Below are 72089 nucleotides of genomic sequence, written 5' to 3' on the forward strand. Positions count from 1 at the left end.
CTAACAGGCACTGCAAATCACTAAACGCATCGAAACAACGAGAAGAGTCCATCGACTGACCAGCAACACGAGAACAACCGACCAGAAACCCACCTGAAGACCACACAGCAATGCAGTAAAGACCACCGAGAGAACCAAGAGCCTCAATCAAGAAAAACAAGCAATTGATGAAACAAAACATGCAAAAGGAAACTTACTGTGAAGTTGCTCTACAACTATGTACAGTATATACATACACAGGCCTGCAGTGTGGTTTGGGACACTGTGAAGATTCAGCGTCTGGCCCTCTTTCTTCTGGGCTTCTCAGGCAGTGGCTCTCCACTGATGTCCACATGGACTCGAGGAGCGATGCTGTAAGGTCTGGATCCACATCTGCTCTCCGTGATGAGGATTCGTCCATCGGCCTGCTCCTTCTCCTCCACTACAGGACACCTGAGCGCCTCCCACAGCCGCTGCTTGATCTCCAGGCCCAGCTGCAGGCTGTAAGGACGGTCCTTCATCATGGGCTCCACCACAGAACGGTAGATCTCCTGGTAGGCCTGAACACTGTAGCCGTGAATGGTGAGTGGCTCCTCCTGCTGTCCCGCATCCACTGAAGACACTGGGGATGCTGGACGTAGAGGTGGAAGGACAGCCGCATTCCTCAGGTGACGCTGCTCCAAACCTGGGTCAGAGATGCTGTAAGTGTGATCTAACCTGACCACAGCTGCAGGATCCTGAACAGATGGGACACCCTCCACCCAGAAGTGTTTCAGGTGGGCCGGAAGAGTCCTGGTTCTTCTGAGGTGTCGTCGCTCCATGAAGATCAACTTTCAAAATCAGACAAATCTGATGAAACTTGTGAGACTGGAGAGTTCAAAGAGTTTGAGTGATCAGATTCAGAGAGTTGTGTTGATTTCCAGTGTAAACTCAAGTCGCCGTGGTGACAGAATATTGAACTGGTTTAAATGTAAACAACAGTTGATCAGCAGAAAGTCAATCAGAGCAGTAGTAGAGCTCTTCTCCATTGATTCTCTGTTACACACTTGGTCTTTTTACAGTATATATACATGAGTATAGTGTAAACAGAACAAAATTTGAGTTAAATTTTATTCAAATCAATTAGGCAGCAGATTCCCTAATAATATTAATATTAATATTAATATTAATGTTAATGTTAATGTTAATATTAATATTAATATTAATATTAATATTAATATTGATATTGATATTGATATTATTATTATTATTATTATTATTATTATTATTATTATTATTATTATTATTAATAATAATATTAATATTAATATTAATATTATTATTATTAATAATAATAATAATAATAAAAAATAATAATAATAATAATGGCGACTCAGTGGCGCAGTGAGTAGCACGTTCGCCTCACAGCAAGAAGGTTGCTGGTTCGATCCTTTGCTCAGTTGGCATTTTTCTGTGGAGTTTGCATGTACTCCCTGCATTTGTGTGGGTTTCCTCCGGGTACTCCGGTTTCGTCCAAAGACATGTGGTACAGGTGAATTGTCCGTAGTGTGTGTGTGTGTGTGTGTCTGTGTGGATGTTTCCCAGAGATGGGTTGTGGCTAGAAGGGCATCCGCTGTGTAAAAACTTGCTGGATAAGGTTCATTCCGGTGTGGCGACCCCAGATTAATAAAGGGACTAAGCCGACAAGAGAATGAATAATAATATATTTTACATAATAGTAAATAAAATACATATAAAATATTATCCTCATTTATTTATCAATTTATAAGGAAGATTTCAGTGATATTTTTGATTTATAATGCCATTTTCTATATTAGAAATGTGGTCACTTTCTAATTTATAGTACCCTTAAGACCAGTGGCAATACTTTATTCATTTAAAAATGTATCTTTCATTTTAGTTTAATATGATTTTTTATAATATTTCTTTTTCTCAAGATCATCACCTTAGAATTATAAGGTTCTTTCTGTGTTCTGAATGATTTTGAGATATTGAGCTGCAAAGTTTTTGCATTCTATATAGCAAACAACATGTGTGTAACAGATCTCTTTTATACATTAACATGACAGAGACCCTAAGGGTTCTCTAAATGTCAATTATCAAAGTTCTCTTACATTTGCAAATTGGAGTAAATAATCCACGGTAAATGCAGATAGAACCTTCTCTTTCTGAACAGTCATTTTCCACTTGGAATTATAAGGTTCTACCTGCCAGATCATTCATTGAAGCATTACTTATCAAGAAATGCAATACAAAATATATAGTTTAGTGTTGTAACAATATGTTGATGCTTGAGAAAGTTAAAATTTTGCTTTCTATAACATTTATTTCATGTTTTAGGATGAATATTTTTTCTTTTAAAATTAAGCATACAAGGCTGTACTAAATATTTTTTTCCAGTGCAGCTGTTAGTTTTATCTGATTAATATGTTCATATTTATAAAATTTTATGCTTTAAATAAATTATTGAATTATATTTATTGAATTATATGCTCTATGAAATAAATTAAGTATTTGCCCTTCAAGGCTTAATATTAAACTTATAGACTTTAAAAGAAACAATGAGCAAATGAGTTTAATAAACACGGAAAAGTGTTTCACTGACTATATATACAAAAATAAAAATATTTCACTTTTAATATAACATTTTTAAAATATTAATTTATTTTTCAACAATGTAAAATTGAGCATTTCATCTCAGCGTTTGCGTAGCAGTGGCGCAGTGGGTAGCACGATTGCCTCACAGCAAGAAGCTCGCTGGTTCGAGCCTTGGCTGGGTCAGTTGGTGTTTCTGTGTGGAGTTTGCATGTTCTCCCCGTGTTTGCGTGGGTTTCCTCTGGGTGCTCCAGTTTCCCCCACAAGTCCAAAGACATGCGGTACAGGTGAATTGGATAAGCTAAAATTGGCCATAGTGTATGTGTGTGATTGAGTGTGTATGGGTGTTTCCCAGTGTTAGGTTGCAGCTGTAAGGGCATCCTCTGTGTAAAACATATGCTGGATAAGTTGGCGGTTAATTCTGCTGTGGCGACCCCAGATTAATAAAGGGACTAATTCTTTAATTGACTCTGATTTTGTCTTTCTGGTGTTTCCCGCTGTCAATGGAGCAGTCCAGTGAAATGACAAAGAAAGCTGATCCTGATTGGTCCTCGTGCATGCATTAAAAATGCTGATTGGCTCACAGATAGAATCTCATAAAGCCAAGCTAGAGTTCAACTTTGTAGATAAACCGTTTTTGTTTTTTAAATAAAAAGCCTTAAAATGTAAACAACTTATAAAAACACATCCCATAATGTAAATAAGTTGCCATTTAAAAAGAATATGTGAATAACTCAATTTTGACAAAAATGTCAGATAGAACCTTATAATTCTAAGGTGGCGAAGTAAAATACTTTAAGTTCAAAACAGAGTTCAATATAAATGTTTTTGATTAAGAACTCAACTAAGAAATGTTTTGACCAATGTCAAATGTTAAGGTTACTCACACAGGCCAGTGCATGTGTATTAAACAAGCTCAATAGGTTTTATGGACTTTATTTTTTATTGGCTCAAATGATCAAATTCAGATGTGAAACCAGTACCCTAATTTTGTATTTGTATGAATGAACATTTTATGGGAACTTTTGTTTTGACTAAAGCTATATTTTTTATTTAAAGCAAACAGAGAATTTAAATTAATTGATTTTCTTCAACAAGACAAATGTTTTGTACCAGGTTATATAAAATTGTTCTCATGGAGAAAGAAAATATTATTTAAGACAAATAATTTATTTTTCATTGGGTCACGTGATAACATATAGATGTGAACCATTACCTTAATTATTTTAATTGGATAAATGAAAGGTTTTTTTTAGTGCAGGCTGTTGCTACAATTGAATTTAGATGTGACCACTTACTAGAAAATGTAAAGTGTTTTATTTTACAGTCTATAAATAATAATCATTTATATTTATAGCATAATTGTAAATATTATTTAATCAAAATATTGTTTAAATATTGATTTTAATATTTGTTTTATTTATTGTATTTTTAAAATTTTGTTTGTTGTTATTATGATTTTTCTTATATTATAGTTTTTAGATAAATTTGTGGTGAATAACTTTGAAAATCATGTTGACAGGGTAATAATTATATATGATCATAATTTATTAAATTTTTCATAATAATAATAATTTTAGAATAGTCTATACCACAGGAATAACACAATTATATAAAACAAAATGACATTCAGCATAATAGAAGAAAAAGAAAATGCATGAAGCCTCTTTTTTATTTATTATGAATGATTTTATTAATTTGTTTATTCATTTATTTAGGATAGTTGCTTCCTCAAATCCACCTGTGACTTCCACATCTTCAGGTGATTCTGATGTTACTCTTCTGCTGGAGAACAGGTAAATCTTCTGCTGTCCAGAATCAGATGGTTTGTCTTAGTCGGGCATCTCAGCTGAGACCAGTCCACTATGGGTGACCCTGCCAGTATCTGTGAAATACCAGTGGCGAAGCTCTCAGCATCACTGATGCACACAAGCCCTCACAGCACGTCAAGCTGCAAACCACGTGAGGGACCCTAACCTAACCGACCCTACCCTAACAGGCACTGCAAATCACTAAACGCATTGAAACAACGAGAAGAGTCCATCGACTGACCAGCAACACGAGAACAACCGACCAGAAACCCACCTGAAGACCACACAGCAATGCAGTAAAGACCACCGAGAGAACCAAGAGCCTCAATCAAGAAAAACAAGCAATTGATGAAACAAAACATGCAAAAGGAAACTTACTGTGAAGTTGCTCTACAACTATGTACAGTATATACATACACAGGCCTGCAGTGTGGTTTGGGACACTGTGAAGATTCAGCGTCTGGCCCTCTTTCTTCTGGGCTTCTCAGGCAGTGGCTCTCCACTGATGTCCACATGGAATCGAGGAGCGATGCTGTATGGTCTGGAACCACATCTGCTCTCCGTGATGAGGATTCGTCCATCGGCCTGCTCCTTCTCCTCCACTACAGGACACCTGAGCGCCTCCCACAGCCGCTGCTTGATCTCCAGGCCCAGCTGCAGGCTGTAAGGACGGTCCTTCATCATGGGCTCCACCACAGAACGGTAGATCTCCTGGTAGGCCTGAACACTGTAGCCGTGAATGGTGAGTGGCTCCTCCTGCTGTCCCGCATCCACTGAAGACACTGGGGATGCTGGACGTAGAGGTGGAAGGACAGCCGCATTCCTCAGGTGACGCTGCTCCAAACCTGGGTCAGAGATGCTGTAAGTGTGATCTAACCTGACCACAGCTGCAGGATCCTGAACAGATGGGACACCCTCCACCCAGAAGTGTTTCAGGTGGGCCGGAAGAGTCCTGGTTCTTCTGAGGTGTCGTCGCTCCATGAAGATCAACTTTCAAAATCAGACAAATCAGATGAAACTTGTGAGACTGGAGAGTTCAAAGAGCTTGAGTGATCAGACTCAGAGAGTTGTGTTGATTTCCAGTGTAAACTCAAGTCGCCGTGGTGACAGAATATTGAACTGGTTTAAATGTAAACAATAGTTGATCAGCAGAAAGTCAATTAGAGCAGTAGAAGAGCTCTTCTCCATTGATTCTCTGTTACACACTTGGTCTTTTTACAGTATATATACATGAGTATAGTGTAAACAGAACAAAATTTGAGTTAAATTTTATTCAAATCAATTAGGCAGCAGATTCTCTAATAATATTAATATTGATATTAATAATAACAACAACAACAATAATTATAATAATAATAATATATTTTACATAATAGTAAATAAAATATATATAAAATATTATCCTCATTTATTTATCTATTTATAAGAATAATTTCAGTGATATTTTTTATATATAATGCCATTATCTATATTAGAAATGTGGTCACTTTCTAATTTATATTACCCTAAAGACCAGTGGCAGTGCTTTATTCAATTAAAAATGTATCTTTCATTTCAGTTTAATATGATTTTTTATAATATTTTTTTTCTCAAGATCGTCACCTTAGAATTATAAGGTTCTTTCTGCGTTCATTTATTTTATGTTTACATTTATTTTTATGTTTTATGATGAATATTTTTTCTTTTAAAATTAAGCATACAAGGCTGTACTAAATATTTTTTTCCAGTGCAGCTGTTAGTTTTATCTGATTAATATGTTCATATTTATAAAATTTTATGCTTTAAATAAATTATTGAATTATATTTATTGAATTATATGCTCTATGAAATAAATTAAGTATTTGCCCTTCAAGGCTTAATATTAAACTTATAGACTTTAAAAGAAACAATGAGCAAATGAGTTTAATAAACACGTAAAAGTGTTTCACTGACTATATATACAAAAATAAAAATATTTCACTTTTAATATAACATTTTTAAAATATTAATTTATTTTTCAACAATGTAAAATTGAGCATTTCATCTCAGCGTTTGCGTAGCAGTGGCGCAGTGGGTAGCACGATTGCCTCACAGCAAGAAGCTCGCTGGTTCGAGCCTTGGCTGGGTCAGTTGGTGTTTCTGTGTGGAGTTTGCATGTTCTCCCCATGTTTGCGTGGGTTTCCTCTGGGTGCTCCAGTTTCCCCCACAAGTCCAAAGACATGCTGTACAGTTGAATTGGATAAGCTAAAATTGGCCATAGTGTATGTGTGTAATTGAGTGTGTATGGGTGTTTCCCAGTGTTAGGTTGCAGCTGTAAGGGCATCCGCTGTGTAAAACATATGCTGGATAAGTTGGCGGTTAATTCTGCTGTGGCGACCCCAGATTAATAAAGGGACTAATTCTTTAATTGACTCTGATTTTGTCTTTCTGGTGTTTCCCGCTGTCAATGGAGCAGTCCAGTGAAATGACAAAGAAAGCTGATCCTGATTGGTCCTCGTGCGTGCATTAAAAATGCTGATTGGCTCACAGATAGAACCTTATAGAGCCAAGCTAGAGTTCAACTTTGTAGATAAACCGTTTTAGTTTTTAAAATAAAAAGCCTTAAAATGTAAACAACTTATAAAAACACATCCCATAATGTAAATAAGTTGCCATTTAAAAGGAATATGTGAATAACTCAATTTTGATAAAAAATGTCAGACAGAACCTTATAACTCTAAAGTGACGAAGTAAAATACTTTAAGTTCAAAACAGAGTTCAATATAAATGTTTTTGATTAAGAACTCAACTAAGAAATGTTTTGACCAATGTCAAATGTTAAGGTTACTCACACAGGCCAGTGCATGTGTATTAAACAAGCTCAATATGTTTTATGGACTTTATTTTTTATTGGCTCAAATGATCAAATTCAGATGTGAAACCAGTACCCTAATTTTGTAATTGTATGAATGAACATTTTATGGGAACTTTTGTTTTGACTGATATTTTTTATTTAAAGCAAACAGAGAATTTAAATTAATTGATTTTCTTCAACAAGACAAATGTTTTGTATCAGGTTATATAAAATTGTTCTCATGGAGAAATAAAATATTATTTAAGACAAATAATTTATTTTTCATTGGGTCACGTGATAACATATAGATGTGAACCATTACCTTAATTATTTTAATTGGATAAATGAAAGGGTTTTTTAGTGCAGGCTGTTGCTACAATTGAATTTAGATGTGACCACTTACTAGAAAATGTAAAGTATTTATTTTACAGTCTATAAATAATAATCATTTATATTTATAGCATAATTGTAAATATTATTTAATCAAAATATTGTTTAAATATTGATTTTAATATTTGTTTTATTTATTGTATTTTTAAAATTTTGTTTGTTGTTATTATGATTTTTCTTATATTATAGTTTTTAGATAAATTTGTGGTGAATAACTTTGAAAATCATGTTGACAGGGTAATAATTATATATGATCATAATTGTTTACATTTTTCATAATAATAATTTCATAATGGTCTATACCACAGGAATAACACAATTATATAAAACACAATGAAATTCAGCATAATAGAAGAAAAAGAAAATGCATGAAGCCTCTTTTTTATTTTTTATGAATGATTTTATTAATTTGTTTATTCATTTATTTAGGATAGTTGCTTCCTCAAATCCACCTGTGACTTCCACATCTTCAGGTGATTCTGATGTTACTCTTCTGCTGGAGAACAGGTAAATCTTCTGCTGTCCAGAATCAGATGGTTTGTCTTAGTCGGGCATCTCAGCTGAGACCAGTCCACTATGGGTGACCCTGCCAGTATCTGTGAAATACCAGTGGCGAAGCTCTCAGCATCACTGATGCACACAAGCCCTCACAGCACGTCAAGCTGCAAACCACGTGAGGGACCCTAACCTAACCGACCCTACCCTAACAGGCACTGCAAATCACTAAACGCATCGAAACAACGAGAAGAGTCCATCGACTGACCAGCAACACGAGAACAACCGACCAGAAACCCACCTGAAGACCACACAGCAATGCAGTAAAGACCACCGAGAGAACCAAGAGCCTCAATCAAGAAAAACAAGCAATTGATGAAACAAAACATGCAAAAGGAAACTTACTGTGAAGTTGCTCTACAACTATGTACAGTATATACATACACAGGCCTGCAGTGTGGTTTGGGACACTGTGAAGATTCAGCGTCTGGCCCTCTTTCTTCTGGGCTTCTCAGGCAGTGGCTCTCCACTGATGTCCACATGGACTCGAGGAGCGATGCCGTATGGTCTGGAACCACATCTGCTCTCCGTGATGAGGATTCGTCCATCGGCCTGCTCCTTCTCCTCCACTACAGGACACCTGAGCGCCTCCCACAGCCGCTGCTTGATCTCCAGGCCCAGCTGCAGGCTGTAAGGACGGTCCTTCATCATGGGCTCCACCACAGAACGGTAGATCTCCTGGTAGGCCTGAACACTGTAGCCGTGAATGGTGAGTGGCTCCTCCTGCTGTCCCGCATCCACTGAAGACACTGGGGATGCTGGACGTAAAGGTGGAAGGACAGCCGCATTCCTCAGGTGACGCTGCTCCAAACCTGGGTCAGAGATGCTGTAAGTGTGATCTAACCTGACCACAGCTGCAGGATCCTGAACAGATGGGACACCCTCCACCCAGAAGTGTTTCAGGTGGGCCGGAAGAGTCCTGGTTCTTCTGAGGTGTCGTCGCTCCATGAAGATCAACTTTCAAAATCAGACAAATCAGATGAAACTTGTGAGACTGGAGAGTTCAAAGAGCTTGAGTGATCAGATTCAGAGAGTTGTGTTGATTTCCAGTGTAAACTCAAGTCGCCGTGGTGACAGAATATTGAACTGGTTTAAATGTAAACAATAGTTGATCAGCAGAAAGTCAATTAGAGCAGTAGAAGAGCTCTTCTCCATTGATTCTCTGTTACAAACCTGGTCTTTTTACAGTATATATACATGAGTATAGTGTAAACAGAACAAAATTTGAGTTAAATTTTATTCAAATCAATTAGGCAGCAGATTCTCTAATAATATTAATATTGATATTAATAATAACAACAACAACAATAATTATAATAATAATAATATATTTTACATAATAGTAAATAAAATATATATAAAATATTATCCTCATTTATTTATCTATTTATAAGAATAATTTCAGTGATATTTTTTATATATAATGCCATTATCTATATTAGAAATGTGGTCACTTTCTAATTTATATTACCCTAAAGACCAGTGGCAGTGCTTTATTCAATTAAAAATGTATCTTTCATTTCAGTTTAATATGATTTTTTATAATATTTTTTTTCTCAAGATCGTCACCTTAGAATTATAAGGTTCTTTCTGCGTTCATTTATTTTATGTTTACATTTATTTTTATGTTTTATGATGAATATTTTTTCTTTTAAAATTAAGCATACAAGGCTGTACTAAATATTTTTTTCCAGTGCAGCTGTTAGTTTTATCTGATTAATATGTTCATATTTATAAAATTTTATGCTTTAAATAAATTATTGAATTATATTTATTGAATTATATGCTCTATGAAATAAATTAAGTATTTGCCCTTCAAGGCTTAATATTAAACTTATAGACTTTAAAAGAAACAATGAGCAAATGAGTTTAATAAACACGGAAAAGTGTTTCACTGACTATATATACAAAAATAAAAATATTTCACTTTTAATATAACATTTTTAAAATATTAATTTATTTTTCAACAATGTAAAATTGAGCATTTCATCTCAGCGTTTGCGTAGCAGTGGCGCAGTGGGTAGCACGATTGCCTCACAGCAAGAGGCTCGCTGGTTCGAGCCTTGGCTGGGTCAGTTGGTGTTTCTGTGTGGAGTTTGCATGTTCTCCCCGTGTTTGCGTGGGTTTCCTCTGGGTGCTCCAGTTTCCCCCACAAGTCCAAAGACATGCGGTACAGGTGAATTGGATAAGCTAAAATTGGCCATAGTGTATGTGTGTAATTGAGTGTGTATGGGTGTTTCCCAGTGTTAGGTTGCAGCTGTAAGGGCATCCGCTGTGTAAAACATATGCTGGATAAGTTGGCGGTTAATTCTGCTGTGGCGACCCCAGATTAATAAAGGGACTAATTCTTTAATTGACTCTGATTTTGTCTTTCTGGTGTTTCCCGCTGTCAATGGAGCAGTCCAGTGAAATGACAAAGAAAGCTGATCCTGATTGGTCCTCGTGCGTGCATTAAAAATGCTGATTGGCTCACAGATAGAACCTTATAGAGCCAAGCTAGAGTTCAACTTTGTAGATAAACCGTTTTAGTTTTTAAAATAAAAAGCCTTAAAATGTAAACAACTTATAAAAACACATCCCATAATGTAAATAAGTTGCCATTTAAAAGGAATATGTGAATAACTCAATTTTGATAAAAAATGTCAGACAGAACCTTATAACTCTAAAGTGACGAAGTAAAATACTTTAAGTTCAAAACAGAGTTCAATATAAATGTTTTTGATTAAGAACTCAACTAAGAAATGTTTTGACCAATGTCAAATGTTAAGGTTACTCACACAGGCCAGTGCATGTGTATTAAACAAGCTCAATATGTTTTATGGACTTTATTTTTTATTGGCTCAAGTGATCAAATTCAGATGTGAAACCAGTACCCTAATTTTGTAATTGTATGAATGAACATTTTATGGGAACTTTTGTTTTGACTGATATTTTTTATTTAAAGCAAACAGAGAATTTAAATTAATTGATTTTCTTCAACAAGACAAACGTTTTGTATCAGGTTATATAAAATTGTTCTCATGGAGAAATAAAATATTATTTAAGACAAATAATTTATTTTTCATTGGGTCACGTGATAACATTTAGATGTGAACCATTACCTTAATTATTTTAATTGGATAAATGAAAGGGTTTTTTAGTGCAGGCTGTTGCTACAATTGAATTGAGATGTGACCACTTACTAGAAAATGTAAAGTGTTTTATTTTACAGTCTATAAATAATAATCATTTATATTTATAGCATTATTATAAATATTATTTAATCAAAATATTGTTTAAATATTGATTTTATAATTAGTTTTATTTATTGTATTTCTTAAATTATGATTATTGTTATTATGATTTTTATTATTTTATAGTTTTTAGATAAATTTGTGGTGAATAATTTTGAAAATCATGTTGACAGGGTAATAATTATATATGATCATAATTGTTTACATTTTTTATAATAATAATTTTATAATAGTCTATACCACAGGAATAACACAATTATATAAAACACAATGAAATTCAGCACAATAGAAGAAAAAGAAAATGCATGCAGACTCTTTTTTATTTATTATGAATGATTTTATTAATTTGTTTATTCATTTATTTAGGATAGTTGCTTCCTCAAATCCACCTGTGACTTCCACTTCTTCAGGTGATTCTGATGTTACTCTTCTGCTGGAGAACAGGTAAATCTTCTGCTGTCCAGAATCAGATGGTTTGTCTTAGTCGGGCATCTCAGCTGAGACCAGTCCACTATGGGTGACCCTGCCAGTATCTGTGAAATACCAGTGGCGAAGCTCTCAGCATCACTGATGCACACAAGCCCTCACAGCACGTCAAGCTGCAAACCACGTGAGGGACCCTAACCTAACCGACCCTACCCTAACAGGCACTGCAAATCACTAAACGCATTGAAACAACGAGAAGAGTCCATCGACTGACCAGCAACACGAGAACAACCGACCAGAAACCCACCTGAAGACCACACAGCAATGCAGTAAAGACCACCGAGAGAACCAAGAGCCTCAATCAAGAAAAACAAGCAATTGATGAAACAAAACATGCAAAAGGAAACTTACTGTGAAGTTGCTCTACAACTATGTACAGTATATACATACACAGGCCTGCAGTGTGGTTTGGGACACTGTGAAGACTCAGCGTCTGGCCCTCTTTCTTCTGGGCTTCTCAGGCAGTGGCTCTCCACTGATGTCCACATGGACTCGAGGAGCGATGCTGTATGGTCTGGACCCACATCTGCTCTCCGTGATGAGGATTCGTCCATCGGCCTGCTCCTTCTCCTCCACTACAGGACACCTGAGCGCCTCCCACAGCCGCTGCTTGATCTCCAGGCCCAGCTGCAGGCTGTAAGGACGGTCCTTCATCATGGGCTCCACCACAGAACGGTAGATCTCCTGGTAGGCCTGAACACTGTAGCCGTGAATGGTGAGTGGCTCCTCCTGCTGTCCCGCATCCACTGAAGACACTGGGGATGCTGGACGTAGAGGTGGAAGGACAGCCGCATTCCTCAGGTGACGCTGCTCCAAACCTGGGTCAGAGATGCTGTAAGTGTGATCTAACCTGACCACAGCTGCAGGATCCTGAACAGATGGGACACCCTCCAGCCAGAAGTGTTTCAGGTGGGCCGGAAGAGTCCTGGTTCTTCTGAGGTGTCGTCGCTCCATGAAGATCAACTTTCAAAATCAGACAAATCAGATGAAACTTGTGAGACTGGAGAGTTCAAAGAGCTCGAGTGATCAGACTCAGAGAGTTGTGTTGATTTCCAGTGTAAACTCAAGTCGCCGTAGTGACAGAATATTGAACTGGTTTAAATGTAAACAACAGTTGATCAGCAGAAAGTCAATCTGAGCAGTAGTAGAGCTCTTCTCCATTGATTCTCTGTTACACACCTGGTCTTTTTACAGTATATATACATGAGTATAGTGTAAACAGAACAAAATTTGAGTTAAATTTTATTCAAATCAATTAGGCAGCAGATTCCCTTATAATATTAATATTAATATTAATATTATTAATGATAATAAAAAAAAAAAATAATAATAATAATATATTTTACATGATAATAAATAAAAAATATATAAAATATTATCCGAATTCATTTTTCTATTTATAAGGAAAATTTCTGTGATATTTTTGATTTATAATGCTATTTTCTATATTACAAATGTGGCCACTTTCTAATTTATATTACCCTAAAGACCAGTAGCAAGGTTTGAACATAAATTATAATATAAAGTACAAACAAACAAAGAATATTCAAATTGCCAAGCAATGTGGCTAAACTGGGTGAAGTTAGAACGAGTAGGTATTTTATTTCTAGTTAATTAATATATGACAAAAGATTAAATGGACACTTTGAATCACACCAAACCACTAGATGGCAGTATGTTCTAAATGTTTATTTAAAGCAAAGAGCATAGAATCATTTTAAGCTCTTTGGTTGGAGCAAATGGCTTAGAATGACCAAGACGCGACATTGCAACAGCAGCGCCCAGCAACAGCCCCGGATTACGCCATTTTGGAGTGAAAGCGATTGGCCGTCCAATGGATCTTATTGCTGTCGCGATGGCAAGCAGCTGCTTTGTTTTTTGTTAATTTATTTTAAAAGCGCATTAAAGCTGAGATACAACCTGAAAGACGACAATACAGCACTTACTATGACAATCATCAGCACTTTTAATAGTTTATTTTACAGACTTATAATATGCTGTTGCTCTATTGGAGTGTTCGTTCCAAAAATGGCCGCCGCGCCATCTAGTGGCTGTTTACCAAGTTGCACTACATGATAGCCTCTTGGTGATTCTATGTTCTTTGGTTGAAGCCAGAGGAGGAAAAAACCCGGAAAAAGCGTGTTGATCACCTGACCAGTAGTGGATGCCCAGTGTTTTTGACAAGTTTTCGATTTATATATTTCTTTTTCCTTCATTTTTGTCCTCCTATCCTGCACTTAACGGATCTATTAACTCAGCAGCGAATTCGACCAAACTCGCGACTTAATAATATTAACCGAGACATTTTATATAATAATTGCACATTTCAAGTGAATAATCTTTTTTTTATGTGAACATTTTCAATGTTTTCTGGATAGGCTAACATTAAACCGTCGTGTTTTATAGTGGAGTGTGTTTATTCGAGCTGACAAGACTTTCATATGTTTTCCAAACATAAGCTATAAGCTGTTTTAACAATAAACAAATTGCATTAAAACCAGACTACTCTGAATAAGTTATGGGATATGGCTACACCAGAGCTGATGCTGAGCCTCGGATTAATTGGTAAGTTAAAAAAACTGAGGGGTAAATTTATACATGTGTAGACTATGTGTTAACAAAAGTTACATATACTAAAGTGATGATTAAACCAGAAATACTATTCTCTTATTATTTATTGACCCTTATAGGTTTTTTTAACAACCCATAGAAGAATAGATTTCTTTCTGGCCTCAGTCACCATTCACCTTAATTAATTAAAATATACAGTGGAAGTCAGTGTGCAATCTCTAACTTTGCTCTTCTGTCATTTTTTTTGTGTTGAAGAAAACGCCATAACATTGAATATTTGTTGTGAACATGAACTTCATATAAGTATTAAATAATGAGTATACTGTCAGTAACATAATTCTCTCTTTTCCACAGAGAAGGATGTAAATGCAGACACTCTTTGGGTTTGGTGTTATCCTTCCATCGATGCTGATCTTCGAGAAGTGATGTTGAGAAAATGCTGCTTGACGTTGGACAATCAGGTACTGCACACGTTTGTATTTGGACAGTTCTGTCGGACGTGGTACTACATCACCACTGTCGAGGTCCAGGAGCCCACTGTACTTAAAAAGGTGAGAGACTTTATGTTTTAGATTCCACTTACATCCTGATAAACCTGCTTTGTTGTAATATTTAATAATATATAATTAAAAATGTCTTTAACGCGTTCTTTTTATTCTATTTATTTTAGTTTAACTCTGTTTTTTATTGAAATATGTTAGTCAGAGAGCCACAGCATCAGATACACAGAATCATTAGACATCAACTGCTCCAATGTGGTGGTAGCATACAATTATGCTCACGTTTTCTTTCTCTCTGAATAAAACAATATAATTACATATTCATGCATTAAGGAAAAACAATTACAAATAAAAACAACAACAGTACAGAGAATAAATAAATACAAATACTCAAAGGGTACAGCAGTAGAAAATAAAATAATAATATATATTAAAAAAAAATAATAATAAAATAAATTAAAAAACACTCTCCATTCGTAACTATGCCAGGGGCAGGGAAAATAAGTCAGCTATATACTTGCATACATATACACATACATATATACATGTTTATTTATTTATTATTTTTATTTTTAAAGTGTAAGAGGAAGGGTTGCCAGATAGTGTCAAATTTTTCTGTATTACCGCAAACTGTATATCTAATCTTTTCTATTTGCATAGACTGCATCAGATCATGCATCCAATGTATGTAACTGGGTGGGGAAGGATTTTTCCAGTTTAGAGTTGTGAGCCTTTTAGCAATTATTAAACAAAAGGCAAGTGCATTTGATTGTGTAGATGACAAAAGAACATTTGTAGGGTTAAGTCCAAATAATGCCACTAGGGGGCATGGCTCAATATCTAAAAGAAAGCATTTAGAAATTGATTTAAAAATTGATGCCCCAAAAGTGCTCACCGCTGGACAAAGCCAGAAAGTATGAAGAAGAGTGGCTGGAGCTTGTCGACACCGATCACAAATTGGATCAAAACCAGGGTTAATTTTATATATTTTTGCCTTAGTCCAATATACTCTATGCAATAATCTGAATTGTATAAGGGTATGACGAGCACAAATAGAAGAGGTTTGTACACGAGACAGAGCCTTGGACCATTCCTCGTCTGTGAAAACATGATTGAGATCTGATTCCCAGCTCTGCTTTATTTTAGAAAAGGATGAGGAATCTAACTGTCTAATAAATGAAAAATTTGTTTTATAAATTTTAGAGACTGCACCTTTACAAAGTTTAGTCTCTAAAACCTGATCGATTTCTTGTTTGGGAGGTGCAAATGGGAAAATGGGAAGTATAAATCTGAAGATATCGAAAAAAAAAAAGAGTTTTGGGAAGGTTAAATTTTTCTGATAAATAAGAAAATGTAACAAATGTATCATCACAAAAAAGGTCATTCATGCTTACGATGCCACTTCTAAACCATAATACAAAAGATTGGTCTGAGGTAGAGGGCAGGAAAGAAGGGTTTTTATATATGGGAGACAGACTAGACATTGTTTGAAAGCCAAAATGTTTTCTAAATTGTAACCAGATTCGAAGACTATTAAGTACTATAGGGTTAGAGGAGTAGTTTGATGTATTTAATGGCAATGAAGAGCGTAGTAACGCATGCAAAGATACTTGGGTGCAATAATCGCATTCCATTTCAATCCATGCTGGAACCCAGTGGCAGAGTCCGTAGTGTGCGTGCTCTTTTTATAATGACTAGCGATTTATCCTACTATCTACCTATTTCTAGAGCCCTTTAATGAGTGAAATTACAATAACATCACAAATGACTGAGAGTTATGTAAATGGACAGACATAAAAGAGTGGGAATGAATAAACATGTTTAGAATTGTTTTAACTTCAGCTACTTATTTAACAATCACTGTGAGTGTGCATGGATAAAATTAGTATTAGATAATAATTTAGTTTGAAAACAAATCTAGAGTTGTGTTTGACAAGAATCTCAAAATGAGTCCCTAAAACAACTTCCATTTGGAGAGTGTGGAGCATCTCATTCAAGTTTTAATGTTTTTGTGGACAGTTACAGTAAGTGGGTGGGAGTTAAATATAAAATGTATTTTGTGACTCCTTAGTTTATCTCATGACATACTTTTCACCTTAATTGTAAAATGTTTATTTTAATTATGTATGTGTTAGCCTACAGTACATATTTGTAATGTAAAAGATAACTGAATGTTCAATTTCATTCAAAGGTGACACATTTCTCTATAGTTGTCACAGCGAAGGACTTCAACCCTGAAAAATATGCTGCGTTCAGTAGAGTTCTGTGCAGGTATGTTTAACACACTCACTGTGTTGTATGTAAATGAATGGTTTTAGTGTTAAAGTGCCACTATTAGGAATTATAATATAAATGGATTATATAGAGTCCAAGTTTTAGTTTCGGAAGTCCCCAAGAACAGGTTGACATGCAGGCAAGGTTAAAAAAACAAAAAAACAAACACTTTTCATGTCTTATGCATTATATATATATATTAAGTATATTATAAATAAAGCAAGTATTAGTAATATAAGTTTTATCGCAGTACATTTTTATTTAAATTATATTTTATTACAATAAACAACTTTTGTTATTTAAATGATATAAAGTCTGTTCTTTAAAACAAGATCAGAATGAAAATTTTATTCATAACCATTCCAGAATTATATTCATAATTTCTGACATTACTTTTGCTGGCCCACACTCAAAATTGTTAAATATTTGGTAACTATTTGTATATATAAGAATATTTTGTTTTTGTTCAGGACATACATGAAACATGGAAGTCCTGTGAAGATGATGGAAGGCTACATTGCTGTTCTGACTAAAGGGATATGCCAGAGTGATGAGAACGGCTCTTTCCTTATTAAAGATTACGATGTCAGGAAAGCCCTCCTCGCTGGCTCCTTAAAAGGTAACAGTGAACATTTTAATGCACATTACAAGCACTTCCAGCAGCATTTAGCAAGAACTGAACAGCTAATGTCACCTGATGTAATGCATCATAGACTTATCATAGCCATGTGCTTAATGTTTTTTTTAATATATATAAATCTTTGCAGAGTCTCATTTCAGTTAAAAAAAAACATGTGTAGTTTGCTTCAGTATAGTTAAGACTTTATGAGACGCATACTTTTTATTTTAGATGTTGTGTCACAGTTTGGTATGGAAACCATCATCCTATACACAGCACTAATGCTGAAGAAACGAGTGGTAGTGTATCATCCACGAATTGAGGCACTGCTGGAATTCACAAGGTAAACACTGAAATTTTAATGAAATTTCCTTAATTAACATTCTTAATCTCATTAAGCATGATTTACTAAAATACAGTGAAATTTATATTGTAAATTAGTTGTACAATTTAAAAAGAACTGCTCTCTGTTTTGTTGTTCAAAATATTTTCATAGTCACATTTCTGTTGAGAAATCATTCTGACATCTGTTCCGGTGCTCAGAAAACAATGTTTTAGCAGTGTTTCCATTTATATAATATTATAGACATTTTGAAAGATCCAGCTTTAAAAAAATAATGGATTGAAATTGCATGAAAATAAAATATACAGTTAAAGTCAGAATTATTAGCCCCCCTGAATTATTAGACCGCTTGTTTATTTTTTCCCCAATTTCTGTTTAACAGAGAGAAGATTTTTTCAACACATTTCTAAACATAATAGTTTTAATAACTAATTTCTAATAGCTCATTTGTTTTATCTTTGCCATTATGATAGTACATAATATTTCACTAGATATTTTTTAAGACACTTCTATACAGCTTAAAGTAACATTTTAAGGCTTAACTAGGTTAATTTGGTTAACCAGGCAGGTTAGGGTAATTAGCCAAGTTATTGTATGACGATGGTTTGTTCTGTAGATTATTGAGAAAAAAATATAGCTTAAAGGGGCTAATCATTTTGTCCCTGAAATGGTGTTTAAAAAATTTAAAACTGCTTTTATTGTAGCCGAAATAAAACTAATACGACTTTTTTCAGATGAAAAAATTTTACCAAACCCACTGTGAAAATTTCCTTGCTCTGTTACACATCATTTAAAAAATATTTTAAAAAAGAAGAAAAAAATTTGAAGGGGGCTAATAATTCTGACTTCAACTGTATAGAATATATATATATATATATATATATATATATATATATATATATATATATATATATATACACACATATTACATATACATAAAATATATACATATCATTTATTCATTTTCTTGTCGGCTTTGTCCCTTTATTAATCCGGGGTCGCCACAGCGGAACGAATCGCCTACTTATCCAGCACGTTTTTACGCAGCGGATACCCTTTCAGCCACAACCCATCTCTGGGAAACATCCACACATACACACTCATACATTTCAGACAATTTAGCCTACCCAATTCACCTGTACCGCATGTCTTTGGACTGTGGGGGAAATCGGAGCACCCAGAGGAAACCCACGCGAATGCAGGGAGAACATGCAAACTCCACACAGAAACGCCAACTGAGTCGAGGTTTAAACCAGCAACCCAGCGACCTTCTTGCTGTGAGGCGACAGCACTACTGTACCTACTGCGCCACTGCATCACCCGATATATACATATACTCAAGTATAAAATAATTACTCAATTTGGGTGGATCTATATGTAGGACAGCGTGAAAAAAATACAACAAAACCATTGATCAAATATAAATATGTGCAACAAAACCTCATATGACTTGGCCACAACTGATCATGTAATTGGATAACAAGATAACTTTGTTGTCTTCGCAACTTTGCTGAAAACTTGATCAAAATATTTTTGTGGAAACAAAATACATATTCCACAATATTCTTTGATGGACATAAAAGAATAATTAATTCGAAAAAGAAGGTTTTGTAAAATTATTGCGAAATTTATGAATCTTTGATAAAAATGTGGTAAATTTTAAAACACACAAAAAAGCTTTTCAACATCAAAATAAATATTAGTTTTCTGATAATAGTGATTTCTTTAAAAAATGGTAACACCAGAATATGGTTGTGTTATTGATAATGAGTTTACTAATACAAACAAACAATGAACAAAACATTTTTATTACAATATTTGTTCATGTTGGTGAACGTTGGTTAATGCAAATTCAGTCACTCATTGTTAGCTTACGGTGCATTAACGAATGTTAACAAGCATTAATTTGGATGTTAATAATGCATTGGTAAACGCTGAACAGTGATTAATAAATGCTGTACAAGCATTGTTCATTATTAGTTCATTTTAGTAAATACATTAACTATTGAAACCTTATTGTTAAGTGTAATTTAAAAACCAAACAGTGTTTTTCTTTGTGAAAGCAGAGCTCTTCCTTGTCTAGTGTGGCATAGGAAAGATTGGTCCATCCTTCACCCTTTTGTTCACCTTGAAAATGATGAGCTGGAAAACCTCAAGGTCTGTACAGGTAAGATTAATTTACTCTCCTTCTAATTCTAGATATTGATATGTTTACCACACTTTGCTACATGTAGTACTATTAGTAATCATTTCTGCGTTCTCTGCAGGGTATGTGGCAGGGTTTGTTGATCCTGAAGTCAAAGACAGATCAGACTTGTTCGATGTGTTTGTTAATCTTCCAGACAGTGAGATTACTGTTTCACAAAATGCCAAAGGTGAGAGATTTGTGACTGGCAATGAGCTAAATCCCCATATGCATGTTTAACCCACTGTAACTTCTGTTTATAGAGGCAATGTCTATGGGGAAACTCCATAAAGAGATCGGCAACTTCATTGTCCAGGCTGCAGAGGACGCTGATCGTTCAGATGCGCAGGTTATTAAGGTAAGCTATGAATAACTACACGTGTTGTGTTTTCTGGTTAATACATCACAGTATTATTTTCTTTCCACAACATCTATTACAAATTGACTTGCATAATGCGATATGATCAAAACGTGCACAAAATGTCTGCATATTTGGATGGACGGACAATGTAAAATAGGCAAAGGCTTGATGATTATAATAAAAGTAGTTTTTGATGAATGGCAGTATAATGGAGAACAGTCTGAAAAATGTTGAAGATGGGTAGGGTAGGTTACTTTATTTATACCCGAAGGTAGATTTGGTTTGCAGTCAAGAGTCCTCATCTCATAACAGTGCCACACAAAGGAACTCGCATAGTAACAACAACAAATGAACATTAAGACAAACCGTAATCATAAAGAGTAAATAAATAATCACTTTAAGTGTCCACCCCCCCCCTCCCCAACCCCCAAGTAAATGTTTAAAATGATCTAAAATATACAGGTCACTGAAACATCTCTGCTTAAGTCTATGCCTTATTTAAATGTCAAATGGCTGCTGGTATGAAACTATTTTTGTATCGTTTCGTTCTACAGCTTAATAATAGAAACCTGCGATCAAAAGGAAGGAGCTGAAACTCTGAGTGTAGGGGATGAGCACTGCAGTGTCACTTAAAATTGAATTTGGGATTCTCTTAAGCTGCCTGGTGTACACAGACTCTAGATTGGCTAGTGACACCCCGGTCAGCTTACTGGAACACTTAACTATTTGATTTAGTGAGTTTTTATTCTTGATTTTATTCTGCTTGTGAAATTATTTCATAACTGTAACAAGAGGTAGTTCAATTATATCTTAACCAGTTAAACTCTGCGGACTTGGTACCAGGTCCGTGACGTCATCGACTTTTACTTTAAGATTTAAAGGGCTAGCATTCCACCAGATCCCCGTATTTTGGTTTGATTGTGTAGAATCTATGTTTTATGCAAATATGCATCACTTTGTTTTTATTCTTCTGTGCAAAATTTATTTACACTTATATACACAGTTTTTTGGATACCTGAGCTGGGTACTTTACACTGGTTCATTTTCATATGGTCCATATATGACATATGTACAAGTTATAGCTCAAATGAAAGCTCTGGCCAGTGCTCATACGGCTCTAGCATTCTTTTTACTGAATTATATTCACTTATAAAACAGTTGCCAAATGAATCGCGGTGTTTCCATGGTGCAGAAGTGAAAACAATACATTTATGATCAATAAGCAGCCCCAGGTAGCACAGACAGCTGTCAACTCTTACCTTATGCTGTGCGCTTCAGGGCCATTCTCCTCTGTTTTTGAGGTAATGTGCATAAGCAATCCTTTTATATGTCTGATGTGGTCCAAATACAGTGAATTATGTTTGATGAAACAAAAAAATAGTGAAATATGTAAACAATGATCGGTCTCTGTGGCTTGTATAGCACCTCTCATCAGTTGGAATACAATAACTTTTGCATAGATTATGGTAGAGACATTTTTCTTTTTTCCTATGATTACAGACATGTGCAGGAAACACCCAAATTAATTACAGCACGCTAGACCACACAGAACCTAAAAGGTGCACTTTCAAATTTGAGTTTATAAAAAAAAATACAAAAAGCACCTCTTTTTTTAGGTGTTTATTATAACACAGACGACATATATAGATATTTTAAACACTTTCAATAGTGTTTTATGAAAATTCAAAGGGTTTTCTTTAAAATGATACAAAATTTTTGCTTTTACACCTCTGCATGTGGATTTGGGAAGCTTTTAAATGTGGGTAGGCAAAATCCAGGTGGAAATCCCAAAATAGCAGCTGGTTAATGTTTAACTGGTTAATGTTAAAACAGCTGCCATAACATTATTTTTCAACATAAGGACCTTTTTGGATGATCTGAAGCAATTAGGACCAGGACCATTGTTATTGTTTACATCCCTCAAAATGGTCTATAGTTGTCTGTTTGCGTCCACCTTGTTGTTTTTTGTAAGGCACACTGAACCGCTATACATTTTACAGTCTACCTTGGCTCAATATGTACCTGATATTTGTATAGAAAGAATGCGGATATGAGATATGAAAGACAATTGATAGTTGGCAAATAAATTGGGTGCATATATTTGTAAGTCAGTGCCTCACCAGCCACAAACCTCACTGCTCATCACTGTCATCTTCAGATCATGCAGACAAAAAAAAAAAGTATTAATATTTATTAGGCAAACCATTGTCAAATAACATAAGACATGAAAAACTAATAAAACCCAAAGCCCCTTAGATTAGGAGCATAAATGGCTGAACTCTGCCCTTGTCTAGCATTTTGATGTTCTTTCAAAATCTGCTCATTCATACTCCTTTTAGCCCGTAACGTGCATTTAGTCAATATATGAACCTACTTGTGAGGAATTAACCAAAAACAAAACAAAAATGGAATCCCCACAATGTTGTGATTTTAACCCAACCCCTTTTTTTCCATGTTTCAATCTGTCTCCAGGATATTTCAGTCAAAACTAAAGAGATCCTCAGTAACTTGATGTCTCTCGCCGACCATGCAGACAACTCTAAACTGACTTTGGAGTGTCTGAAGCAGGGGCACTATCCTCCAGCGACTGAGAACTTCCTGTTTCACTTAGCAGCGGCTGAGCAACTGCTGAAGATCTGACCAGTCGCTCGATCCTGACCCACAGGCATGAGTCGCATTCAGGAATTTACCATTCACAGTGAGATCACATATTGAACTGGAACATTCAAAACAATATTTGTCCAATATTGAACATGTGAGCTGGTTATATAGAAATATAAAGACATGCAAAATAACTAAAAATAGTCATGTGATCAAGTTAAGACACCCTATTAAATTATATTTCTTTTCATATCAGGACAATAAAGATTATCTTATCTCTGGCAGAGGTCTTAAAATTTGGAAAATAAAACCTCAGATGAACAACAACATGTAGTATTAACAGAAGTCAGGCATGGCTAATCAAATGCCTGAACTGATCATTAGCTTACATTGGGGCCTTCAGGTGTGTTAACAATACACATCTGAGCTAAAATGATATCATGCAACAAATTAATGATCCCAAACAAACCAGCAAATCGACAACAGTAAGAAAAAAAATCTGTATTTTAAGGCCCAATCCCAATTCTATTTTTGTACCCCTTCCCCTTCCTCTTGGCCCTTGAACGCGAGTGTGAAGGACTTCACTATTGTCACCTTGGGCTAGCACACCTGGGCACACCTAGGCTAGCTAATCATCTCCTACTAAGCTTTCTAGAAACATCCTTGCAGGTATGTTCAGGCAAGGAGCTAAAATCTGCTGGAATTTGAACCAGCTTTATTTTGTTAAATACTGTAAATAATAACATGGTGTGATGAGTCATGTGACACTGTTCATCTGAGGATTTATCTTTCAGATATTAATTCCTGCCAAGGACTATGAAAACCATGAAATTCAACAGGGTGTCCTAATATTTCCATGACTGTTAAACACGGGTCTGTTTAAGAATTAATGCTGAATGTGACATTTATGATCATCAACACAGGTTTGATTTTTGAAACTAATAATAATCTCAAACCTTTTGGTAGCACTTTGATCTGAAGTAAAGGAACAATTTATACACAAGCATTCCTGAGGTATCTAATTAAGTTGTGCATAATCATAGTTTTGCATGCTGTTTTAACTTTTGTAAGATTTAAACATTGCACATTGATGTAAAAGGGCTCACAGCTGCTTACTTCATGCATAACTAAAAGACATTTGTTGAACTGTAAAACAATAATAGTGTTGTTAATGGGGTATATGCACACAGACTGCTAGCCCAAGCGCTTCCGGTTGAACTGTCTCGCCATTACAGAGTTTCCACATTTAGGATCTGAAAGCTTGAAAGACCAGTGGTCTTCACTGCCTGATGAATATATGATATAAAGTGAGTATCAGACCGGGCAAGAAGCACTGCATTAAATTCAATTTTTTCACGCCATGTCTTGAAAATATGGAAATTTATTTTACCTATGAATTTGTGATAGAGTTTCTGCCTGCTGCTACTGACGGTGCTAGTGTTCACATGGTCTTTCATCTCATTTTACGCTTGAACAACTGAATGCTTATGTTTATTTAACGGATTATATTTTAATTAAAATACAACATCAATGCTGTAAAAGGAAGCTTCGGAAAATAGCCACATAAACCTTTCACTGGAAGTTCATCATTAGCTGAAAAACAGTAGCTGTGCATATATCCCTTTGTTAATTTAACATAGAATTGGGTACCAATAAAATCAGAATGTAAAGAAATTGAATCCTGAAAAACCAGAGTGCCAAAATGTTATGATTTTAATTAACAATCTGTTGGTATAATCATGTAAAATTACTTTTTATTAATGAATAGTGTTTGAAAGTATAAATATTCATTCCCTAATTTTCAGATTTCTAACTTTATTCCCACATTTTGCATTTCCACCATAAGTGTCCATAATATTCACATTTAAATTCTTTCATGTTTTTTGTTTAATCTACTTAACGTTAATCCCCTTGTAATCAACTACTAATCTATGTGCCTAAAAAGATCCTAAAAGACATTCTGATCATACATGCAATATGTCTTACAATATATGAGGATGGTCAGACTCTACTTAACTCAGAAATTGTTGTTTCCTCTGATGTTTGAATAAATGTAAACAAATAATATATTTAACATGTCCATGAGTGGAAAAAGGGTCTGGTGAGGTGATGAATGTCTTTTAGTATTAATTGTGAAGATCCATTTCAGTGCAGTGCTTAAACCATTTTTATCCTGAAATGCAGCTAATAAATTAAAACAGATTCAAAAACATACATTTGTCCTTCTTGCTTAAGCCATTAAAGTTTTGCTATAATGGGTTTTTTATTTAGCAGAGAGGTTTCTGACGCGGAGAAAAGAGGAAACCCTGCAATTTATATTACAAGCATATATGGTATTTATTAATTAATTTTTTTACCTTTTGTTGGAGACCAAAATTTAGTTCTTTTAAAATGGCATAATTAAGGTTGCTTGAGCAGTAATGCAGCATTAACCAATACATTTTTTTAAGACTGCATGCTTTCAAAACATGGCGGCTAACATTATTAACAATTGCAAAAATGAACTGGGCATTTCGTATACTCTATTATTTTTATTGAAACTTTGTGTCTGCAAAATGTCAACAATAGTCACCCTCAAATAGGCAAGTTCACAATGTCAGCTTTACAATCCTCTGTGATAAAACAGCTCCTCGTTACCGTCAAGTGACTGAAACTCCTTTTCTAAATTCTCCTTCTTTATCTGCAAAAACAAAAGTTGCTTAGCTTGAGCCATGCCCATCAATTGGTGATGAATGCATTTTTGATTAGCTTAAATCAATTTTTGGTTGCATAAAACAATAATTATTGTAAAAAGCGCTATACAAATAAACTTAAATTGAAACAAAAAAGTTAAAGGTGCTGTATGTAAGTTTCTGACTCTTCTAAAGCATAAAAATAAATGTTTAAGAAACATGCTAAGTGAATATTCTTGTTTATCTGAAAAACTATGCTGAAGTCAGATATTATGCTGAAATGAAATGAAAATGTGCGTTCCGTGCCGTCTTTGTTTTGGTCATTTAACCCGCTCAATGCCAGTTTAGCCAATTATGTTTCAGCACCCCGGGTTGCCTTGGTGGAAAACTGCATATTTCATTCATTCAGTAAGAAAGGCTCTCAAAGTGTGCGTCCGTGACCCAAATGCGACCTCCGGTGGACAGTAGCAGACTCCGAAATAAGACGCAGAGTTGCACATGAGGCGGTTATTAATTAGCAATAATTTAAATATTACGAACGTGAGCAGGTTACATAAGAACCCAGTGTTCTAATAACACGCTACGTGATGAGATTTGCAGTGATAAACAATTTGACTGCTTGCTCCAGACGAAACATGACAGAAATTTAAATACAGCCATTCAGGAGCACAGAATAGTGCACTTACTGCACTCCAACACAATGGTAAGGTTTATAATTTAATTAATACATTTTAAACCTCCTTAACATTATTAAATGTACATGCTGAATCACTGATATGCGAGTCACAGTTCTAAAGTTTATTTTCAAGATCTGAGGTGAACTATCTGCTGCTGCTTTCAGTAGTATGGCAATAAATGTGATGTAAAATGGCATTCAAGCTTACATTAATAGCATTTCAACGGAATAAAGCTAAAGAGGTGTACATGAGGTGATCATTGTCAGTTTTCTGTTATTCAGCAGTAAGTAATAGAAGCCGTTTCTAAAAAAAATTATATTAATTTCAGGTGTTGGTTAGAACAAAAACTCCTTTTAACATGGAAAATATTCCTTCTATTGTGTGCCGTTGCTTTTATAAAGAACACCATTTATATCAGCCTTAAGTCAGCCTTTAGGCTCGAGCACACTTCTGTTGATGTTGTTAATCTGGCAACCTGTGCTTGCATGTGTTTTGAACCGGGTGTGCAATACCTAGTTCAACCACTGGGTATTAAACTTACATACTGAATCTTAAAAAAAATCTGAAACTTGACAATATATTTTCAAATATGACCTGATTTTTTTTATGGATTAGCGCTAACAATTAACATATATCACACATTGAATGTTACCTTGCCCAGCTGCGGAAAAAGACTGAAAGACACAGGGATCATCAGGCCAAAAGTAATGACAGTACACATGCTCCCAATTGGAGCGATTAACCTTGGGTTCCTTTGGACAAACTTGGCCCTGAAACAACAGAGTACATGTTATTTATAACACTAGCTCAGTGTGCTTCACACAGCTCTGCTTGCTATGATTGAATCTTATCTGGTGTTTTTATCTTTTATATAAATTGTTTCAAGAAGTATTCTAGTAATTAGAATATAATATGCATACATTCGTTTTGATGGTTTTTATTCATTTGAGTACTTGAAAATATAAAAGTGATTGATTTAAAAAGAAGGCGGAGGGAGTAATTGGTAGGGCCAGACGGAATCTGCGGACAGTTTTTGCTCTAAGCAGAATTTTGGTAAAAATCTGCAGATTTATGCAGAATGATTTTGGGAGTATCATAACTAAAACCTTAATATATGAAATAAAAAATAATACCTTTTTAACTTCTATTTCAAGAGTTCCCACTTAGATATGCTTGGCATTTATAGCAGGTTTGGCATGCTGTCCCGGGAGAGAACCCTGAGCTCGGAGATATTTGAGCCTAGGGCTCCCGCCCGGTCTAGAAGCATATCAGGGGATCGGAGATCAGGTAGGTCTCGATCGCTCCCCCTTTAGAAGGGGAGAAAAAGGAGGAGATGGGGTGGAAGGGGGATTCTTCCAAAAAGAAGATAAGCAATAAGGAGAAAGTGATCCATTTATATTAAGCTAGGATCAGTCTGATTGGATTAATACTGATTACGGATGAGTGGCCAGCAGTGCACAATCATATCACGTGCTCCTCTCGAAATTAGTTTGTGAAACTTCACTTACTGTTTACAATGCAAATCCAATTAGATCCACTTTATTTGGTAAACAAAGCAAGTCTATATAATATCTCTTAAAAAAAGACAGAAAACATCATGTACAAACTATATTGTTAATAAATCATGAATGTTTTCATGTTAGACAATAATATTACTGAAATTAATTTAAAAACTGAATAAATATGAATTTACACACATTTACACAAGTAAATAAACAGAAACAATGATAGGCTAAAAATCTGTGGAATTGTGCGTGCGCAGATTCCGTGTGGGCCTAGTAATTGGTTTACACACAAAGTAAGGCACTTAGGTAAAACGTTTGGGGTTTGTTTCCTAAAGAATGTAAAATTTAAAAAAATAAATAAAAATATTTAACTCTTTTGTGCTATTGGGGACATTTACATGCACTCCGACAGGATTTTGAGTCTTAATTTGGCAACGACTTGCTCTGTGTTTGAGCAAAGAGAATGATTTTTGGTGACAAATCTTATTTTAAAACATGTTGTGGGAAAATGCTTAACAATACACTCTGGGCAAATCTTCTCCCCTTTGTTATGTTAGTGTCATTTGTCATTTTTTGCTGTTGGTCACCAGTTGCAGTGCAAAAAAGGAGTTAAATGGAAAACAGGGTGTGTATGTGTGAACATTAGCCGCATTTCCACTATCGGGCCAGTGCAAGCCAGGGCTTTAATCGGGCCGGGCCAATAGCCCGGGAGGTTGAGAAATGAGGCCGAAATCATGTCGCGTTTCCACTGTCGGGCTAATAGCTCACAGGGCGTCACGGAAACACCGCCCACAGAACGTCCCCGAATCAAACGTCACACAACCCGCCTACTTCAGTGGGAATTAGGCAGATAAAGCACACCATAGAATCATCACGAAACAAAACCATTAAAATGAAGACAACCGAAACAAACAAATGACACGTTACCGTACAGCAGTACATGAAATGTCTATGCACAGACCTGTGTATTTCCATTCATTACATTTGTTTACTCGCCGACCGACTGTTGGCATTGTGTATCGACTGCTCTCGCCGAACGCAGGGACCCAACACAGAGAGCGCACACATCCATAATATAAAGCCACAGAAATTCTCCTTTATAACTCGATATGGCATGTATTTTATAACATCCTCGTTTTGATAGACGTCGTGTTAAGTGTTTCAGCATAAGAGCGAGTAGTCTAATAAAATATAGCCATATTTGTTGCGCTCAGCAGCTATTCACTAAAGCTCTTCATTTAAAGTTTCATTTATAAATTTAACCACATCATATAAAAACAAACAGTTGTTTGAGGATATAGAACACATTTTGTGTTTGGGCTTTCCCCCGATGCGTTTAAAGCAGCGAGCGCTGCGCAGGACTGAGTGACAGAAAAAAAAGGTGGGCTAGATTCTGCTTTCACTCACCCGAATAATGCTCTGTTTGCGCGATTTGATTAATATCATCGCATCCAAATACTTTATAAATAATATTTCAAACCTTCTCCGGTGTTAATTGTTTTTTATAAAATATCGAAAATCTTTTTTTTCAGACAGGTCTTTGTAAAATGAAAGTTATAGGCATGTGGCTTTAAAACGGTTCGATTTATGTATTGTATATAGGCTACCTACATATAGCTAGCTTTTGTTTATTTTATATTGGTTTATTTATTTATTTAATGTGATTTTATATATATCCGATATTTGTAATTCTTTAAATTATATTTCATTATAGCTTAGGCTATTTTATCAAGATATGACAATATTGTTTAAAGTCTATGAAAGTGGGCACGTATTTTGTTAAGTTTTATGTCTTTCTGTTGTATTTATATTGTGCATTATCTCCAAAATAAATAAAGAAAAAAGCCGCTCGCGGCATAACAGAGCTGTGAAGGAGCGCTCTTGCCCGGTCTCACACACACATACAGGCATTAAACGCGCACAAACAAACATTTTAAACTTGACAAAAACTCTCGAAAACCTTTACTGTCTGCTGTGTTTTAATAAGCTGTAAAGATTATTATGCGTTATTGAAACATAAAGTAGGACGCAGCAAAGAACGTCACTATAAATTAAAACTACTTTATTATTTTATGCAGCAGCCTTACATTTAAAAGGGAAACATAAGGGTGATCATATGCAAAAAGACCCCAGACTATAAGGCTAGATGTTTTCTTTCCCTTATTTCTTTATTTGTTTGGCGCATGTACTTATGTGCGATCAGAAAACTGCCCGCCTCTCCTTTCACTCCGCCCCGAAGCCCCAGCTGGCCCCCCTTGGCCCAAGGTATTCGGCGGGCCGAAAAAGGCCGGCCGCTAGCCCCAAGAAAGCCCCGCTTTGGCCCGATTAGGCCCCGGAAGTGACAGTGGAAACGCCACTGGCCTTGGCTCGCCCTGGCTCGCTCGCTTTAGGCGCGATAGTGGAAACGCGGCTAATGTGCACTTACATTGATATGTCTAAGAAAATCTAAATAAGCTCCTCAGCCCTCAGAACATAGTAAATATAGTAAGTGTATTCATGAACATGTGCTATAATTTCTTGTTTTACTCTGTGGAACTCCATAGAAAAGCCAGAAACTTCTTTGCACAGGCCTATCTAACCCCTTAGCAAACTGATGATTGAGAGTAAAAATGACAAATTTGACCTCTTCCCAACAGGGAAAGCCATTAACAATCAAGAATGCATTATTATATGGTGTCAAGGCTTTTCAATAAAAAAAAAAAAATGGCGTTATAAAAAAAGTCAATGGGGCAAAAATAGACACTAACACCACAAAAGGGTAGTCAATTTGAACAATAGACAGGTGTTACTTCTTGAAACAATTTATAACACTAGCAAAATATTAAGGATCAAATTGTGAAGTTGAAAGCAAATAGTTTTGATTTGTACCTTTCTAAGAGAGCCATCAGAAAAGTAGGAAGAGCTGCAGTGGTGCCAAAGAGAGTCGCTCTTGAGATGGCCGTTTCCTTAACAGCCTGAAACAAAATGGCGCCATTAATCCATGAATGATTAAATGTGAGATATCAAAGAAGAATGCATATGCTGTTGAGTTTTGTTGCACCTTGAAACCAGCTTCCTTTGACACTCCGACAGCATTACCATTAGCATCAAACAAGCTTATTCCATTTTCGGCCTCTTCGCTTCTCACCACCAATATGTTAAACGCAGCTAGACCAGCTAAGAAAAGCACAATTGATTCAAAATTTGTAAAGGTTTTAAATTTCTCGAGTAACAATTTTGAAAAAAGTGTGTGGATGATTATGTACCTGCGAGAGGAACAGGCAAAAATGACCTACAGATGGTCTGAGTCAAAGAACTGATGAGTCTCAAACGCTGGAGTATAATTTGAGGAAGAGCCTGGAAGAGATGCCAAAAATCACAAGAAAACATTTTATTTCTACTGTAAAATAGTACTGGGATGTGTTCATTTGAAAATGCAAAAACATTTAAATGCAACAAATGGCATTCATTTTTCCTACAAATCATTTGTTGTATTATTTTTTTTATTAATATTTTAGCCGTGCCAACATTTAGGACTCTATTTTGACGGTCCATGCGCAATGTGCAAAGCGCAGGGGACAAACACTTTCAGGGCGTGTCAGAATCCACTTTTGCAATTTTAAGGACGGGAAAATCCGCTTTGCGCCGTGGCGCATGATCTAAAAGGGTTGAGCTTATTTTCTTAATGAGTTACAGGTGTGTTTTGAGAATAAACCAATCAGAGTCTCATCTCCCATTCCCTTTAAGTGCATTTGCTATTTACATGACGACTTTGTAAGAGGAAAAAATTAGCATTTCACTAGCAAGAAAACAGTTGAACAGAGCATCTGCAGCGCCAGAATGAGAGATAAGGCAACAATAGAATTAGCTTACGGCCTAATAAGGCCTCTCATAATCCACTTTCAATTTCGCTCTTGTGGATAGGGAAACCTTGTACGCACAAACATCAATTAGCCTATAAATAATTAATTAAATTGTTAAGCGCAAAGATTTGTTTCAAAACTATTTCTAAATTCAGTTCTAATTTCCAGCAAACAAATAAATGTACAATAATAATGAAGTGTGCTCAAAAACCTGAGTTATATCCTAATACACATGCTGTGCCCATATGGTCTAAAACAGGGGTCACCAACCTTTTGGAAACTGAAAGCTACTTCTTGGGTATCGTTTAATGTGAAGGGCTACCAGTTTGATACACACTTCCTTATAACAAATTTGCTTCATTATTATTAATAATTAATGATATTCATCTATGTGAAGACACTGATCATGTTAATGATTTCTCACAATAGTTGTCAACAATGATTGGAGACAGATAAATATCAATATGCAACCCTTAATTAGTCTGAAATTGTTTTTAAAGTTTTTTTAATAAAAAATGACTTAATGTCATTTTCAATTTTACACCAATGCAAGTGTGATTTAAAAAGAATTGCTACAAAAAAATATTAGATGCAGCTTACTGGTATGTGGTGCTATGGTAAGCTAATTTTATAACAGGTCCACGGGCAACTCATGTGATCCAGGTAGCCCGCGGGCACCATGTTAGTGACCCCTGGTCTAAAACCTGACAGGTGGACAAATCTAAGCTTGTTTTTAATAAAACAAATATATATATGGATATAATAAATAATACTGCTAATAATAACATAAATACAAAAGCAAATTGTTATGAATGAACTGAAAAAGACTCCCGAGATGAAGAAGTCATGAAGGCAGTGGTTTTTAAAATTTTGTAGGCTAGAAAATAATGTTTTGTAATATTTTAATCTTTTATATTTATTTCCTATATATATATATATATATATATATATATATATATATATATATATATATATATATATATATATATATATATATCCTTATTATATCCTAAATATTTTAATTCTTTTTCATATGTAAAGATATTTGGGTATTGCTCTACATCTTGTGTGTATTAAGCAGTATGTAAGCGAAAAGCAGAGCTAACGCGCTCTGTGCTGGACAATAGATTGGCTTTGTTCTGGTCTATTGAAAATTGCGCCAGGTGTATGATAGGGCCCTTAATCTGCACAACCAAAAAGAAATAAAAAAGTATTTAGAGACATGTTATCTTGTATTATTATAAAAAGTAATATTAACCAAAAGTAATTTACCAACATTTGAGATACCACATTATATATATACCCTTGTTTATATCCTTATTATTATTATTAATATTATTATTATGAACCAGTTCTCGATTCCAATCTTACTGCCGAAGCAAAAACTACCAGCCTAATAAGTATAACGTCAAACATTGTTGGTGTTTAGGTACAGAAATCAAATGTAAAAAAATAACACCGCATAGTCATCAATCTATAAATTAAATACAGATTCATATTTGTAAAGCTGTAAAGGTTATTCAGAAAGAACATTCAATTTTCTCTTTGTGCTTTTTTTTGTGGGATTAACAAACCTACAGACAACCAGCTGGTAAATTAGGAGAAGTTCAATATATTACACGATGCACGCATCCAGTATAATGATACACATATCTTAGCTGCTTGATCCAATTGCTATTGAAGGAATTGTACTCGTAAAGGCTGTTATATAAGCAGAATATTGTATGTATTCATTCGTTAATAAAAAAAGATGCAAAACACTATACAAAATCAAGTAACTTTACATCTTCATGCAAAAACCCTGGACTGTTACTGGGGGTTATTACAAGTCTTTTGAACTGTTATGATTTATTAAAAATTATATTGTAATCAATGTCAATGAATGGTTGTTTTGCCAATTAAAGGGTTAAAATTTTAATTTGCCAAGGTTTAAAAAGATTGGGCCAGTGACACATTCTGTTGATCTGTACTATTTCTCTTTCCTGATGAAACTAAGCCATCAGAAAGTCTTTATTAATAAATAGATGTGTATTAAAATGATATTATTACCAAAATGCACGACATTTGAATGAATTTAAATGGTCCTTCGTTGCTGTATGTCTTTAACTAAACATTATCTTTTGATATAATCATTGTGTTTAGACACACATATGAACCTTATGAGGTTTTCATCAGATTCACAAACCTGTCAACAACTCTCCAAACATAACTTATGAGATGAATACGGTTTATTGACTGAGAAACCAGAACTGTGACATAAAAAAGCTCTTACTCCTGTAACTGTTGAGTAGGAAACAGCTCCAAGTATGAGAAGGGACTGCTTCATTGTGGTTTTGTTATCCTAAGGAAAAAAATAAATAACTGGTTAAAAGTTTGCTAAGCAACACAAAAACAATTTGTTTCCTTAAACATAATTATAATCATGATAATAATACAAAAAGACTAGTTTACCTTAGTTGCAGTTGCATTTCTGTTAGCATGATTGAATCCTGCACAGTATGTGTGGAGCACAAACTACAGAGAAATGTTTATAACAAAACAAGTTAGCTGCCAAGAAACGACACAAATAAAGACAATAATGTAGAGTGTACTTACTTGCCAAAACATTGCAGATTTGATGCCTTTGTGGGCTATTAAACTCCCAACAACCTGTGGAAACAAGATTTTGACCAATCTTTCATTTGAAAACATTTAATCTTTGTTACAACTTAATACTCATGCACTGATACCACATTTTACTGCTTTTTGAACTCACCAAGGGGGCAGAAATAGGCAGAAAAACTGAAAACCCAGGAGAAACAGATGTAATCAGAGCACATTCTCAATGCAGAACTAATGCAAATTCTGTGAACCGTTGAAGGAATATTTTTCTCATAAATAACAACAAACCACAAAAAAAAACTCAAGTCTGTTACCTTGAGGACGATATGCTGGTGAAATTACAGCTCCGGTATCGCTATGGACCGATGACTGTAATATGAATAGCAAGGTTAAGATTAGTGCAAAACAAACAGTCTTAAACTACATTTAGAATTCTATTCATTGATGTAAAGTTGCTTTTATATATGCATATTCGTTCATTTTACTGGACCCTATATTGTTCAACAAACTAATTTCAATATTCCAGGGTTCGAAATTAACTTTTTTACTTAGTAGCACCGGTGCTCATTCATTCATTTTCTTGTTGGCTTAGTCCCTTTATTAATCCAGGGTTGCCACAGCGGAATGAACCGCCAACTTATCCAGCAAGTTTTTTTTTTGTTTTAGCGGATGCCCTTCCAGCCGCAACCCATCGCTGGGAAACATCCACACACACATTCACACACACACTCATACACTACGGACAATTTAGCCTACCCAATTCACCTGTACCACATGCCTTAGGACTGTGGGGGAAAACGGAGCACCCGGAGGAAACCCATGGAACGCAGGGAGAACATGCAAACTCCACAGAGAAACGCCAACTGAGCGAGGCTCGTTCAAACCTCGTCAACCGAGGCTCGAACCAGCGACCTTCTTGCTGTGAGGCGACAGCACTACCTACTGCGCCACTGCTTCGCCCAGCACCGGTGCTCCCAACTTTAAATATTTAGGAGCACCCACCAAAAATGAATGAGTACATTCATTATTATCATTAAGGAAAATGTCAGAATGTGTGAATATAAAACCAACTTTACCTCAGTCTACCATTTTCACCAGTAAAGTAACACAGAACTTTACCTGATATTACTAAACGTCTTTAACTTCATAAGAATTACCTATTTCATCTACTTAATGTCTAGCTAGTATTTTAAATAAACAAATGTATTCATAACTTTTGTTTATCCTTTTTAAAACACTCTTTGTTTTATCTTTATTTTTGTCACTCGAGTGAATACCTCAGCCTCTACTGTAGCACCCATGCAGAATTTATTATCTGTGTATATGTTATTCTCACTTGAAAAATAGAAATTACTAAAGAAACAATATAAAGCTTATATAAAATAACTTACAAGAGACAGTAACCAGGCGTTAGAGACCTAAAAAGAGATAAAGACATACTTTCAGCTTATTAAACTGGTTAAATCGTTGAAACAAACAGACAGAGTGGCTTACTTTATCATTTTTCCCCGGTGTATTTTCCTCATTTTGAATAAGCGTCCGGGCCTCCTCTATTTCAGCCTGTACACAAGCATATTGGGTATTATTCTGTCATTAATTACATGCAAACAATATAGAGCTGTGTTGTTGTGATGGAGCAGCCACACACCTGTGATAACAGTAAAGTGGGGTCGAGGATTTTTGACCAGAGACCCAGTCTGCTCAGAAAAGACTGCGAAATGAAGCAAGTATTATTTTAGTTCTGCACTGCACCCCTCTCGTCGTTTCATAAAGAAGACAAATATAAATCACTACGCGAGTTTACAACAACACACAGAGTCAAGGAAGTACCTGTCCATTGTTTTGCCAGTACTGTAAGTTGGGGTCCATTTTAGTTATTTAATGAGTGCTCTATACAAATTAATTAGTCATATTCTGGTTATTTAAGCTTGCTTGTGTAGGTCATGCAGGAGAGACATGCTTGAGCCTGAGATGCTTCCGCATGTCACGTGCTCACACATCATCCAATTACATTCCAGCATGATCAAGGCGAATAAATAAATACTGACAATACTTAAAGCTGGTGGTTCCCAGAACAAAATTATTATTCTATAAATTTCCGTATTTATGAATTTAAAGGATCGAACATAAAGCTGTGTTTTGTTAAAGTTTGAATGATTTCATAAATATTTATTTGGTTATCCTGTATTATGATCATCTCATATGATTTTCAGGGCATTACGTTTTGACGCCTCACAGTTTATTTATTCCCTTTATTAACAAAGTTTTGTTTACTTTCAAATAGTCTGCTGTGGCACACGTGTATTTTTGTTGTGAAATCATTATTTTATTTTAAATTAAAAACAACAACAACAACAACAACAACAACAACAACAACAACAACAACAACAAACTGTTAAAATACTGAACCTCAATTTTTTAAAAAAGAAAGAAAAAAGTGTATTTAAAATGATACTGTGTAAATCTTCAAGCAAACTGGTCATTTAAAAATGTGTCAGGCTTTGCAAATGTACAAATATAGTTTTCAGAGCTCTTTTAATATTATTTATTTGTATTATTAGGCTATTTTTCAGAAACAGCTTGTAAATGAGGTTGTACGTCAGCAGCACCTTTATGCAAAAGCAGAGCGCAGCTTTGACGCTCAAAGTGCTTTCACGCATTGCACTACACATTGGCAAGATGGCAGCCACCATCGGGAGACTTCTCGGGGCTTCTGTAAGTTTCATTTTGTAATGACGATAAATAAAGTGTTTTCTGGGAACAGTTTTAATGTTGACTAACTGTTGATGTGGCTTTCTTGGTAAATATGATTGTGTTAGGCTCAGAGGTTGTCGATTACTTGCAGACGCGTTTCACCGTGTTTAACCTTTATACAACATGCACTAAGCGATAAGTAGTGGCAAGAAATAAGAAACGCTATTGATTTTTTCCAATATTTGTGTTATAACTAAGTTATTAAAATGGGTATCTTTTTAACCCAACTTGAAATGTAACTTAGGTAGTTAATTATAAATGTGTGACACCTGTCTAATAGGCACAAACATGGTTTAATTTAAGTAAAAATAGTAACCATGTTTTGGTGCATTGATGAGCATTTGTATTATCACAGTTAGGGTAGCTAAACTAGGCACGGCCCTTTGAACACAATATCTTTTATTTTAAGAAACATTTAAAATATTTTGTAGTAGTCAGGCTTAATGAATCATTGACTTCTGCTGTCTTTATTAGTTTCAGAAACACAGATATCATTACAATTTAAAACGACATATCTGCTTAAGATACTGTTAAATAAAAAGTAAATAAAAAAAGCTTACACATCCCTTAGGAACGGTATTACAGAATTTTTGGCGGTTTTAAAACCTTGACTTTGCCAAACTGTGGTGATTTTGTAGTTATCATGACACAGCAGGTGAATGGGTGAAACAAATGCTTACAGGTATCACAATTATGTAAAACGATTATATTTAGAAGTTGCTAACATTTCACAATCTTGCACAAAGTCTGAGTGAAGGTGAAGTCTGTTCAAAGATCTTGTATTTATTCTCAATGTATTATTTTTTTAAATCGCTTTTTACCATTCTAAAATGATGAAGATACATAGGGATACAGCAAGGGATAAAAACTATTTTCACATATTCAATCACATATTGTGTATAATCATGCACATTATTTATGAACGCATTGCTCTGGAAAAACTTTAGACTATACACATGGCAAGGCAAACTTTATTTATAGAGTACAATTTTACACAACAACAGTTGATCCAAAGTGCTTTACAATAATAAAAGTAAAATAAAGTATAAATTTGTATTACAAGTATAAGAGAAACATAATATATGTATAGAGTGGCACAGGTTTCCTCCGGTTGCTCCAGTTTCCCCCGCAGTCCAAAGACATTAACTATAGGTGAATTGGACAAACTAAATTGGCTGTAGTCTATGAGTGTGTGAATGCTAGAGTGTTTGGGTGTTTGCCAGTACTGGGTTGCAGCTGGAAAGGCATCTGCTGCATAATCATATGCTGGAATAGTTCATGGTTCATTCTGCTGTGGCAACCTCTGAAATAGAGACTAAGCTGAAGGAAAAGGAAAGAATGTATAAACTAAAATACAAGTATAAAATAGCATGCATGAACCACTCAAAGACTAGAGAGTACAAATAAGCCTTTAAATGTGTAGTTAAATAAATCTTTTAAATTAGATTTTATTTTAATGAACTTAACCGTAAAGCTTGGTGTATTTAGAGTTGCTAATGTGGAGATTTATGGCCAGGATTATTATGTGCAGGACAAAATAAAAAATAAATAAATAGAATAAAAAACTGTCAGAAAAAAAAAACACTACAAAAGTCCCAAAAGCATAAAATTGACATGTACATGATTAAAAAAAACAACAATGTCTTTTCTTAACTACAACCATGTAGTTGACATTTTGTAGTAGTAAAATCAGTTAATTTTCATGCGGAAAAAACACTTAACAGCACTGTGCACACTATGTGATCTACTTATTTAGTGGGCCTGTTTAGTTTGAGAGGGTAAGGGCATGCTGCTATCTGTTGAAACGTGATAACCAGCCCAAATAACGGCTCTTTCATTCATGTCCCTCCTTTTCACAACAGGCCAGAGGAGCTGCAGTTTGTGGATTGAAGACTTTGGTCCCTCGTAATGGAGCGTCTGTGATCAGGGCTCCACAACCCCTGGCTTGCATTGCTGCACAAAAAGCTTGCTTCTCAATCAGTAAGTCTTGAATTTGGTGAGTTTTTTTTAGTCTTTTATTAAACACAGTATCATCACTAATCTATCATGGGTGTTTGTAAATACCAGGCGCTGCCAGATGGGCTCCAGCGGTCACTCAAGCGGCCCCTCACTTCAAGGGCACTGCTGTTATCAATGGAGAGTTCAAGGAGATCAGCCTTGGAGATTTCAAGGGCAAATACCTGGTCCTTTTCTTTTATCCACTCGATTTGTAAGTTCAAATAAAGTCTGCTTTAGTATTTGCTTTAGTTTTTTATATTATTGTTTGTATTTTGTATGTATTTAGTTTTTATATGTACCTTTATGTAGAGCTGTATTTGTAGGTTGTGACTGTGTATAGCAGGGTGTCCGCAGAGTTTTTATTACGAAGAGATGTTTCTTTCACAACAGCTGTTAGACATTTTACAGCAAATTCTCTTAATTAAGAAAAAAAAAACTAAAACCAATTACACAATTCCTTATGATAATAGCAGCAAAATATCCCTTCCTTTAACACACCTGCCTGGAAGTTTCTAGTATACCTAGATAGAGCTTGATTAGCTGGTTCAGGTGTGTTTAATTGGGGCTGGAACTAAAATATGCGGGACACCGGCCCTCCAAGACAGAAGCTGCGTCCCAAATGGCACACTATACACTATGCACTCATGCACTATGTACTTATGCACTTACACACTCTACAGGATAGTACATGTATGTAGTGTCGTCCCAAATGGCACACTAATGGTTTTTTTACTAGGCACAAATTCAAACCGTTTCTCTAATGACGTTTGCCAAATAAGTGAAATAAATGACCGAATTATTAAATAATACCTGCCGTGAGTATTGCCGCATTCACCATCAGGAGGCGCTATAATCCCTCTCGTAGGAGAATTTTGCTTCCACCATCCAAAATAAATAAAGTAATCCAACATGTGCGTCCGATAGCTTCACCCCTTCCGCTACGCAAGCAAACCTGCGGCCGTTGAGTGCATGAAGTGTCCATCATTACACACTTCATTTTACCAGCTGAATGAGTGCATCATCCGGGTAATTAAAGTGCACTTATTATTTTTAGGGTTTTCAGTGTGAACGCACTACTTACACTATTTATACTACAAAATAGCGTAGAATAGTGCATAAGTATGTGATTTGGGAGGCAGCTTGCGTTTGGACGTTTCTGCTTTACATGATCTTCCATTTACACAAAAACTATTTTCAGAAGTAAGTGTGAGTGGGTATAATAATTATAAATAGGCATGAAACTTAAGGTTTTATAAATTAAAAAGAAAGTGTATACAACTAGAGTTTTCTTGTTTTGACACATTAAAATATGTGGTTAAGAAAAAACTACATTTGTTTTTTACCAATCCCATTGAACCAACCGAGCCATTAGAAAAAATCCTTAATGTTTAGCCTATAGACTGTAAAAGATAAGGATGTAGTGTCTGTGAAGTTACCCACAGGTTTCTGAAAAGCACCAATGAAGCTACGAGCGTGGCCAACGGTCACCATTTTGTTTGAGCTCCATTGCGCCGACCCAAGGGTGAACAAAAAAGGGCAAAGAGGAAGAGCTTGAGCGGAGCTAAAGATGCCTGCTAGCATTTTGCTTGGACTGGGTTTTTTTTGGGAGAAACTATTACCACTTCATTACCTGCGACTCGTTTGTGTTCTGAACACATGTGCTTGGTTGTCTACTATATCAAAGTGTTTAGACTTTTAAAAACACTGTTGTAATGCATTGAGCCACTGAGCATTGTTGTTATGACATTTTTTAACAGGAGGAAAGCGCAAATTACTCTCAAATACTTCAAATATAATCTGCGTTAGTAAATGCAAGGCTATTTATGACATCCAGGCATAACACTGTATGACAACGTTTCAGATGACTGTTCTAGAGCCTACAGCTAATCAATCTGTCAGACTCTAGAGTGCATTACAGCTCTAAAGAACATTATAAATGATCTTAAATAAAACAAATACATTTATAGAGATGGTATATAAGTATATCATTTCTCTCACCTGGGAATTAAGGCCACTTGAATGGTTTGTGAGCACAATGAAGTGCACACAGCATGCCATATCAAAAAGGCAGTTGACTGTGTAAAGCCACATAAAACAAAATAAAAAAAATAATGCATTATATTGTTGTTATTATACAACTATTTTGCTATTTTACCATCATTTAAACTCACCCATGTGTGGTTCTAAACGTTTGTTAAAAAAATCAATATATTTAAAAAAAAAAAAAAGAAAAAAAAAATCTGTAACCATTGACATCCATAGTAGGAAAATCAAACACTATAGAAGTCAATGGTTACCAGTTTTCAGCTTTCTTCAAAATATCTTTTTGTTCAACCGAAGAAAAGTGAAGGGAGAATAAATAACTGCAAGTTTTCGGACCTCAGGCTGGAGGATGCAAGATTTAAAGACTTGCCTATGCCTGTAGTTGCCAACAGCTGCTAGGCTTATAGCCATGTCTGCAAACAATTATATTAGTGCTATATTAGCTCATATCAACTGTCTACTATATCAAAGTGTTTAGACTTTTAAAAACACTGTTGTAATGCATTGAGCCACTGAGCATTGTTCTCATGACATTTTTTTAACAGGAGGAAAGTGCAAATTACTCTCAAATACTTCAAATATAGTCTGCGTTAGTAAATGCAAGGCTATTTAGGACATCCAGGCATAACACTGTATGACAACGTTTCAGATGACTGTTCTAGAGCCTACAGCTAATCAATCTGTCAGATTCTGGAGTGCTTTACAGCTCTAAAGAACATTATAAATGATCTTAAATAAAACAAATACATTTATAGAGATGGTATATAAGTATATAATTTCACTCACCAGGGAATTAAGGCCACTTGAATGGTTTGTGAGCACAATTAAGTGCACACAGCATGCCATATCTGACAATTTTAGGAAATAATCCCAAAAGGCAGTTGACTGTGTAAAGCCACATAAAGCAAAAAATTATATGTTGTTATTATACAACTATTTTGCTATTTTACCATCATTTAAACTCACCCATGTGTGGTTCTAAATGTTTGTTGAAATTTTTTTTATATATATATATAAAAAAAAAAAATCTGTAACCATTGACATCTTGCAGCTGGACGGGCATCCGCTGCGTGAAACGTGCTGGATAAGTTGGCGGTTCATTCCGCTGTGGTGACCCCGGATTAATAAAGAGACTAAGCTAAAAAAAGAATGAATGAATGAACCATTGACATCCATAGTAGGAAAAACAAACACTATAGAAGTCAATGGTTACCAGTTTTCAGCTGTCTTCAAAATATCTTTTTGTTCAACAGAAGAAAAGTGAAGGGAGAATAAATGATTACAGCATTTTCATTTTTTGGGTCAACTATTCTTTAAAGTTACTTATTGTTTAAACTTCTCCTTATCTGCCCACCTGGCAGCACATTTGTATGCCCCACAGAGATTGTCGCCTTCAGTGACAAAGCCAACGAGTTTCACGATGTAAACTGTGCAGTCGTTGGTGTGTCTGTGGACTCTCACTTCACCCACCTGGCCTGGACCAACACCCCGAGAAAGGTTTTACTTCTTCACTTTTGCAAATACTATCCACACACTGCCATAAATGCAGTCCAAACAGTGCACGTGACTGAAGTTGCACACATTTTGTTTTACACATTGGAAACATTCTGGATTCTCTTAAGTAGGATCAACGGATTGAGGAAACTAGCAACAGAATTGCCCAATTCCTGCCAACCGTTAAGCTTATAAACTAAACTCTGCTTTTCCTGTAGAGTGGAGGATTGGGGAAAATCCAGATTCCCCTGTTGGCTGACCTCACCAAACAAGTGTCCAGAGATTATGGAGTCCTGTTGGAGGGTCCTGGAATTGCTTTAAGGTAAATAAGTATTTGATTTAGCCTACTTGTTTTACAGCGAGTGGTTTGCTCTTCAGTTCATCCTTCACTAAACGATGCTTCACATTGTAGGGGTCTTTTTATTATTGATCCGAACGGAATAGTTCGCCATATGAGTGTAAACGACCTGCCGGTCGGTCGCTCTGTTGAAGAAACTCTCCGTCTGGTCAAGGCCTTCCAGTTTGTGGAAACCCACGGTGAAGTCTGTCCTGCCAGCTGGACCCCAAAGTCACCCACGGTACAGTTTTACCGATTCAGCATTGTTTGATTAGTGCATGAAAGACTTCCAAAGGTTGAGATACCTCAACTTCTTAAACCAGCTAGACTGCTAACGCCTGTTTCACACCGCAAGCGTCAGCGGCGTGTGAGCAGAGCGTGTGTTTTCAGCGTCTATGTTAACAAATTAGAGCTTTCATACTGTACGCAACAGCAGCGCATCAGAGCGAGGCGTGACCGTCGCCGAAGCAGCAGTGCAGCGATAGTTTCGGCGCTGGGTCTGTTTTTGACGCGCTGCTCACGCTCAATTAAAGTGACAGTGCATTGATAATGACCAAAACACATTGAATGACAGTAAAAAGTAGCAATTTTACCCGATAAATGCGTTAATAATGTCAAATGGTTTATATATAGTCATTCAAATTAACTTAAAATGATTAAAAATGGCAACAAACATTTATTTTGGCCCGAACTATAAAACGAAATGTAAAACAATTTTAGTATCAGTTTTGCTTAAGTTGCACACTAGTGTTGTAGGAGAGGGGAAATAGAATATTTACGGGATTTGTAGTCCATAGCGCAGTGTATTGTGGGTAGTGTAGTTCGACACGCATGCTGGATTATGTGAGCTCGCTGTGTTCTGTGCAGCTAAGCAGAGCAAGAAAGTTTTAATCGGCTTTGTTTTATGTTCACTCGAGTTATTCCTACCGGGGGCTGTTTGCACTGTGAATCTGACAACACGAAAATAAGTAAAAGAATGGCATGCATTGATCACTTTTGTCCGTCTCATCCTCTGCACGAGCTTGAATTAACGAGCTGTTATTCTGCCGCTGGACATCACTGAAGCGGAGAAAGTAACACTAGTTTGATCATGTATAAATATCATTATAACTATATTGTATAAATATTATTATAACTAGGTCTACAGCAACCTGACAATCAAAAAACAAATGACATGATATCACAGGCGATTGTCTTCTGACTGTAGACACTTCTCATATAAGTTAGCTTGAAGCATACAGTACTATTTGATCTATAAAATTTGTTAAATAAACATTTGCAGGTTAAAGAAACAGCATAGGAGGGGCCTTAGTGCAGATGAAAAGTTGAAAAAGTGTATTTGTATATAGAGAGACATGGATAACTAGATAGAATAGACAGAGATAGGTTGATCTCTGCAGCAGCTGCCGAAGAGCTGCGCGCTGCAGACGCAGCTGGTGTGAAAAGCAAATGCCTGCGTGCTGCTACTGCTCGACATATGCTCTGCGCACGCTCTGCTCACGCGCCGATGACGCTTGCGGTGTGAAACAGGTGTAACACATCAAATCTTTTAATGAAAGTTTATGTGGTTATTAAAGTTTTAATGGATGACTTAAATGAACAATGTGTAAGACAGGGGGGCCAATAATTCAGGGGCTTTAATAATTCTGACTTCAACTGTGGGTCTTAAATCATTTTAAAACAAGTCTTCATTTTCCTTTGTTCATGCATTGCTTCTGAATCTGGCCCAAACCCATACAATCACCAGCAATCCATCTCAATAAAACTTTGATAAATAATTAAAAATGACCTTTTTACGTTTATAGTTTTTTAATTATTTTCCATACAATAGCATTTGTTTAAAATTGCTCCATATATTTACTGTTGGGGACACCGACTAGACATGTTGTTTTGCATAGATTTAGGTTATTATCGTTTTTCAAACTTTTAAAACATTTTTAATTTAAAAATTTTTTAATTTTAAAGAAAGTATGTTGGAAAAAAAGTGTGCATACAAGTAAAGCTTGCTTGTTTTTACACAATATTTAAAATGTTTTGCTAAGAAATATCTAAAATATAATAAAATGTATTATTAATTTTTTATTGTATTATTAAATGTATTAAATGATTATTTTTTTGATAGGGCAAATCTTCATCTGGGCCATTTGAAAAATACCTTATCGTTTAGCTCCTTGTGAGGCTAAAATTTCATTCATAATGGTCCTGAAAATGTCTTAAAGTCTTAAATTTAACTTGGTGAAACCTGCAGCAACCCTGTTAAGACTACTGATATTCAAATGAGTTTTTTGTAATATTGATAAAAACGTGGATTATTTGTCAGTGTTATTGTACAAGATTTAAATGTAAGACTTTTGATTTAGGAATTCCTCCTTGTTTTTCTTTTTGTTTGCAATTAATTTGCATGTATTATAAAAAATAAAGCTCCACAAATGAGCATACACACTTTAGCAAATCATAAGATTTTACGCATTTGGCATTTCTACTCGGGATGGAATATTTTGTAGATGGAAACAGCAATTGTAACAATGCAAACTTGATCAGAATAAGTCGTGTTTTATTAGCTATAACCTTCTGTTGTCATGGCTCTATATAATGTTGTTGTTATTTTTATTGTGGATTTATGTATTTTTGTGTTTGTTTTAGATTAAACCCACTCCAGATGGCTCTAAGGAATACTTCGAAAAGGTCAACTGAAACCACAAAAAATACCAGTACTGAAAGATCACACAGATCTTAGCACGTAACTGAAACAAGTCCATAATCTACATCCAAAATCAAGCTAATTATTTATGGACATCCTGTATTAGTTTGTTGGCAGTTGATAGGGAACGGGATCTGTTGTGATTTATGTATTTGTTAAGCTGTTCAAATAAAGTCAGAAATGCACTGTTGAATTTGTCACTTTGCCAGAGTAGATGCTTTCATTCCAGCGTTTGGCTTTCAGACACCAGCTATTGAATATTTGACATTTTAATGACAGATTGTGGTGTTCAAATTTGGATCAAAATCACAGAGGAACTGTTTGTAACTTAATAAAGCAATATCTGTAGGACTAGAGCAAAGAATTCTGATTTGCATTTTGAATATAGCTGTTCAGACTGAATGTGTGCACAAACTACTAACTTACTTGAGAGATTTCAGACTAAGAATGTGCAATATTCATTCTATTATGATAATACTGTTTTAATAATGAGGTGGGGGAAAAGGAACAAAAACAGTAGCAGAATAAAATGATCCAAATTTCTGTTATTAAAGCAAAATATATCTCTGTAAAAAGGTTTTAAAATTTGGTTATATCATATATACCATCTTATGAGTTATGTTTTTGACAAAATATTATATTTTTCTGATTTACTAATGAAAATAATTTCAAACAAAGCCAGGACCCATTTCAAAAAGAAGATTTAATCAACTTTTAAGCTGTGAGTTGCCTTAAAGATGGGGAAACTTGACAGAGTCTAAACAGAGTTAACTCTGAGCAGGTTGAGTTAAACTTGTTTGACATTTTGGGTTGATGCTACTGTAAATTTGCATAGTAATTGACACAGAATAATCTGACTTTCAATTTGAGATTTTATATATATATATATATATATATATATATATATATATATATATATATATATATATATATATATATATATATATATATATATATATATATATATATATAATATTATATTATATATTTATATATTATTACAAAACTGGCAGATAGTTTTTCTTTTGCCCCAATGAAACTAAATATCTAAAAATTTCTTTAGAAACAAATATTCTCGATTTTAAGATTTTAATATTTGTACTTCGAATGCGATAAACTTAGTACTAAATGCATTTTTGCAGTGCACATGACTGAAGTATTCAAACATCACCTGTGCTTTAAAATGGGAGAGGAGAAACTGGATTTAGCGAAGAAAAAAACAACAAAAAAAAACCTTGTTCTGACCAGGTTAGAGTCACAGAAAGTTACGGGGGTAACTGTGTAAGTTTCTCTTGTTTTTGAAATGGCTTGACTTGCTTTCTCGAATTTTACACTTTCCATTCTGAAACAAACAAAAAAACTAATTTTTGGGAAGGGTATAAACAGAGGTTGGAGCCAGCTCCAAATGGGTGGGACTTGAACTCCAAGTGTGCTGTTTAAAACTAGTTTTTATCTATTTAATGTCTTGAACATGACAAAGTCCATTATTGTGCTTTCTGAATGTCTACACGATTGGTCTTAAACTCAATTCCTGGAGGGCCGCAGCTCTGAATAGTTTAGCTCCACCCACCTCCAACTCATACCTGCTTAATAGTCTATAGTAGTTTCAAACACCTTGATTAGATGGATCAGCTGTTTTTGATTAGTGTCGGAGCAAAACTTTGCAGAGCAGCGGCCCTCCAGGAACCGAGTTTGATACCTATGGTCTACACCTACCCCAACCCTAAACCCAACTTCACATTGACTACATTTACATGAGCATCTGTAATCAAATTATTTGCATTAATCTGAAAAGACAATCATATGATTAAGATCATGCACTCAACGGATGTTGCTTTGCTCAAGTTGGGGAAGGGACAGAGCTTTCGGGTGCTGATGTTTGATTTTATTTTGGTTTGTGAAAGCAAAATTCTCCAGTGATTATACCGCCTCCTGATGCTGAATGTGGTTATACTCATGGCAGGTATTATTTGGTAGTATGGTCATTTATTTCACTAATTTGGCAATCGTCAAATGTCATCTGGGAAACAGGTTGAATTTCCGCTTAGACAAAAAATCCCATCAGTGTTTCGTTTGGGACGACACTAAATTCATAAGACTATGCTGTTGAGTGTGAAAGTACATAGTGTGCCATTTGGGTTGCAGCTCAGCATTTGCTTTGTTTCAAACAATTCTCCACTTTGAATGAATCATTGAGTGAATGATTCAAATGAATCACTCATTAAGACAGGGCTGTGCCACCACCTGCTATCGGTTGTAATATCATTAGAGATGCTCAGATCGATTGGCCAGAGATCAGTAGATGATCACATTTCACAACTCGACCGGTACTCGTAGATCTGGCCGATCTTATGAACCAATCGCCAGTGTTTGTTTACGAGTTTACAAGCAGAGAAAGATGCATGTGCGCACCCGGGTTATGCATCAGCAGCGCTACAACACATGAGCAACATTTCCAAATTGCATTGTTAATCATATTTCTTACCATTTCTGTTTTATAAATTTTTTTTTGTAAAACTGCATCTGACCATTACATGTGCAGTGCATCCGGAAAGTATTCATAGAGCTTCACTTTTTCTGTATTTCTTTTTGTTACAGCCTGATTTCAAAATGGATAAAATTAATTTATTTCCCTAAAATTCTACACACAATACCCCATAATGACAATGTGAAAAAAGCTTTTTGAAATTGTTGCAAATTTATTCAACAAAAATCCTTAAAAATCACCTGTACTTAAGTATTCACAGCATTTGCTTAATACTTTGTTGATGCACCTTTGGCAGCAATTACAGCCTCAAGTCTTTTTGAATATGATGCCACAAGCTTGGCACACCTGTCTTTGGGAATTTTTGCCCATTCCTCTTTGCAGTACCTCTTAAGCTCTATCAGGTTGGATGGAAAGTGACTGTGTACAGCCATTTTCAGATCTCTCCAGAGGTATTCAATAGGATTTAGGGTCTGGGCTCTGGTTGGGACACTCAAGGACATTCACAGAGTTGTGTTGTGTGCTTTGGGTTATTGTCCTGCAGGAAGACAATCTGTCGCCCCAGTCTGGGGTCAAGAGTACTCTGAAGCAGGCTTTTATTCAGGATGTCTCTGTACATTGCTGCATTCATCTTTCCCTCTATCCTGACTAGTCTTCCAGTTCCTGCTTCTGAAAAACATCCCCACAGCATGATGCTGCCACCACCATGCTTCACTATAGTGATGGTTTTAGCCTGGTGAAGAGCAGTGCCTGGTTTTCTTTAAACATAACACATGGCATTCACTCCAAAGAATACAATTTTAGTTTCATCAGACGAGAGAATTTAGTTTCTTATGGTCTGAGTCTCCTTCAGATGCCTTTTGGCAAATTCCAAGTGGGAAGTGGCTCCTGTCAGCAGAGATTTATCTGTAACCTTCCCCAGCCTTGTGCCTAGAGACAATCCTGTCACAGAGGTCTACAGACAATTCCTTTGTCTTCATGCTTGGTTTTTGCTTTGACATGCACTGTCAAACCTGGGACCTTATTGACCTTATTCTAAAATGCGGAAGTGCGCCTGTTTTCGCGATTGTCTTTGAACTTCCGTTTCAGTCGCCTATGGGAGAAATGACAAGGAATAATAAACGGCAAAAAACGGTCAAACTACTTGCTCTTCCAACAAATGTTTGCATAACTATACAGACCAAGTAGAATAATATAACAAGGAAATATCAGTTTGCAACATCAAACAGCAAAACGAGCAGTTTTTAATGTCTAAAAATGAATGGAAGTGAATGAGACTGGAAGTCTCGTGCCAAAAAGGTTCAAATGGCAGCGCCCACTCGATCAACTGAAATCAACTGAATTGACCACAGATTAACTTCAATTAAGCTGCTAAAGAATGTAGAATCTCAAGAATGATCAGTGGAAACAGAATGTACCTGAGCTCAATCTGAAGCTTCATGGCAAAGGCTGTGAATACGGACGGGTGTTTTTTTTTTTTTAATTTGCAACAATTTAAAAAAAAAAAATCTTTTTTCACATTGTCGTTATGGGGTATTGTGTGTAGAATTTTGAGGAAATAAACAAATTTAATCCATTTTGGAATAAAGTGGAAAAAGTAAAGCAAGCAATGGCAAAGTTATATAACGCATGAAACACCCTAAATATCATATTTATCCATGATAACACAATCTGCACAAGTGGAATATTTGTTATAGAAAGAAATCAAGAATGTTGATCATAGAATGTGGTAAATCTGGTACATCCCCGACTCTTTAACGACTCTTTTCTGCCATCTTATAATGGATGTTGACAAACACACTATGTTGAAGACATATGAAGCAGCCATCCCACCATTAGTTTATTCTATTGAAAAGTGCAATCAGTTTTACATACTGAGAGTGTGTGATTCTTGTCGTTCCCATTCAATGACTCTGCTCCGACTCTGCTCTCCTCCAGCAGAAAGCTTTAATTACAACAACTGTTCCTTCATATATAAACCATGCCTACATAACCTCAAAAACAATGTTTATTTCTTTTTTCTCCTTTACAGCAAGTTAATATTGTGTTTAAAATGTCTCTTCAGACTTCACATGGAACATGACATGAAGAACCAGAAATCAATTGTTTTTTTAAATTGGGAGGAATGAGGTTTAGAAAAAGGCTTTGCCACTTCTCAAACGTTTTTTTTTTTAGTTACATACTGTATTTACACAATGGAACATAAGAAAAATAAGAACAACAGCTTGGTCTAAGTGTGTCTGCACTTAGCAACCATGAAAAACATCGAGCAAAGTGTACAAGAACTTCACTTTGTACAGTATGTCTGCAGAGATTTAGCATGTGTGCCTAAATTGTGTCTTGACATTCACAATTTTGGTTCAGATCATGGATACAAAAATAAGCATGAGAGAATCGGCCGTCCAAGACAACGAATAGCCTTTCAACTCTTTAAAAAAAAAACCTGAAACAAATCATAATAAAAAAAGCTGATGACTATCTCCTCTATGAGCAGCACAAAGTCAACAAAGCACTTATTTTTGAGACCGTCCTACAAGATGCAAATGAACAAGGGTAGTGATGGGGGTCACCTAAAAAAAGACCAAGTGGAACTCTTATTAAAAACAAACAAACAGAATCGGATCATATAATTTGGTGAATAATCCATGCAATATCAGGCAAGATGTAACCAAATGTGCCACCCCAACCTTCAAATAAAGTAACAAACAAACCTTAAACCTTAGACTGTCCATAAAAGAAAGAAAAGACACCCTTTAATAAATCTGTACAACCAAAATACATTTGAGATCTACATCTACAGTTACATTATTAAGGTTATATACATGGCCACCCCCTCCATATATTATCTTTACCAGCAGACTTCATTCAAACCCAAACGACAACATAAGACTAAACTGGAAAAAAGGAAACATCACGTCACACAAGCCATAAAAACTATCTCAGATCGTCTCACTAAATTCTCCCGTGGATAGCGAACTGTATCTGATGTACCAAGCGACAGGACAGCACCCGCTAAAGCTAAACCTGGACGCTTCGCATCGTTTCGTATCAATTTATCTATGGAAAAAAAAAACGAAGAAATTAAATATTTTGGAATTTTAAACCACATTGTGTTTTTGGTGTGATTTGCAAGCGCGTAAAACGATACCACAACAATGGCGACTCTGTAATACAAAACAGACAAGCAAGAGGATGGACGTAAACCCCACTCTCCAAAATATTCTCATATAATAGAACAAAGGCTCTCAATACGCTTTGGCCTCTTCACTGAAGAGAGCTAGACCATTCCATCAATAAAGATCTGTTCAATGGTTGTTTTGGGTGGGATTGACTTTCTAAGAAATAAGAGCAATGCTGTGGTGTACTTTCTTTCCCCTTTTATCTGCCTGCGTTTCCTCTGGAGGGAAAAAAAAAAAAAAAATCAACGATTAAAAAAAAAAAGGGAAAAAAAATTAAAAGTCCTGTTTATTTAACCTCTCGGTTTACCCTTGTGTATGCATCATGCCGCAACGTTTAATTCATTGAGAAAATGGAAAACTAGATTTTGTACAAGATACCACAATCTCATCTTGCAAAATAAATGGAGACTTTGTGCCCGTTTCGATCGGGAGGAAGTGTCGGCTCTTCTGCTGCGTCTCTGCAGAGTTTTAGTCGATTTTCACATTTGTGTAGATCTTCCTCACAAAGGCACTTGTTCCCATGTAACCCACCGCTCCTGATAACGAAAAGGAGAGGTGTTGTGTTCATAACGCTGCATTCCCATGTAGGAGCATTTGATTTAAGAGGAGCTTTTCTTGTACTCACCACACATGATTCCCAGAGCAGTGCTGAACACAGCCATGTAGCCAAAGTAGAATGACGTCTGGAATAAGCCATACATCCTGGGGAAAAAATTCAGAAATCAATTAATGATATGTAGTTATAACTTATGTGGATAAATTCAGAATAAGATAAGACGGGTATATATTTTGCACTGTCAGTGTAAAAAAAAACTTGTCACTTGTCAGTTCACTTGGCACTCATCCGAGACAAAGTCCAATCTAAATAAATGGGTGAATCCTGAAATCTCAAAAACTGCTTGCAGAAGTCACGGTTCAATTACATATATCAAATCAGCAGCAGAATCTGAAGTAATCTGAAGTGGTTGTTGCTTGAGCCCTACTTGTGTTTAAAAATGTACTTTGCCAGAGCTACTGCAGGTATGCAAAGATCAGTGAGACACCAATCTCCTTTAAGACTGTTTCAATGGTAATCAGAAAATGCAGTTACAAACTCATTGCAAAGACAACCGGACGACATGCGTCAAACGCAGACACATATACTGTAGGCTACATTCCAGTCCAATTTATTATGCCCTTCAATGTACATCATTAATAACATTAAACATGTGCCCACTACATTCAGAACAACATTCAAATTTCGCAATATAAAAAAAACATACATACAAAAACACGTATTTACTCCAGCACACCCACATAATTATAATTACATCATTCTTAATTCATTTGGCCTGCAGTGCTTGCCAACAACATGAAGCCTGTTAGCAAAGAATGTATGACTTTTTGCCATTTTAATGGGTTTTATTTTTTCTCTTGAAGTTCCCAAGTATATATTTATTTTGTACTTAGTGTAAAATTGATGAATGTAAATATATGAAGTCAAATAAATAAAAATATTTCAGCAAAAACTAAGCTATTTGCATTAGACAAAATAAGGATCCAGACGGGTTAATATAGGAAGTTTTTAACATCTTGTAAGTGTGTGTGTGTTTGTGTGTGTGTGTCTGTGTATACAAGGAGCAAACATCTTTTTTTTTTTTAAACTTTTGATAAAAGGAATTTACACAAGTTGAGAGACTTAGGATAAATAAATTAGTGTTTTTAAAATGTAAAGCATTCATATATATAACAACATTAGTAAACAAAACAAACTCACTTTGTTTTGAAGAAATAGTAGTAGAAGGAGTACATGTAAACATAAACTGCTGTTGACGCTGCAGAGAGAAAGCTTGTCCACTGCCTGAATGACACAAAAATGAAAATAACATTAATCATACATTACTGTCATGATGTCATCTGGCTATGATGCACATGTCTCAACAACACATTTTAAACGCCCCTGTGGTCTGATTCCAAATCCCCTTGGAAGGAAAGATGTAGAAACTAAATTAAAATGCACGAGCAAAACAACATTTCCAAAGACAATACGCCTTTACCATCTGTAGTCTTCTGCATTGAGAAGGAAGTAGGTGCAGACAATGGTGACGCAGACAGTAACGATGCACAGGATCACCAGCACCAGCATCATAAATCCATACACATAGTAAATCTTGTAGGCCCAGAAAGATGTGAAAATGAAGTACCTAAAGGGAGACATGAGGCGCTTTTTAATCTTACAGATATTTCAGACATATATATACATACATGTATATATATATATATATACATATATATATATATATATATATACAYATATATATATATATATATATATATATATATATATATATATATATATATATATCCAGAACAAGTCTGCAGACTTACATTTCAATGAATATCGAGCCGAATGGAAGGATGCCACCTAAACACACGATAACTGCTGGCTCCATAAACCTGTCAATCAGAGAAAGATTGATTTGTTAGGCTTTAACTATCAATTTCTGCATTTATAAAGTATTTATATTCAGATCACTTCTTTGAGCATTAGGTAATTATGCTCAGAATTTTTTTTTTTAAAAACCTGGACAAACATAAAAGCCAATAATCATGCAACACTACACAGAGTCACATTGAATTGTTTGGTACAAGACTTTTGGTTCGGTGCGCAAGTACTTTCCAAAAATCCAGCTGTGTACATCTGAGAAAGCTTCTGCAGTGTTGTGTTGAACTAGCTATACTTGTGTGTGTGTGTGTTCTTAAATAATTAATAATCATAATTCCATAAAAAATAAATACAATATTCTGGTCAAACTTTAATTTGATGATCTGTTTGTTGAATTTAAGTTACATTGCATCTACGTGCCAATTAACTCTCATTAGATTATAAGTAGACTGTTAGGTTGGAGTTAGGGTTAGTGCAAGTTGACATACTTGCAAAGTTTCTTATAGTCAGTTAAATGTCTGTTGAAGGAGCATATCGACACATTAAGCAGACAGTCTACTAATACTCAAATGGACCATCAAAATAAAGTGTTACCATCATTCATTATATAAATTTGATATTGGCCACACAATTTAAGATTTTTTTACATTTTTGTTTTATCAGTTTAAATGTTTAGCAGTTTAATGGGGTATATGCCGAAGCATGCTAATAGGACTTTTAATTTGCCAGTAACCTGGGTTAAGCGCTTCCGGCGTAGTGAATGCCAATGCAAAATCCGGTGCGTTTAAGGTCTGTTTTCTTTAAAAATCAGCGATCTCCACAAGTTGAGTGATATCCGATTTAAAGTGGGTCTCAGATTGTACAAGAAGCACTGCATTAAATTACATTTCCCCCGCCATATCTTTATAATATGAGCATTTATTTTACCCCAGTATATTCAATGGAGCTTCTGCGTTAGCCTGCTGATTCTGACGGGCGCGTGCGAGTAAACAGCTTTTTGCCTCGTTTTACGCTTGAGCAACTAAATAAATGCTAAAGTTTATTTAACTGAATGTATTTTAATGACATTACAACATCGATGCTGTATAAGGAACCGTATAAAATGGTAAAAAGTTCACAATAACAGGTCACCAGAAGTGTATCAGCATGGGAACTGCACTAGCTCGGCATATACCCTATTGTGACTTCGGTATTTAATATGTTTATACTTTGTACCTCAATGTCAGGACAGATCCACACAACGCTGCTAGATGGCAACACTTAATTCGGTTAATGGTCTTGTGTCAACAGAATATAACTTCCCCTGTTATTTAGTTGACTCTTTATTCCACCCTGATAAATAAACTACTAGTGAGTCAACAATTCGAACTGTAAAAATATTAAGTACAGTTGAATTGAGTAGCCTAATATACTTTAACATTCCACCCTCAAAAAAATAATCAAACACCGTTAGTAAGAGTACATCACTTTCCTTCGGCTTAGTCGGTTTTCAATAGCCTAGTTTTAATTATTTATAAAATATATCTTTATAAATTTGTAGTATCATCTAACCTTGACACTTTCAGGTATTATATTTGTGGTGCTAGGTTATAGCACTGGATTAATGAAGACATAAGGACAGATGATAAGCAGAGAATAATAACAAATGTGAGTCCTGCAGCTGTATTTGTTGTGTACATAGAGCGCATGTGGTCGTGACATGCAAATGTGAGTGCGGAAAAAGTTCACAGCCGTGCACGCAAAGCGATTTCATAGTCTTGCATATTGTTAGCGACTTAGTCACATTATAGGACTGCACAATTTCGTTATGTTATATACACAGTAGCCAAACAATTACATCCCTGAAAGACGTCTGGAATGAAGCGGGTCATCTGCTTTGATGACGAGGGAGACACACATCGAAGTAAACTGTGGATTTTGTCAATCATTACACCCCTAAAAGACAACTAAGCAGGTTTTAGGCAATCTGTGAAGTGTATATACCATTTCTTTTCTGGGATGGGTCTGGGTACAGCATTGACTCTACAAGGAAAGTTGGGCTGTCCGGAGAGGTTTCTGCCCAGGATCGTCCCCACCAGGTTCAGAGGTAGAATTACAAATAAGCAGATGCAGCACACCGCAACCTAATCAAACAAATGAGAAACATCACATTTCAACAAATACATTGCATACAGTACTGTGCAGAGCTATACACACTTTAAATAGCTCCTATTATGCTTAGTCAGATATTAAATTAATTTTTGTGTGCAACCGAGCCGTCAGTTAACTTTAAAAGGGCAGTATCAATTTATAGATTAAAGTACATCATAAATTGGTCAACTGTCTGAAACAAGTCAGTCATTTCAACCCTCCTGTACAAACCCATTTACGTTTGTAACTTTTGATTTTATGATATGAAAGCAAATCCACTTTTGCTTGCATTTACAAAGAACAAGGGCTTGCACATCCCACACCAAATTTATGATTTATAAAAATACAAACTTAACAGGAGAATGTGCGCATATAAGTAAACTATTAGTAAACATATCTGCCTTAAATATTCACTTGAAATCATAAGAGCATAGTCAGTATTAAACAAAAATAATTACTTATTCTGACATCACTTGTAGGAAGGTTTCTATGCAAAGTTTTATAAAGGAGTCCCCAGGGCTGGGTAAGTAGATCATAAAATTAATTGTATGTCTGGCCTTAGGGTGCTTTCATACCTACACTTTTGTTTCGGAACCTGTCTCGTTTGCCCAGTTAGCGCGGTTTGATTGGCATATGTGAAACCAGCAATTGCGATTGGATCCGCGCCAAAACAATCGCTCCAAGATCGCTTGAATGAGATGGTCTCGGCTCGATTGAAACAAACTCTGGAGCGGATCGATTGAAGTGAGAAAACAAAATGATCCGCGCCTGGTTATATCAGTGTTTTATGGATATGTAATAGGCATACGGCTATCGCTTTGGATAAAAGCGTCTGCTAAATGACTAAATGTAAATGTAAACTAATATGAAGAAAGAATTATGAGTAGTGCGGGAGATCATTCAACAGACATCCCGGAAGTTTCGGTAGTCTCCCACAAATGCACAGACACTACAGGATGCCCGCAAACAAGTGATAATCTCCGTTACACAAAAGCTGAAAACCTGGAACCATTCACTTCCATAGTAGGAAAAACAAGGACTATAGAAGGCAATGGTTACAGGTTTACACAGCTTCTTTTGTGTTCAACAGAGGAAAGTCAAACCAGTAAAGGGTGAGTAAGTAACCCCAGAATTGTAATTTTTGGGTGAACTATCCCTTTAAGTAGCACTTGAACATCCTCTTAAGGCTGATTTATAATTCTGCGTCAAACGCCGGCGTATGCTACGGCGCTGACGCATAGCCCTTCGCCGTGGCCATCGCTGATGTGCACCTCTCAAAATATGTAACTACACGTCGCAACGACGCATAGCGCAAGCTCTGTGATTGGTCAGCTTGGTAGCGCTGACGAGTCTGGGCGGGACCGAGAGCCGCGTGAATGGCGCGACCCCGAAGAAGCGAGTGTTTACAAGTGTGGAGTCCCGTGAAAGAGTTCCGGATAGAAAGTTTTATTTTGTGTTTACCTCAGTTAAAGTTGTTGCACGTCTGCCGGTTCCTGCCTCAAAATGAGCGAGTTTGAGCCACTAGTACATCCCGGAAGTGTTCAGGAAAAGCAAAAAAAGCAGCGAAGAAACTCGACACAGAAGAACATTTACACCTCACTGCCAACTAGCGTTTCGGAAGTGTTAATGCAGAACAACAGAGACAGCGCGCAGAAGAATAAATGCACAGCCACACACGTTGCATGCGCCATGGGTTACACCGGGCACTTGATGCAGAAGTATAAATCAGGCTTAAGTCGTTAAAGCCCTATGTGTTTGAAGAGAGGGTTATAAGGTCACCTGCAGGACAACCATCAGATTACACCTTTAACTTTATTCAGGTGTAGTGTGATTATAAATAAAGGATTTGATTGTATTTCTATTGAACACTTTATTACTCTTTTAATATAATTATTATATCAACTAAGTAATTAAAAGAGCAGGGTTGGAAAAGAAATACACATCTTACATTGAAAACAAAAATGGTAAAAAAGATTGTTCAAACATTTTGCCAGTGCCTCAACCTGTCAGTAGGTGCTTAATTTAATTTTGATTGCTAATACACCTGAAATGACGATTAAAGGTTAAACGTTTGGATGCGACTCCATTTAGGTTATATTTCAGCACTTCCCAAATGGACAGCGACTCCCGTGTAGAACCTTTTTTAGATGTTTATGAAACAAACGAATAATTGCAATGAGCATTCGTAAACCTGGCACATAGAGAATGCTAGAACAGAGAAAAGAGACGCTTCAGCAGTGTTTATCATTAGAATATTTGAGCGTTGTATTTTTTATTTATTTTTTGTCAGGATGGATTTAAACATAATCAGAGCAGTCAATGCAAAATGAGGAACTTTCAATTGCATAATACAGGTATTTAAACCATGGTGTAAATGACTTCCAAAAGGACTATGAACTATAAAACACCACTAGCATGCAACAAACAAATCAAACTGTCCACATTAACATTAAGATTTAAACTAAATGACTCTTTCCCAACTCACCATAGTGCCGAATGGGATTGCTCTTGAGGCATGGTAGTAGATGGCGATGAAGTTGATGAAGAACGCTGTACCACACACCATTGCAGGAATCAGGAAGGCTCCAATGAACATCTGCTTTATCCATCTCCTCCCTGCAAAAAAAAAAACAAATAAAAAAAAAATAGCAGGTAAAGAAACAACAGGATACTTTCATCCCTAACATTTGACTGGATTGACTGGAACAGCTTCAAAGGGCTCATTTAAAGGATATTAATATTAAGAATGTCTCTGCTTCAGCACTTGAGATTAATTAGTTTTAACATTATATAGTATGTTAAATGATGAAATTGTAATAAATAGAAGCAAAAAAGCATTTAACCTGCCAGACTACTAACTTGTGTATGTAAAAGCGAAAGAATTCAAATGAAAAATCATTTGGAGGAAATTAATTGGGATTATCAGTTTAATCATTATGCAGCATAAATAAAACTAGTGAGTAATATATAAATAACACCATCTGACATATTAAAAAATTGATAGTACTTTGATTTGAATCTAGATTCTATCTGGACCTAAATATAACTAGCTACATATTTACTAACTCATTGTAAATATATTTGGAGCTTTCCTTTAAGCAGATGTTACATGTTTTAGTTTGCATACCTCCTTGTTTTGCATATAGGCTTCCACCAAAGTAGCCATTGACTGGAGACGTGGCAGCATAAACAAATATGGCTGTACTCAACATGGACCCTCTCCTACAAAAGCATGAGATTTTATTAATGAAACCAATATTATCAAGAACATTTTTCAACAGATTGTTTTTATCCCTTACAGTCCCTATTTCCATATTTCCAAATGTTTATTGCGGCTACACATTATTTCATTTTTAATTCAGCCCTGTAAATGATAATTAAATAATACAAGGGTATAGCTAGTTCATTTAGAATTGTCCTATTAATCATAGGTGAAACTTACTCTGTATACAAGTCCTCAATCATGGCCAAAATGATGACTATAAGGGAAACTGAAAAAATTTGACAGCCAGAGCCAATGAGGGAGGAGAAGATCAGCGGGTGACTGGATGGCCTGAACACATCCCCGTGAACCTGCTTCCAGCCATATTCATCACCAAGATCACGATCCTGATAGAGAGATTTAAAAGAAAAAAAAGAAGTAGAAGAAAACAGAATACAGGTTAAATTCAGAGAGATTTCAACCCTGGAAAGAAAAATTTAGGATTAAATTACAGAGCTGTAAACATTGTGAGGTTGTAAATCAACATGGATACAACAAATTATGGGTGGTAGGTGTGACCGAAATTCTAGAGATGCTCTGATCGATCAACTGAAGATTGGCATCAGCCGATAATCACATTTAATGACTCGATCGAAACTCGCCAATCAGGCCGATTTTATGAACAAATAACAGGTATTCGTTTAGGATTTTACAAGCAGAGGAAGACACACATGCACTTTTTATATCATCAATTTTACATCAATTTTTATATCTGTGTTATGTTATTTTCTGTAAAGCTGCTTCTGGCCATAATATGTTTACACCTAAATGGTAAAAAGAAATGTGTTAAAGGGATTATATGCAACATCCTTAATTTATTCACTAAGGTAAGGCAAGATCTCCACTTAAGTGTCATACTTGGATGGAAAATGTGATTTGAGGCATTATAAAGCTTGAAGCATTAAAACTGGTACTCAGTATCGGCCGTTCACCACGACAAAGTATCGGTGCTCTGTATCAGCTGCAAAAATCCTGATCGGAGCATCTCTACTAAATTCTATTTCACTGTATGGGTAATTTTATTTCTGAGAATTTATATATTTCACCATATATTTTTTCCAAAAAAATCTATGAAAAATGTAATAAATAAACATAAATACTTCAATAATTTTAAGGATTTCACATTTTTCGTTTATTTGGACACTTGTTAAATATAGTAGGAATGGGCAATATAGGATTTTAATGATTTTTCAAACTCCTTCAAGCTAAGCTAATGCTTATATCTTTTTTTGTTTGTGCGTTTTTGAGAAGTATTCATTTACAGGTTAACTTAAAGATTTTATTCCCCAGTCAGCTTCTCTCAATGAATTAAAATCAGACTTGTGACTTTATGACTCCAAGTAAGGCTTTGTTCGTTGATAGAAGACAATTTTTCTTTAATTTTTTATTAGTGTAACACTGCAACTCCCCCGAGTAAATATATATATTTACTGTAGCGCTATACAAGTGAATATTTAATTTGATGAGGGATACTGTACACAGAGTTATTCTGTCCTCACATTCGAAGTTGGTAAAACAATTAATTTAAAAATCATAGATAAAATTTTCATCTCAGATTGTTGACCTGATTTTACTACAAGCGCTCCATTCAGCACTTCCTATTGTGTGATATTTTGTTCAGACAGACTCCTTTAGTTTGGCAGACTCCCTTATTTACATACACATAATTAAAACTACTACTGGTCTATTATTACCAATGTGTCAGAAAAAAAAAGCTGAAAGGATTTTTAAAAACAGATTTGTTTCAGAATACAAAAAATGTTCACCATGTCATCCATTTCCTCCTCTTTGCTGTATCTGGCATAGTCTTTCCTTAATGTTCTCATCAGGATCATTGAAACAAGGCCCACCAGGAAAATCACCATCATGAATGAGTTGAATATTGAGAACCAGTGAATCTGTTATGTGCATAAATCACACACACACAAATGGATTTAATATACAATTCAGAACGTTTTATATTCCCTTAGAAAGAAATAGCAAAACATTTTTTAAGACTTACTCTGTGTTGAAAGAAAGATGGATCAAGGTATTTGTCAAATCTATCCTCAAATTTCACATCAGATTTCTTCCACTTGACCTGTGGGGATGATCACAAATAATTTAATATCACATGTGCATGAGAAAGAGGCTAACGGTGTCAAGAAGCACTGATGCATTTCACACAATATTAAGCTTTCATATTCATTTTATAGTTCAATTTACCCATTATTAGCACAGAATTGCATGTTTATGAAGGTCAGGAAAACTTCACTCACAGAGTATGACATGGGAATTCTCGTGTTTGGAACAAGCTTGACCTTGCCCTCACTGGTCAGGTTAACATCCACAATTCTGTTCCCATTATGTCCAATCTCCAGCTTTTTGTAAGTCCAAAGGTAATAGTCCTCTCCATTCTCATCAGCTTCACCAACAATTCCTTTTAAAAAATTATAATAATTAAATGAAGGCAAAATGCTTATTCTTAAATCACTAAAATTTGTATAAATAAACAAGCAAATAAAGTTTAAAATATAATGAAATCTTTTAAACTCACTGATAGCTTTCTCAGCCTCAAAAATAACCACTATCACAACCTCATGCTTTACAAAGCAGTCAAATCATAACAAATACATCTGGCATACATTATTTTGTTTAAATATTGTTTCGCCTACTTTATTACAATACACATAATGAATAAATTGCAAAAGGCAAGTAAAACCATTAAAAATCAAGTAAAAACATTTTCAATTTGTCAAGAAAAAAACTATGTATAAGGATTATATTTTAAATGAAGGATCAAAACTAAGACTGAGAAAAAAAAAGAACCAAAAATATATTTCATTAGAATAATATATTAATAACTATTTGTCAAAATGTTCCATGGAAAAAAAAACATATTCTAAATACTTCAATAAAATCAGTTTTTCCTTCCAGGCACTGAAAGCTGTACTTTTTGTGTTTTAGGTAAAGATTAAAAATGCGTTATCTGAGGTACAAGAGCATTAAAAAAACAGTCAGTTGATGGTAAGCTTCCAAAACATTCACTCATAATGGAACTTTTCAAAATAATTTTTGTGCCAGTGGCTACACCATCATGACTGTTGACTTGAGTCACTCAGGCAGGGAATGGACATGCTCAGGGCATTTGCTGCTAAGCTGACATAACCATATCCTGACTGACTGGGAGGAAACACTCATTGGTCTGATGGAGGATGGGTTGGTCTGATGGAGGATGGGTTGGAACAGGGTAAGAAATTTTACAAATTATAAATACCATGAGCTTAAATTATGACTGAAGTTTGAAAAAAATAATATTCAATTCCTCCATTACAAAGATTGTTAAAGCTACATCAGTATCAAATGTTGAATGCCTTGTTAAACTTAATGGCATGAAGGGTCTTGTTTATGAATGGTTTTATTCACCTAAGGCTGGATGGGTTTTACACTGATCAAGTTCACGTTTAGTTTAAGCAAACTGAGTTTTTGGGCTCAAGAATGTGGGTTGGTTTAAATCGGGTATGTTGCTATGGTAACTTGCCTGTCTGTTTGCTTAACGTCACAATTTCAGCTGAATGCAGTCCAAAGGCAAATCACAAACTCTGGGTTAAAACCCCTGAGTTAACAGAGAAGCTACATTAAGCATCAGGAAACTACTTAACCTGATCTTAAACAGGCTGTACAGGCCGTACAAGCTAGGAAACAGTGCACAAACTAATGCAGCTTCTTTCAAACCTTCTCTTTGGATTTTTAAAAACACTTCTTTTATTCACAGTGATGCTCCTCACAGGGCATTTGTAATGACACATGGACACCATCTCAGAGCAACATCTCAGCATTGTCAAATGTAGCATAATGGAAAACAATACTCCTTAAACCTGGTTTATACTTCTGCGTCAAGTGACCCACGGCGCATGCAACGCGTGTAGCTGTGCATTTATACCTCTGCGCGCTGTTTCTGTTGGTCTGCAATAAACTTCCGAAAAGCTAGTTGGCAGTAGATGTTGATATTTCTCAGTGTCGAGTTCCTTCGCTGTTGTTTTGTTTTTTATGAACGCTTCCTTAAATGTACAAGTGGCTCAAATTCGCTAATTTTGAGGCAAGAACCGGCGGACGTGCAACAACTTTAATCATAAGGTCAACACAAAACAGCAGTCTCCATCCGGAGCTCCTTCACTGGAATCCACAGATTCGGCTCTCACCTCCGCACACATTCATCAGCGCTACCAAGTTGACCAATCACAGAGCTTGCGATACATTTTTTGAGAGGTGCACGTCAGTGACGCCGACGGCCACGGCGAGGGGCTATGCGTCGACACGTAGGCTGCGCCATAGCATACGCGTGCGCTTGACGCAGAAGTAGAAATCAGCCTTAAATCAGCCTTTAGATAGGTTCAATTGTGAGAACCATTCTGCAGATTTCCACTACATCCACCTCCAAAATTCTTTCTTGATCATTTCCAGGGCAGCCTATCAGGACATGACTTGGCAGGAAGCATTTGTGCATGAAGGTACCCTGCTATGCTGATTAAATAAGTACTTTGAAATAAATCAGTTTTGAAGACCAACATCAATAATGTCTTACTAGAAATGACATTCAAGTTGGGGAAAGTTGGCCAAAAGCACATTTAAACACAAACGAACCAAAACTGCAAGTTTCAGATGCCATCTTAATTTTTTAGCCAAGCTTTCACAACAAAGCAAAAAAAATGAGGGATATCAGACAGCAGAGGACAAAGCTATGCTTTCTTTAAAAATCTGATGAATGCATCTCTGTATAAATGTTGACACGATCATTGGATTCAGACGTGTCATGTTGCCTTCCTGTATTCATATGCTGCCTGAAGCATATTTCAGCTTTCAAATGCAGACTAGTAATCCTGACGGCCTTGATTAGCTGGTTCAGGTTTGTTTAATGATGACTGGAGCTCCAAGAACAGGTTTGGACACCCCTGAACTAAAAACATACTGATCAACACGTCCATTAGGACTTTAAAAATTGTGTCAACTGCATTTTCAGCCAAGGCAAAAGTACAATAGAAAGTCTCTACATACAAGAACAATAGATAGCCGAAGATCAGGTTAATCTTTAAACATGATTAAAGTTGCAAACTGCTGGATTCCAAACATATATTAGTATCACCCACAAAGACCTCATCTAGTCCTTTTGCTGTCTAAAAAAAATTGTCCGAAGATATTTTGTAATTTTGCCTGAAAATTACATTCTCCCATTCACAGCTACTCAATTTCAAACTGAGTTTAGTTAAAATAAAAACAATGAGCAAAAAATAAATAAAACCCCAAAAAGCTAACAAATGAAAAATCAAAAATGTTTATTTGCCAACGATCTGAAATTATCCAAGAAAAACATTCAAAGAATGCTAACAAAAATACATAAAAATAAAATGGAAAGTGAAAGTATAATAAAAGCCTATTACTTGATTAATTATCCTATTAGTAATATTCAAGGTAATATTCAAGCTCTGTTTCAGATTTAAACGGGTCCATTGTCAACAGGGTAAACATGCGGACCTTAACCAAAACATAAGTGAAATCTGCTTAAATTTGCAAAGCAACAGTAAACGTGACTGAATGTTTACTCGATAAAACCACACAAAACAAACAAAAAAAAACTTTAAAAGGTATCCACTGAAATAAACCAGAGCTTTGGCTTTGTACACTTAGAAAAGAACAGACTTGTCAATAACTCTGTGTTCGCAGTTACTCACCCCAGATGGGAAGGTCATCTATGTACATTTGGTACCAGTAGTGGTTCTTGATGGCATAGACAAATGCATCTCTTTTAGGTTTGTCTAGTTCAATGTCACAGTATGTCGTCTGCAACACCTCCTCTGCAAGACAAATCCACAATGCATTCACAAAAGCAATACTACTCTATTATGATAATATTTTACGAACCAAACTCAAATGAACAAGAAAATGGAATTTACATAGTCGCACTATTCAATGCTTATGGATGTCGATAAGCTTCGTTTGAACTGGTTAGCATGTTAGTGACATTAATGTGTGACCATACCTTTGAACTTGATGTCCAGACCGCTGAACTCCAATTCAACCCCCTGTAGCGCCTCTCCTAATGTCTCATGATAATGACTAATAGTTTTTTTCGTTCCCACACAGAACGGTAGGGAGAAGTACTTATAGGTCTCCTGTCGGTTGTGATAAGGGCCCACTGTATTCATCCATAAAACCACCTCTTCTTTATCTGTGTACTGTAGGAGAAAGAAACAGTCTTAGCATCCATTTCTAATATCAGAATCTACTTCTTTGTGATTATTATTCAACGTCAGATGTCACCATTTAAAAGAAACTAAATTTGTCTCCATTTTACTTCTGAACAATTCCCTGAAAAGAGCAAAATGTAATAATATCTGAACAAATTACGCACACACACAATGCCATCCAGGCTCAAACCCATTTTTGATTCAAGATGATAACATTTAGCTGGCAGGAAAGACATTTCATAATCGGGCCACTGATATAATGCACATTGATGTAATGCAACCAAATCCCAAACTAAATAACGATCAAATAAACTAATATGGCTTCTAGAAAAAAAAGCATCAAGTCATTTGTCCAATATTACATTTCATTTAGGATTTCATGACTATTCACACTTTAAAAGTTAACTCACTGTCATTCTAAACCCCATGGTACACAAAATATTGTGCAATCACCCTCTTATTTTAAACTGCTTATAATAAACCACAAGTTAACAATTAATCCTGGGTTTATTCAAACACCATCTATACACACTCTAACTCCTAAACTTTGAGTTAACGTCCTTATTTGTGGTAACAGTGTCATTCACTGGAGGAATGCAGCACTTTTGCTCTTCCTCATTGTATATTTTGGAGTTTTCAAAATATAAAAATAAGAATAAAACTCTTTTTCTTTCCAAATGACATATTGACATCACTATTTCACATTGTCCCTTTAAAAGCTGAAACATGCAGTTTTTGTTATGGTCCAAAAGCATGTAAATATGAGAGATGTGATTGGATACTAGCCATAACGTTCCAAACCAGCATCTTTTCGCACTCCAAATGTTTGGCACTGAATTGAGGGGTTTACTGTATGAAAGAGGTGTTAAATCTGCTCTAATTTTATATATTAGGAGAATAATGAATGACATCCTTCAAGGGTTATTATTAGTACTCTGTTGTATGTTTGAGAAATGTTATAACACATAATGAACTAAACAGAAGACAATAACAATGAAAGACAGACAATACATCACAATAGTTAACACCATTAACTGCTATAAATGAAATTTAATTTATTATGGAGTGGAATGGAGAATGGATGAATACTGAAAGTTATAATAATAAATAAAATAAAAATCTGCTATTAATTATACACTAATATAATTCATAATCATGCTGTTTCAACTTGTAAGACTGAGATTCTTCTGAGGAATACAAGAATGAATTTTCAAAGAATACTGACTGAATGACTGATTTCCATAGTATGGAGGCAAATAAAAGCCACTGAGAAATTACCCAAAATATCTTCTTTTTTTGTTTCCACCAAAAAAAAGAAAAAGAAAAAAAAAGAAAGCCCTTTAGATTTAGATTGTCAGTAAGGGTCAATAATTTATCACACTTTTTAGTGAACTATTTTTTAAATCCTTTGAATTAAAAATGACAAAAAATGCAGTAAGGCAGGCAGGGCTTGAACCTGTAATTCAGGTAGTGTTACATAAACCTACGTGTGTGTAGAGAACAATTATAACGAGTAACGCAACACTCGTATCACTGGATGCAATGGTCTAAATAAAATTAACATGAAAATAAGTGGAAGAGATCACAACTGCACGTCTGTATAAATGAAACCCTAAACACTGTCTCCCACACTCTGAAGCATTCACTTCACATCGACACTGGTTTGAACACAAAGGGACCCATTTGCCACTAGAAATACCTACACCTCTAGCGATGTGGGATGGCGTATATATGGCAACATAGCTGATTTTACGAACTATAATTCATCATTACAGATTACCAAAGAGATCATGGTAGAGTAAAAAAAAACTGTCATGGGGAAAGAGTGCAAACTGTAAATATTCTAAATCTAGAATTAAACTGTCATGTGCTGTACCGCTGATGGTTTTTATTTTTCGTTCAAAAAATTGAGAATACAACTGTAAATGTCTAAAATAAAGATTTGTTTGGTAAGAATCTTTAGGTCAGAACCACAGAAAGACATTATCTATGCTTCCCCCCAAAAATGCTAATTAACTTTTAAGCGATATTCCAGTTTTGCACATAAAGATGTGCTCATAAAGCAGTGTTTCCATCCAACAAGTCAAAGAGAACAAAATCATCACTTCCTGATTAACTGGAGCCAAATACCAACAGTAGAAATGCAATTTGCTGCGGTAGGAGAAGCTGCATGAATCTTTTCTTCATTTATTAAATGACTTGCGCCTCAGAAGACAGTATGCAGGCACAAAGGTGGCGTCTGAAGGTGTGATATTAACAATATAAAATACACGTACAGTGAAATGGTTAAGCGGTTTAAGAATGACCAAAACAACATATGAGATGTTTTACAATGTGCTCAGCCTGCTGGTTTGTCTATTCACACACATTTTTATCATCACATGATCTCTTACAACAAAATCACATGACCATTTAATTCGCCTACTGGAATTTATTTAATAAAAGGGTTTCCATTGTAGTTTAAGCACATCTTTTCTTATCTAATAAAAAGTTTATCCTACTCAGTTATGCACATTTTACAATTTAGGCACATCTTGCCGTTTCCATCAACCGTTTTAAAAATAGGAGGATGGAAACGTACAGTAGCTGCAGATTGACTTGTAAAAATATAGTCCAAGTAAAAGGCTTATTGTGTTCTGACACAGACTTAGAGAACTCGAAGTCACAATGAAACAAGTATTGTGTTTTCTTTCTTATTGTGATGTAGTTTACCAGATTACTGAAAAAGTACGAAAAATGAAAGTAATGATGCGTCGAAAACCTTAAATGTTTACACAACAACAGCAATCTGAAGACAAACTTTTGCAAACAAATTTGCTCTACTGTTTTTGATTTTGTAAAAACAATGATGTCACATGCACAAGTATTACGTTCAATCTACAGGCATGTCAAAAATGTTAAAAACAAAGAAACAATGTTAATTAGGGGATTTTAAGTAAGCAAGTATGTATTTTACTTATGTATTGTCAAAAGTAAAATCAACTACTGGCATGGCAGGTATAACGTTTTTAATGTTGTTTTTGCACATTCATCTCAACAGGGATAGTTTTAACAATCCTGTCATTGAAACACAAACACACAAAGAAATTACTTTTCCAGTTTTTGATGCCACCGGTAGCCATTTCACCCTGCAGCCCAAGACCAGTTACTCACTGAAGCTAAGCAGGGCTGAGCCTGGTTAGTACCTGGATGGAAGACCACTTGGGAAAACAAGGTGGCTGTTGGAACTGGTTAGTGAGGCCAGCCGGGGGCACTCAACCTGCAGTCTGTGTGAGTCCTAATGCCCCAGTAATACCACACTGTCAGTGGGCGCCGTCTTTCAGATGAGACGTTAAACCGAGGTCCTGACTCTCTGTGGTCTTTAAAAATCTCATGGCACTTCTCGTGAAAGTGCAGGGGTGTAACCCCGGTGTCCTGGCCAAAGTCCCTCTACCGGCCCTAATGATCATGGCCTCCCAATCTTCCCCATCCACCAAATTGGTTCTATCATTGTCTACCAATAGCTGGTGTGTGGTGAGCGCACTGGCGCCGTTGTCCTGTGGCAGCCGTCGCATCATCCAAGTGAATGCTGCACACTGGTGGTGGTGTGGAGAGACCCCCCCCTCCCTCATGATTGTGGAGCGTTTTGAGTGTATGGCCATACATTTTTGCTGTTTTCACCAGAAAAAAACTAAAAATGACATTTTGATAAAAACCATTATATTGATTTTTTTAAATTTAAATATTAAACATTAAATGCAGAACGTGTTCAAATTAACATATAAATCGATAGCATTTAGAAGAAAATAATTTATTTTGTCTATACAGACATACAATTCCCAAAGCAAACACTGTTATTGTGACTGTAAGACTGCACACTACAAATAAGATATACATGTGTTGTAGTGCCAAATTGATGAATCAATTGCTCTTTGATTGTAAAGGTACCCACCATTTTAAAATAACAATTATTGTTAGCTCAAATAAGTTGTTATGATTTACTTACACACAATTTAGTATTGTAAAATGCATAATAAACAACTTGTCATCAAGACAATACTGACATCCCATCACAGTATTTCTGAAGCAGCATTCCTGCAACCATAGCTGCTTTTAATTTACGTGTATATTGTTTCGCATTGAATAATTTTAATAAAAGTGTGGACGAACCGGATGTGTGTATGTACAGACGGACATATTTTAGCTAACGGCGGTTAGCCGACAGAAGAGTAACCTCATTCATACATACACAACTAAAACAAACAGTACACCAACACATCGAGAGGCTATGTTAAAATATTATTACACTTGATATGGTTCATGCAAAAATGACTGCGAACAGAGCCGCTGCTGTTTGCCAACATAATGTAATGAGATAGCTGATGCTAGGCTAGCCGCGTAGCTTCTGATGTGTTTAACGTAAGCATTTCTAACCTAGACACAGAGCAGTTAAATCAGTTAGCATGTCAGTTGTTATGAGTTTATTTCCGTTCTTTACTCTTGACACTGCAACCCGAACAATATCCAGCGTCTCTCGAGAATACACATACCGAACACAGGGCTTCTCGGCCCGCAGTTTATCTTACCTTGTGCTCGTGTTCATCTGCTCGAACTGGTATAAACGAACTAAAAACAGCCGTCAAGACAACCACTTCAAACGTCCACTTGCAGAGCCCCATGGTTTTCTAGGGAAAATTCTGCGACTGATTTGAAATGGTATCTTTTTGGGGGCTATCCCACCTTCCTTCTTCCTGGTTCTATGACAGTGGTTGTCTTAGGATGCTCACATACGAGTTTGTCGTAAAATTGTTCAGCGAGTGATCAGCGCGTACAACGCTGATTGGTAGGAAGAGGTCACATGAGTTATGTTGACCTATTGTTAGAGAGTGCGATGAGTCAACGATGAGGAATGAAACCCTCCGCTTCGCCACCCATGGCCACGTCATCTGAGCGCAAACAGAAGCGGTGGTGGGAAAGGCAGGCTGCTTAGCAGGATGTAAAAGCAGGACTGCTGAAGTGTTCATTGATAGGAACTTCAAACAATGAGTGAAAGGTAACGCCTAATCTGCTAACTTATCGAGAGTTTTAAACTGTAAGTAAAAGTTGAATTTGTCTTATAAAAATAATAGTTTAACATTATCCATAATTATGCCTCCAAGCATCATCAGAATTGTGAGGTGTTTAATAATCAAGTTGCCAAATAACTAATTAATTATTATTGTTACAGTTTTGTTTTCTTCTTGGTTCGTTGGTTGTGATTTAAAACTTGCAAATCAAACTCGTCCTAAAAATATTTATAGTACTCCTAAAGAGCTTGAAAGCAAAAACATTTGCATGTTTATGGTCTGTTAATGGTTAAATTTGTTTTATTATTTTAAAAATATCAATCACAATTTGAAATATAAGCTGCATTATATAAAATTTTAAAATAACACGCACATACTAGTACTGGGATGAATCCCTGTTTGCATTCAGAACTGCTTTATTCCTTCATGGCATAGATTCAACAAGTTACTGGAAATATTCCAAAGAGATTTTGGTCCAAATTGACGTGATAGTATCACACAGTTGCAGATTTGTCAGCTGCACATCCATGATGCGAATCTCCCGTTCCACCACATCCCAAAGGCGCTCTATTGGATTGAGGTCTGGCGATTGTGAAGGCCAAAATTTATTTGAGTCCACTAAATTGTCATTGTCATGTTCAAGAAACCAGTCTGAGATGATTCACATATTATCCTGCTGGAGGTAGCTATCAGAAGATGGGTACACTGTGGTCATAAAGGGATGGACATGGTCAGCAACAATACTCAGACTCGACCATTCAAATGTCGCAGCAGAAATCGAGACCAGAAAACGTTTTTCCAATCTTCAATTGTCCAATTTGGGTGAGCCTGTGCGAATTGTAGCATCAGTTTCCTGTTCTTACCTGACAGGAGTGGCACTCGGTGTGGTCTTCTGCTGCTGTAGCCCAACCGCCTCAAGGTTCAACTTGTGAGTTCAGAGATGCTCTTCTGCACACCTCGGTTGTTACGAGTGGTTATTTGAGTTACTGTTGCCTTTCTATCAGCTTAAACCAGTCTAGCCATTCTCCTCTGACACCAATAAGGCATTTGTGCCCACAGAACTGCTGCTCACTGGATATTTTATCTTTTTCGGACCATCCTCTGTAAACTCTAGATATGGTTGTGCGTGAACATCCCAGTGGATCAGCAGTTTCTGAAATACTCAGGCCCCGTTTACACTAATGCGTTTTAGTTTGAAAACGCATAAGTTTTGCTACGGTTACGGCATCCGTCCACACTACGCCGGAGTTCTCGAGCGTCGAAAACGGAGCTTTTTGAAAATGCTGGAAAGGCCGTTTTCATTCTGAAACGCTGCTGCTCCGTCTCAGTGTGGATGGGGAAAGACGGAGACATCTGAAAACGGAGGCGGGGCTGCAAACGTTCGCCTATCTGATTGGGGC

At 35.7% G+C, this 72089-nt stretch overlaps 5 protein-coding genes across 12 annotated transcripts in view; 3 read left to right on the forward strand and 2 right to left on the reverse strand.

Moving 5' to 3' along the window:
* The first annotated feature begins 13951 nt into the window (after positions 1 to 13951).
* Positions 13952 to 25527, forward strand: dennd10 (DENN domain containing 10). Of its 2 annotated transcripts, none has more exons than NM_001167661.1 (9): positions 13952 to 14426; positions 14787 to 14983; positions 17124 to 17203; positions 17677 to 17825; positions 18057 to 18168; positions 20235 to 20335; positions 20436 to 20543; positions 20617 to 20711; positions 23187 to 25527. In NM_001167661.1, the coding sequence occupies exons 1-9, from the start codon at positions 14387 to 14389 to the stop codon at positions 23352 to 23354; spliced, it is 1050 nt and encodes a 349-aa protein (NP_001161133.1). In that variant the 5' UTR covers positions 13952 to 14386; the 3' UTR covers positions 23355 to 25527. The 2 variants fall into 2 exon arrangements, with proteins under 2 accessions (NP_001161133.1, XP_073775690.1); XM_073919589.1 differs by having other exon boundaries at positions 14001 to 14426; positions 20232 to 20335; positions 23187 to 25525.
* Positions 25528 to 25831: 304 nt separating this feature from the next.
* On the reverse strand, positions 25832 to 36585 carry sfxn4 (sideroflexin 4). The gene is given in 14 exon segments (NM_001076662.1): positions 25832 to 25995; positions 27317 to 27434; positions 31038 to 31123; positions 31210 to 31325; positions 31415 to 31505; positions 34284 to 34352; positions 34463 to 34525; positions 34607 to 34660; positions 34767 to 34792; positions 34927 to 34981; positions 36004 to 36030; positions 36107 to 36172; positions 36261 to 36323; positions 36443 to 36585. Coding segments are annotated over 14 exon segments (951 nt in total). The 5' UTR covers positions 36482 to 36585; the 3' UTR covers positions 25832 to 25917.
* A 642-nt stretch (positions 36586 to 37227) lies between these two features.
* Positions 37228 to 46297, forward strand: prdx3 (peroxiredoxin 3). Its single transcript, NM_001013460.3, has 7 exons — positions 37228 to 37327; positions 39229 to 39346; positions 39434 to 39575; positions 42769 to 42904; positions 43120 to 43223; positions 43314 to 43479; positions 45882 to 46297. The coding sequence occupies exons 1-7, from the start codon at positions 37292 to 37294 to the stop codon at positions 45930 to 45932; spliced, it is 753 nt and encodes a 250-aa protein (NP_001013478.3). The 5' UTR covers positions 37228 to 37291; the 3' UTR covers positions 45933 to 46297.
* Positions 46298 to 50414: 4117 nt separating this feature from the next.
* Positions 50415 to 70399, reverse strand: tm9sf3 (transmembrane 9 superfamily member 3). Of its 2 annotated transcripts, none has more exons than XR_012388530.1 (15): positions 70210 to 70394; positions 65437 to 65632; positions 65129 to 65251; positions 61679 to 61839; positions 61423 to 61500; positions 61187 to 61318; positions 59601 to 59767; positions 59286 to 59380; positions 57020 to 58774; positions 56012 to 56968; positions 53971 to 54039; positions 53640 to 53786; positions 53360 to 53443; positions 52229 to 52305; positions 50415 to 52139 (listed from the first exon to the last, which is right to left on the reverse strand). XR_012388530.1 is itself a non-coding variant. In NM_213389.1 (15 exon segments), coding segments are annotated over 15 exon segments (1761 nt in total). In that variant the 5' UTR covers positions 70303 to 70399; the 3' UTR covers positions 51873 to 52071.
* Positions 70400 to 70593: 194 nt separating this feature from the next.
* srbd1 (S1 RNA binding domain 1) overlaps positions 70594 to 72089 on the forward strand; it is a 157169-nt gene continuing 155673 nt past the window's right edge. For 4 of the 6 annotated variants that reach the window (XM_073920692.1, XM_073920695.1, XM_073920696.1 and 1 more), the window contains exon 1: positions 70594 to 70676. The gene's annotated coding sequence lies outside the window, so the exon portion shown is untranslated. Of the gene's footprint in view, positions 70716 to 72089 lie in introns of all 6 variants that reach the window. The other 2 variants (XM_073920697.1, XM_073920698.1) reach the window with 1 other exon arrangement.

Source organism: Danio rerio, chromosome 13 (assembly GCF_049306965.1).
Source record: "Danio rerio strain Tuebingen ecotype United States chromosome 13, GRCz12tu, whole genome shotgun sequence".
In the NCBI taxonomy this organism is placed as follows: domain Eukaryota; kingdom Metazoa; phylum Chordata; class Actinopteri; order Cypriniformes; family Danionidae; genus Danio; species Danio rerio.

Excerpts from the sequence above, each read along its gene's own strand:
- dennd10 (XM_073919589.1), top strand. The coding sequence starts at position 14,387 with ATGGCTACACCAGAGCTGATGCTGAGCCTCGGATTAATTG. Across the intron at positions 14,984-17,123 it reads AGCCCACTGTACTTAAAAAG|GTGACACATTTCTCTATAGT; the intron begins GTGAGAGACTTT and ends TTTCATTCAAAG. Across the intron at positions 20,712-23,186 it reads CAGATGCGCAGGTTATTAAG|GATATTTCAGTCAAAACTAA; the intron begins GTAAGCTATGAA and ends ATCTGTCTCCAG.
- prdx3 (NM_001013460.3), top strand. The coding sequence starts at position 37,292 with ATGGCAGCCACCATCGGGAGACTTCTCGGGGCTTCT. Across the intron at positions 39,347-39,433 it reads AAAAGCTTGCTTCTCAATCA|GCGCTGCCAGATGGGCTCCA; the intron begins GTAAGTCTTGAA and ends TGTAAATACCAG. Across the intron at positions 42,905-43,119 it reads GGACCAACACCCCGAGAAAG|AGTGGAGGATTGGGGAAAAT; the intron begins GTTTTACTTCTT and ends CTTTTCCTGTAG.